Source organism: Stenella coeruleoalba (genome assembly GCF_951394435.1).
Source record: "Stenella coeruleoalba genome assembly, chromosome: 10".
NCBI lineage: Eukaryota > Metazoa > Chordata > Mammalia > Artiodactyla > Delphinidae > Stenella > Stenella coeruleoalba.
Window position 1 is genome coordinate 58,583,575 of NC_137156.1, and position 72,089 is coordinate 58,655,663.

Below are 72,089 nucleotides of genomic sequence, written 5' to 3' on the forward strand. Positions count from 1 at the left end.
TGTATGACAGTCTCTAGGTCCAACCACGTCTCCACAAATGACCCAATTTCGTTCCTTTCCATGGCTATTTACCATTGTATATATGTGCCACATCTTCTCTATCCATTCGTCTGTTGATGAGCATTTAGGTTGCTTCCATGACCTGGCTATTGTAAATAGTGCTGCAATGAATATTGGGGTGCACGTGTCTTTTTGAATTATGGTTTTCTCTGAGTATATGCCCAGTAGTGGGATTGCTGGATCATATGGTAATTCTATTTTTAGTTTTTTAAGGAACCTCCATACTGTTCTCCATAGTGGCTGTATCAATTTACATTCCCACCAACAGTGCAAGAGGGTTCCCTTTTCTCCACACTCTCTCCAGCATTTGTTGTTTGTAGATTTTCTGATGATGCCCATTCTAACTGGTGTGAGGTGACACCTCATTGTAGTTTTGATTTGCATTTCTCTAATAATTAGTGATGTTGAGCCTATTTTCATATGCCTGTTGGCCATCTGTATGTCTTCTTTGGAAAAATGTCTATTAAATGGTCTTCTGCCCATTTTTTGATTGGGTTGTTTTTTCAATATTGAGCTGCATGAATTGTTTATATATTTTGGAGATTAATCCTTTGTCTGTTGATTCGTTTGCAAATATTTTCTCCCACTCTGAGGGTTGTCTTTTCGTCTTGTTTATAGTTTCCTTTGTTGTGCAAAAGCTTTTAAGTTTCATTAGGTCCCATTTATTTTTGTTTTTATTTCCATTACTCTAGGAGGTGGGTCAAAAAAGATCTTACTCCTATGTTTTCCTCTAAGAGTTTTATAGTGTCCAGTCTTACATTTAGGTCTTTAATCCATTTTGAGTGTATTTTTGTGTATGGTGTTAGGGAGTGTTTGAATTTCATTCTTTTACATATAGCTGTACAGTTCTCCCAGCACCCTTTTTTTTTTAATCTTTATTGGAGTATAATTGCTTTACAATGTTGTGTTAGTTTCTGCAGTATAACAAAGTGAATCAGCTATATGTATACATGTATCCCCATATCTCCTCCCTCTTGCGTCTCCCTCCCACCCTCCCTATCCCAACCCGTAGATGGACACAAAGCACCGAGCTGATGTCCCTGTGCTATGCGGCTGCTTCTCACTAGCTATCTATTTTACATTTGGTAGTGTATATATGTCCATGCCACTCTCTCACTTTGTCCCAGCTTACCCTTCCCCCTCCCCATGTCCTCAAGCCCATTCTCTATGTCTGCGTCTTTATTCCTGTCCTGCCCCTAGGTTCTTCAGAACATTTTTTTATTTTTTAGATTCCATATATATGTTACGGTATTTGATTTTCCCTTTCTGACTTACTTCACTCTGTATGACAGACTCTAGGTCCATCCACCTCACTACCAATAACTCAATTTCATTTCTTCTTATGGCTGAGTAATATTCCATTGTATATATTAGCACCACTTATTGAAGAGACTGTCTTTTCTCCATTGTATAGCCTTCCCTCCTTTGTCACAGATTGGTTGACCATAGGTGCATCAGTTTATCTCTGGGCTTTCTATCCTGTTCCATTAATCTATGTTTCTGTTTTTGTGCCAGTACCATGTTGTCTTGATTACTGTAGCTTTGTAGTATAGTCTGAAGTCAGGGAGTCTGATTCCTCCAGCTCTGTTTTTTTCCCTCAAGATTGCTTTGGCTATTTGGGGTCTTTTGTGTCTCCAAATAAGTTTTAAGATTTTTTGTTCTAGTTCTGTACAAAATGCCATTGCTGATTTGATAGGGATTGCACTGAATCTGTAGATTGCTTTGGGTAGTATAGTCATTTTCACAATGTTGATTCCTTCAATCCAAGAACATGGTATATCTCTCCATCTGTTTGTGTCATCCTTGATTTCTTTCATCAGTGTCTTATAGTTTTCTAAGTACAGGTCTTTTACCCCCTTAGGTAGGTTTATTCTTAGGTACTTTATTCTTTTTGTTACAGTGGTGAATGGGATTGTTTCCTTAATTTCTCTTCCTGATCTTTTGTTGTTAGTGTATAGGAATGCCAGAGATTTCTGTGCATTAAGTTTGTATCCTGCAACTTTACCAAATTCATTGATTAGCTCTAGTAGTTTTCTGGTGGCATTTTTAGGATTCTCTATGTATAGTATCATGTCATCTGCAAACAGTGACAGTTTTACTTCTTTTCCAATTTGTATTCCTTTTATTTCTTCTTCTTCTCTGATTGCCATGGCTAGGACTTCCAAAACGATGTTGAATAATACTGGTGAGAGTGGACATCCTTGTCTTGTTCCTGATCTTAGAGGAAATGGTTTCAGTTTTTCACCATTGAGAATGATGTTTGCTGAGGTCTGTTGTATATGGCCTTTATTATGTTGAGGTAGATTCCCTCTGTGCCCACTTTCTGGAGAGTCTTTATCATAAATGGGTGTTGAATTTTGTCAAAAGCTTTTTCTGCATCTATTGAGATGATCTTATGGTCTTTATTCTTCAGTTTGTTAATATGGTGTATCGCATTGATTGATTTGCATATATTGAAGAATCCTTGCATCCCTGGGATAAATCCCACTTGATCATGGTGCATGATCCTTTTAATGTGTTGTTGGAGTTGTTGGATTCTGTTTGCTAGCATTTTATTGAGGATTTTTGCATCTATGTTCATCAGTGTTATTGGCCTGTCATTTTCTTTTTTTGTGACATCTTTGTCTGGATTTGGTATCACGGTGATGATGGCCTCCGTAGAATGAGTCTGGGAGTGTTCCTTCCTCTGCAATGTTTTGGAAGAGTTTGAGAAGGATGGGTGTTAGCTCTTCTCTAAATGTTTGACAGAATTCATCTGTGAAGCCATCTGGTCCTGTACTTTTGTTTGTTAGAAGATTTTTAATCACGGTTTCGATTTCATTACTTGTGACTGGTCTGTTCATATTTTCTATTTCTTCCTGGTTCAGTCTTGGAAGGTTATACCTTTCTAAGAACTTGTCTGCTTCTTCCAGGTTGTTCATTTTATTGGCATAGAGTTGCTTGTAGTAGTCCCTTATGATGCTTTGTATATCTGCGGTGTCTGTTGTAATTTCTCCTTTTTCATTTCTAATTTTATTGAGTCCTCTCCCTCTTTTTCTTGATGAGTTTGGCTAAAGGTTTATCAATTTTGCTTATCTTCTCAAAGCACCATCTTCTAGTTTTATTGATTTTTGCTATTGTTTTGTTTCTATTTCATTTATTTCTGGTCTGATCTTTATGATTTTTTTCTACGTACTTTGGGATTTGTTTGTTCTTTCACTAGTTCCTTTAGGTGTAAGGTTAGATTGCTTGAGATTTTTCTTGTTTCTTGAGATAGGACTATACTGCTTCAAACTTCCCTTTAGAACTGCTTTTGCTGCATCCCACAGGTTTTGGATCATCGTATTTTTGTTGTAATTTGTCTCTAGGTATTTTTTGATTTCCTCTTTGATTTCTTCAGTGATCTCTTGGTTATTGAGTAACGTATTGTTACTAAATAGGGTGATTTCCTAATCCTATCAATTCTCTGGCATTTAGTTATGATTTTTAAGTGAAAAATGTTCTCTTATCAGGTTAACCTGGTACACAAAGAAATCAGGATAAATACTTCATTTCCAGTTAATTTTCAAAATAGTAAGTTGGTGCCCTAATAATCTTCAAAGATGACTAATAGATTTTTTTAAACTATCATTATGACCTCATAGATTTTTATATATTTCATGTCAATTGTTATTCTTTTTGATGTTCAAATTGTTCCATCTTTGGCCAATGGAAGCCCCTTCTAGTTGACTCCTGGGTCCTTTTGACATGACCTTACTCTGATTGCTTTCTTGCTTTCAGACACAAGATGGTCTAGCCTCATCTTGTCCCTTCCCTGCCCCCTCTAATGGGACAGTCTTGGTGCTAGGGTATGCCTTGCCACTGACTTCTGATTGCTTCTAGGCCTTTTCAGTGGATAAAGCTATGCAACATGTATTTTTTAGGAAAAATAAATCACTGTATTTTGCTGGTACTTCCAACTGAAATATACAATTACAGGGTTTTTACTTAATTTTATTCTTGTATCTTTTCTTTTTTGTACTAAAAATCTTGGCTCTTACTTCCTTTGACTTCATATTTGCTTTATCATATGTAAATACATAGAGTTTCAAAAGGACAACACCAATATCATTGTTAAAAATAAAAATACTAAATGCAGTTTAAGTTTTCATTGTAGTTCACAGGATATATTCCATTAGGAAAGTGCAGACAAATGCTGGGCTTTAAAGTCGCTTGAAGTAATTGTTCTGTGGGTGGTTACACCACCAATTTGATGGATAGTTAAGTTTTAGTTTTAAGAGTTGATTTTTTAATTATAGAAAACACTGACAGGGTCCCAAAGTAAAAAGTATAAAAGAAGATACAGATCTAGGTGCCATCTCTGGCCAGCTCCCTACCACCACCCCTAAGGGAACTGATTTATTAGTTATTGATGTAATTAATCCTTCCATTTTTCTTTTTTTTTTTAACATAAGTAAATGCATGCTTGTTTTTTCATTTGTCCCCTCCTTTCTTACACAATCAGGTAGCACAACAAACCTGCTCTTCACTTTCACTTCCTATACTCTGAAGAGGACTCCAGGACAGCATTTTTTTTGGGGGGTGCGGGGGGGAAGGGGCAGGAGTTCAAGATTGTTTTTATTTTCAGAGCCTGCAACAGTTGGTTAGCAATGCCAGCTAAGCTGGTACAATCCGAAGGCCATCCCACCTCCCTTTTCAGGCATTCAACTAGCAGAATCCTCACAAATAAGATTAGAGACCAACTGAGATGTGTCCCCATGTGTGTGTGGTTCTGCAGCCTTCACCTTCTTCCCTCCTGGAGATGCTCCCTCATTTTTTTTTTAACAGCTGTGCAGTATTCCACTGTATGTATGTGCCAGGTTTCTTCCATCAATCCCCTCTAGATGGAGATTTGGGTGGCTTCCACTCTTTGGCTGCTATACATAGCACTGTAATGAAGATCTTTGTGCATACACCATCACATATTTTTACCAGTACACCTCAGATAGATTTTTAGAAGGGAGCCTGCTGGTTGAGGGATAAACTCATATTTAATTTTGATAGTTATTAACAAATTCCATCCACAGGAATCTGTACTTTCTGGAGTGCTTGTTTCCCCACTGTCTCACTAACAGAGTGCACTGTGTAACTTGGACTTTTCACAATCCAACAGGCAAGAAATGGTAACTCAGTAGTTTTAATTTGCATTTCTCTTTATTATGTGTATCCTCATATGTTTAAGAGCTATTTATTTGCAATTTATTTTCTATGAACTGTCCATATCTTATTTATTTATTTGGCTGTACTGGGTCTTAGTTGCAACAGGCGGGCTCCCTTGTTGCGGCTTGCTGGCTACTTAATTGTGGCATGCGAACTCTCAGCTGTGGCATGCATATGGTCTAGTTCCCTGACCAGGGATCGAACCCGGGCCCCCTGCATTGGGAGCGCGGAGTCTTACCCACTGCGTCAGCAGGGAAGTCCCTGTTTGTATCTTTTTGCCCATTCTTTCTGGTTCTTTTCAAAGTTTAGAAATTCTTCACATATTAGGGCTATATTATATTAGCCCTTTGTGATAAATGTTGCAAATATTTTTGCCAGTTTACTATTTACTTTTTAACTTTGCTTTTTTTGGCCATCCAAATCTCTTTCTTTCAGTTAGATATAAACTCCTCCTTTTATTCCTTCTGGATATTCAGTCATAGGAATGTTTTCCCCACTCCCAGATCATAAAGGAATTCACCTATGTTTTCTTCCAGTTATTTAGAAGGTTTCATTTTTACAGTTGGGTCTCTAATCCATTTGGATTTTATCCTTCTGTACAGTGTGAGAAATGGATTCAATTTTACTGTCTTCCAGGTGTTTAACCACATTTGTCTCCACACCGTTTTTTAAGTCTTTTTCTCCACCAGTAAGATGATTCCTTTATCATATACTAAATTCCTGGACTTTTTCTCAATTTTTTATAGTATGTTATAGTATCTAGTAGTGTTATCCCTCCTTCCTTTATTTTCTGTAAAATAAAGTACATTGTACATAATGTACTGTTGTGGCCTCTCCCGTTGCGGAGCACAGGCTCCGGACGCACAGGCTCAGCAGCCATGGCTCACAGGCCTAGCCACTCCGCGCCATGTGGGATCTTCCCGGACCGGGGCATGAACCCATGTCCTCTGCATCGGCAGGCGGACTCTCAACCACTGCGCCACCAGGGAAGCCCAGATTTTTTTTTTTTAAAGAAAACATTTAGGACCCACTCTATTTTCAGGAATTCAAGGATTGGGACTTTCTATGTTAGCTCAATCTTCACAAAATTACATATACAATAGCCCAAGGTAAAATTCACTTTTTAAAAAGAATTATGGCAATATTTTTCAAAGAAACCAAAATTAGTTGTTAGGAAAATAAGTTCCACTTGACACCTGGGTACATCTTTTCCCTAAATCACTTGGCACATCTATGGCTAGAAGCCCCATCTACTAAGTGAAACTAGTAACTTCCCTCTAAGTTCTGAGACCACGTTTCCTGTGCAGAAACCCTCCTGTATGACTAAAAACTGTCATTCACCCAGCAAAGGAAAATTAAGAGAGACTGGAGAGTGTGTCAAATAAAAACACCAAAAATGACCCAAATTATCTGTACCACTTATAGGTTTGAATCTGGCCATCCAAGATACAAACTAAAAAAGTAAAGACTACTTTTATTCTCAAGGTAGAGAAATCTGACTTGGCTCTCCTGTTACCGTCTGGACTAACCTAGTCCATCCCACAACCGAGACAAATTGCTCACTGGGAAGCTACTTGTCATGCTTCAGTGAAATGTGCCTATTTTTGGGGCAGGGGAGATATTGTTGAAAACAGAACATTCGTCTTCCTCACAGTTAATCAACAGTGATACAACCTTACATTTCCTAACAACTAAAGATTTCCTAATCATTTTTTAAATGCAACAATCAAAACTATGAAGTCATTATTTGCTCTAGTTCACTGTTTTTATTTACATAACCACCTTTCTCCTAGACAAGCAACATTAAGCAAAACATAAGGCAAAGATGACTTGCTGGTGACCATCCTATTCAACTTTCTTTTGTGGAGGGTCTTCTCAGTAGTAGCCAGTTACCACATGGAGCTTCTTCTCAGTTTCAGAGAAATTTTCCTTGTATTAAAAACAGCAAGAAAGTGCTACACTTGATGGTAGTTACTGTCAAATAGTTCAATCAACCTTACAGAATTTTTGTAACAAAGTATGTAAGTTATTTAATCAACACAAAACTCTTAAAAAAACAAAACAAAACAAAAAACCCCCCAAGTACTAGCTAACTTCTGGTGCCATGAGTAACAGCACCACCGATTTTTATATTTTAGTGGTAAAAATGTAATCCAGTTTTAGCACCCATCTACAAGAATTAGATGAAAATATATGATTTGGCTTACTGGAAGGTAACAGTCTTAATGACCCCTCAGTGAGGAAATCTGTTCCTTCTGCTGCATGCAGGCTCAAAGAAAAGAATAACAGTATTAATGGGGGAAAATAGGATAGACTTTTAGTTAAGGCTTTTCCGTACTTGAAATACTTAAGGATGGATCACATTTAAAATGGTGAACATGGCTTTGCAGCCTTAAATAGAGAACAAAGGAAAATCAGAAAAATCAATGCTAGAAATCAACTCCCATCTTTTTAACCAAAACCCTGTCTCAACACTCCATTTCAAAAATGAAGTGAAGCATTCTAAGAAAGTGACAAATTTTTACATAAAAACACACCGAATTTTGTTTAACTCTATCAGTTATTAGACATGGTATATATAAGCAAGGAAAATAAGGTGCACCTTTACATTATATAAAATAATGAACCCAGAAATCACTTTTTAAAATTGGCAGTACAGACTGCAATATAAAAAATACTTGATATAGCAAAGTTAGATAGAAATAAAAATTTCAGTTGAAAAATTACAATATTTCAGTACAGCAGAGGGACAAATAACCTTTTATTAAAGCTACCAGATTTGGAGACTCTTGTACATGTTGATTTTGGAGAAAGGAAAGTCATTCTTCTAGAAGGCACTACCTGGTTTAAATGTGCTAGCAGCTTCATAAAGAAAACATGGGGAAAGTACAGTCAAGAAGCCTGCCTGGTTCTCATGTGAGATTCCTTACTCTCTGCATCGCAGACTGCAAATTATTGCTGAGGAACTGTATTACCCATGTGCATTTCCACGTCATCTGCAGTGTGCTCAGTCCACAGTGTCACAGATCTCCTTCACTTTCTGGTTAAAGTCTTCTGGTTGATCTGCATACACATAATGCCCTGCTCCGAGAATGGCCTAGGAAAGGAAAAGCAGTCAGATGGTCAGTGAGTAAAAGCATTTAATAAAACACAATGACACACACAAAGACACTTAGCAATGAAAGTGAGAACAGCTATATATAAAACATAAAAGAAAAAGCAATACTGATCTGTAGTAACTATTATATACTTCATTAAATAAAGGATCTGAGAATAAAGAGAAAATCCATTTTCATATGCAAAAATAACATTCTAAATTGACCTCTAACAATAGGGCCAACAGAAACACTGAACAAAGTAAGCATGTGCTGCCTTGGGAGGTGGTCGCAGTGCTATTGGACCTGTCTGTCCCTCTTTCAGTCTCTCCCACTGCGGAGATGCTGTGGCTCTAGGACAGACAAGGGCCTAAGAATGGGGATTCGCTGTCTGGACATGAAGATTTGTATGGGTCAAACCCTGCCCCCGTCACAAGTGACAGCAGGTCTCTGACCAAAGCTGCAGGTATAGCTTAGATGTGAAAGCACAGGGATGACCTGAAATCTCACTGAAAGCAAAGATACTAGAACAGACTTCGCCTACAACTATAAGCCAAAAATAAACCACACACTTACTATAGTCTTCACATATGAATGTGGTCGTAATGACTGGATGCTGGTGCCAGAATTGCCATCTATGCAGGATCGGGCGCCATAGATGACCGAAACTGGAATGTCAGGGTGCATTTTACCAATTCGCTGCAGCATTGGTCTTTTTGCCCATCCATAAGGGACAGTCATATTTCTGAACGCAGTCTCACCACTGCGTTCAGAGGGAGAAAGGGAGAAAATCATATGTATGATTCTGGGGGATAAGTATGTATCACACTCCCACCTCTACCAAAACAGACTCATATTTAGCTTCTCCTCCTTTTAAGAAAAACCGCAGCTTACATAGAAAATAATTTACTAGGAAATGTAAGGAAGAAACCCCACAGAAGTTATATGCTTTTGTTAGATAAACAAGGATGCTTTAAACTCTAAAAAAACTCTTAAAAAAATGATCATCTTCCGAATCAAAACATGCAACCCTAAGTCCCTATCATAAAATCATCAAATTTCCTGTGGGGATAGCTGAAATATGTTTTTTCACTCTAACTTATTTACAAGGGAGCTTTTCCACATGTTCATCGCACCAGCATTTTACCTACAATGGCAAAACCAATACCAAGATAAGAACACATTCAGCTTAAGTATTCTTTGTGTATTGTTTATATTTAAAATTTTCTGCCTGTTATGATGTTTGCCGTCTTTAAAAACCTTTCCGGCTGGGGAGAGACAGCCTCCTGGAGCTAGCCAATTCGTAGAGACAGCAAAGGACTCAACTGGGACTGCCTTTATATGCAAACTAACCAATCCAGAGCTGCACCTCTTCTGTCTGGCTTGCACATCCCCGGAGGCAATGTTCCTCTGCCTTAATCAGCCCAGGGCCAGGTGCCAGACAACTAGAAACCACCCCTATATCTTAGTGCCCACTGAAATTATTCAACTAGCAAATCCTACACTGCCTACCCTGCGCTGCCTTGCCTCTCCTGCAGAACCCAGTAAAGGCTCCTGCCTGGACTTTCCCTCACTCCTGTCTTCTGCCACCTGACCAAAATCTGGTGCATCCCCCCGACCCTTCAAGGCATTCAGTGACCCCCTCTCTAGGACCTGTGAGTATACTAAACTTTGTTTTCTTGAGCCTGTCCTTGAGCCTGTCCTTTGTTTTCTTGAGCCTTCTCTCATGGCCACAGCTGACTGACCGTCACATAAAATACAGAACATTTGGCAAACTCCTAGGACAGATCCATTCTGCCGTCATTTCTCTTCTTTCCTCGTACTAGGTGTGCTTCTGAACGGCCGTTTATGAATTCAAGTTCCACCACAAAAAGGCAACAAACTAGGATTACACAGGCACACGTAATCATGGAATGTGAGTAGGTGAAGAACAAACCACTAAGACCATGCAGGAAAACAGATGATGTCCCTGGAACAGGCCACTAAAAATTGTTGAAACAAGTCAATGAAGTGTGTAGACCTAAACCATCAGACCCAACTGCCTGGTGAGTCACAAAACATCAAACCCTTGGGGGACCCCCAAACCTCTCCAGCCTCCCTCACCTTTGGCAGAGAACCTCTAACCTACTTTATTAAAAAGACTGAGGCTACAGCTATACCTCAAGTGCTCTCAAGGCCTCAATTTTTTTAATAAAGTAGGTGTACATATTCTCTGACAGAAGTGAGAGAGGAACAACAACAAAAAAAGTGAAGGAGGCTGTCTCTGCATCTCACCTCTCAGCCTTTCACCCAAGTTTCAGTCTTAGAAAGGATGAGGTACCACTTTTATATTTTAAAGTATGGTCTATGGCTAGAATCATCTGAAGCATTTGTTAAAGATGCAGCCCAGAACTGCTGAATTAGAGTCTTAGAGACAGAGTTCAGGTACCACTTTCTTTTTTTTTTTTTAATATTCAATGGTCTTCACTACAATTATTATTTTTTTTACATCTTTATTGGAGTATAATTGCTTTACAATGTTGTCTTAATTTCTGCTGTACAACAAAGTGAATCAGCTATATGCATACATATATCCCCATATCCCCTCCTTCCTGTGTCTCCCTCCCACCCTCCCTATCCCACCTCTCTAGGTGGTCACAAAGCACCGAGCTGATCTCCCTGTGCTATGCAGCTGCTTCCCACTAGCTATCTATTTTACATTGGGTAGTGTATATAAGTCAACGCTACTCTCACTTCGTCCCAGCTTACCCCTCCCCCTCCCCGTGTCCTCAAGTCCATTCTCTATGTCTGTGTCTTTATTCCTTTATTCCTGCCCCTAGGTTCATCAGAACCATTTTTTTTAGATTCCATATATATGTGTTAGCATACAGTATTTGTTTTTCTCTTTCTGACTTACTTCACTCTGTATGACAGACTCTAGGTCCATCCACCTCACTACAAATAACTCAATTTCATTTCTTTTTATGGCTGACATAATATTCCACTGTATATATGTGCCACATCTTCTTTATCCATTCATCTGTCGATGGACACTTAGGTTGCTTCCATGTCCCGGCTATTATAAATAGTGCTGCAGTGAACATTGTGGTACATGTCTCTTTTTGAATTATGGTTTTCTCAGGGTATATGTCCAGTAGTGAGATTGCTGGGTCATATGGTAGTTCTATTTTTGGTTTTTTAAGGAACCTCCATACTGTTCTCCAAAGTGGCTGTATCAATTTACATTCCCACCAACAGTGCAAGAGGGTTCCCTTTTCTCCACACCCTCTCCAGTATTTATCGTTTGTAGATTTTTTGATGATGGCCATTCTGACTGTTGTGAGGTGATACCCTCAGTGTAGTTTTGATTTGCATTTCTCTAATGATTAGTGATGTTGAGCATCCTTTCATGTGTTTGTGGGCAACCTGTATATCTTCTTTGGAGAAATGTCTATTTAGGTCTTCTGCCCAGTTTTGGATTGGGTTGTTTTTTCTGATATTGAGCTGCATGAGCTTCTTGTATATTTTGGAGATTACTCCTGTGTCCATTGATTCGTTTGCAAATATTTTCTCCCATTCTGAGGGTTGCCTTTTCATCTTGTTTATGGTTTCCTTTGCTGAGGCACCACATTTTTGACAAACTCCTCTAATAATTCTGGTACAGAACCCAGCACAAGAACTGGAGCTCTCATCATCATACTCCATTCTTGATCCTCTCCCTAATGACTGTAGGCTCTGTCTTCCAGGATCCTCCCAGCTCGTCAAGACTTTCAGGCTCTGTTTTCTCTACCGGTGCCTTGTACACAACAAGTAATTTAATTTAAAAAAAGTAATTTAAAAAAAAAAGAAAAAGAAATACCTTTGCTTGGCCCTCTTGCTCCCTCTACTATGCTCTCTCTCATAATCACTGTCAAAATTCACGCAGACTCCCCTTCCCCTCGACCCTCACTTACTCCTCACCGCTGCAGCAGTGTTTCTCATGCTGACACACAGACTTGAAGAAGTGCTGAGTAAAAGAAGAGTGCCATCAGCAAATGAACTTGAAAATGCTGCCTAGTATCTCCCACGCACCTGGGAGATTCAAAACCCTTCGGCTTGGGCTTTCCTGGTGGCACAGTGGTTAAGAATCCGCCTGCCAATGCAGGGGACACGGGTTCTAGCCCTGGTCTGGGAAGATCCCACATGCCACGGAGCAACTAAGCCCGTGTGCCACAACTACTGAGCCTGCGCTCTAGAGCCCACAAGCTACAGCTACTGAAGCCCGCGAGCCTAGAGCCCGTGCTCCACAACAAGAGAGGCTGCCGCAATGAGAGGCCCACGCACCACAACGAGGAGTAGCCCCCGCTCGCAACTAGAGAAAGCCCGCATGCAGCAATGAAGACCCAACACAACTGAAAATAAAAAACAAACCAACAACAACAAAAAACCTTTGGCTTAAAAAACGGTTCTAAGAAGATCCATGGTACAGAAAACCATTCTTGTTTAACACAGAACTCCTTTTTTGTAGAACATTCATACTCATTTGGGAATGCTGCTTTATTTGAAATTCTTCTTTCTCTCTCAACTCTGACCACCTTAACAAGATGCCCAAGACCAAGACTTCCCTCAACTATCCACAGGCACCTTAGGGGAAGAAAGTATGTCTGGCTTTTGTTTTTGCTTTTGTTTTTGTTTTTGTTTTGCGGTACGCGGGCCTCTCACTGTTGTGGCCTCTCCCGTTGCGGAGCACAGGCTCCGGACACGCAGGCTCCGTGGCATGTGGGATCTTCCCCAACCGGGGCACGAACCCGTGTTCCCTGCATCGGCAGGCAGATTCTCAACCACTGTGCCCTGTCTGGTTTTTAATCTCTCATCAGAATCCAGTACAATGTTTTACATAGTAGGTGCTCCATGAATAGATGAGAAAATTAAGAAGTGTTAGTCATTTAACTACTTGTCCTTTTAAATTTAGTCATTTACATACTGATAAAAATCTCCTGGACTATTCATATATTTTCAAAAAATAAAAGTCTAAAACACAAACACAGCAAATTTAGATAAACCTTACCTCGGAGTCTGGACATTACAGTGGTAAATGTATTCTGTCACAGTATCATCTGCAAACATTGAAGAATACTTCCGTTTGAAATCAGGCCTTAAACGCTGTACTAGACTTAAACCTATTTAATAGAAAACAAACATTTTAAATTATATGTATGTTTTAAATTATAATTTAATTTATATACAAATATAGAAGAGTTTAGTGTTTGCTTCTATAATGAGCACTACATGCTACATTACACATGTATTCAAATATGTATTTTAAGTGGAAAAAAGCACAGATCCTAGAAACTGCTCTCCTCAAGTTCCCTAAGGAAAGATTAAAATAAGAATAAAAGTCTGTCATATGTTGACTTACTAATATGCTTTAGGAGCTCAAGAACAGTTGCCTAAGACTTGTTTTTGTAGGAAAATAAATTGTATTAAACAAGGGAGGTGAATAGGACAGATCATACATAAAATTAACTTAATAATTTGTATTTCTTCCACAATTACAACACATTAGCATCTATATGAAGTGAATTGGTATATAAATATTTCTTGGGAAAATTAATTCAGAGTTTCTGCTTGGGACACTAGCAGAAGTCTCCGCTAAGTCCATCCACAGTGGCTATCACGGTCCCACCCCTGAGGTGAGAGGCAGGGGCAAGGCCCCCAAAGCAAAGAGGATGAAGAGCAGGAACTTTTGTCTGGTTACTGTTTTCCCTCGGGGACCCAGGGACTGGCCGGTTTCCCTCTCTGCTTTCACTGCCCAATACTCTAGCAAGATCTTACTTCTTCACTGGCCCTGCCTTCCCATCTCTGAAGGAATTACACAGCTCCACCAAGAATTCTCATGATGCAGTGGACATTCTGCATCACCCTCACCACCATGTGCAAACAACAATGGGAGGCAGAGGACATGGCTTTAAAGGGCCCCTCCTAGGCTTCCTCCCTCCCCCATCATTATCTCCTAACTTCTTTTTATGCTTTACTTTTCCCATAATTGCTACCTGTGTAACTGTGATCAAGCAAAATCCACTTACATGTCAGGACTATAAAGCTCTTAAGCAGCTCATCAAAGGAGGACAAGACACCTAAGAAGGCGTGGCTCTATTTAGGGGGGGCGGTGAAAAGAGGCTACCTACACGAGTACTGAGGGCATGTAGTGTGGTCACCAATTCAGCCCCTGTGCCCTCTTCTCATTGCTGCAGTCCCGCTGCTCTCCCAAAGGGATGGCACTCAGGCAAGGGCAGGGGCACGCCTGGACAGGGGGCAGCAGAATCTACAGTCACCTATGCAGCAGGTATTGCCTCACCCTCACCCACCCGCCACACCGCTATTCTTTTCTCTTGCTAAGAGAACCTGACTTTTGTGTACCATTTAGGCAGCAACGTTCCCAGGAAAGCAGGCCCCTCGCTCCAGCCCCTGGGAACAAATGACGATTGATCAGTCATAGAAATTTCTTCTTCTTTGCTAATGGAAGAACTAGGGGTGGGCAGAGACATAAGGAGAAGTCTGCTGGGGCTCCCAGGGAAGACGTCCTTCCCTGACAAAGAGCATCATGCTTTCCTTTCTTCTTGTTCGGAGAGCCTGTAAGATCATGCTTCCTGTCCTAGCAACCACTGAGGTAAAAGGTCAAGAGAATCACATACACAGACCCAAACCCTAACATCAAGGAGCTAGCTTTGGGAACAAATGCTAAAACCACCTGCTTCCAGACTGCTTGTTAAGGAAATAATAAAAGGCCTTCTGGTTTAAACCGCTGAGGTCTTCAGTCCCTTTCAGCCAAAAGCCCTCTTAACTGACACAAGCTGTAAGAGGGAAAGGCAGAGGTCCAGACCATCACCATCTGTGACAACGAGGGAAGGAAATTCCCTTGGCTGTGAGGCTGAGACAGAAGATCTGAGGGTCAAATAACTTAAATCAGAGACTAAACTCAAAATATGACCAGAAACACAAATCAGGAGTTCCCCAAATCTTTGTGAGAAAGGATGACTTTTATCTTCTTAACACTCTGACATTACAGGGCAAGAAAGGAATCTGAGTAATGATACCTGTTATCCCACGTTTATCGGTCAGGTCAGGCTTTGTGATCTGTCAGCTGGACATCAGTAACTGGCCAAAGGCTCAACAGGTCACTGGGGCTAGCAGATAAACTCCCATGCCTGGGGCTAGCAGGTAAACTTCCCCAAGACACTACTTGCTTGGCTTTTTTCAGAATGTTCAAGGTCACCTAACCTCATCCTTAGCATTTCCCACCTCTTCTGCTTGCTAATTATCTGTAATGTTTACAATATAAAGACCCTTTTTAAAAAAAATAAATTTATTTATTTTATTTTTGGCTGCATTGGGTCTTCATTGCTGCGCACGAGCTTCTCTCTAGTTGCGGTGAGTGGGGGCTACTCTTCATTGTGGTGTGTGGGCTTCTCACTGTGGCGGCTTCTCTTGTTGCGGAGCACGGGCTCTAGGCGCACAGGCTTCAGTAGTTGTGGCACGCAGGTTCAGCAGTTGTGGCTCATGGGCTCTGGAGCGCAGCCTCCGTAGTTGTGGAGCACAGGCTCAGTTGCTGTGGCATGTGGGATCTTTCTGGACCAGGGCTCGAACCTGTGTGCCCTGCATTGGCAGGCATATTCTTAACCACTGCGCCACCAGGGAAGCCCTGAAGACTCCTTTTTAAGGAGAGGAGCCTGGTTTCATTCACCTTTACGCATGGACTGGTACTTTTTAGAGGAGGAGGAGAAAAAGTAAGGTTCAGTTTTTTTGTTTGTTTTTAAGATTTTAACTAACAATGGTGATCAGCAAATACTCCTCTATTGCTATGTATAAACATTTTGCTTTCCTAGGATACATATACAAGCAAGCACTCACCAAAGGGTCCTGCAATCCTGAGGCTGGCTAAAGGGTTAAAGGGAGTCAATGCTGCTCCCAGGGCTCTGATCCAAATTGGAATTGGTCTCTCTTCATCAGCAAGGTGTGGTCGCTCAGGAAAACCCCAAGGCTCCACTAAAATGAGATGACTAACCCTGCATGGGAAAGAACAGACTTCAGATCATTTGGAAAATTCACCCTAGGACTATAAAGAAATTACACGATTTATAAATAAAAATAGAATGAACTTCCTTCGAAAACCTTGCATTAAAGAAAAAACTAATGACTGAACAGGTTACATCATGCTCTTATTATGCATGAATTGATGAGATTTGGTAGGATTTGAGAGTTGTTATGGTAGAAAGAGGGCTTCATTTTTAATCTTTCTATATGTGGAAAGTAACGGATGTGTGAAAGGGTATATGATAACTGTGGTTATTCTTGAGAAACAAGAAAAGACAGCATTTGTTGTTGTTTAAGCTACACTCTGGCAGATGATATAGATCACTGACCATTCAGAAAAATCCAATGGTTCCACGTATCTCATGGTTGACACTGCAGAAATGACTGGAGATTAATATTACACTCATAAAATGGCTTCGGACACCAACAATAGTTATCTCCTATGAACCAAATCATTCTAAAAATGTATGAGGCATTAGCACTTTAGGTGGATTCAAAAGGACTTTGAATGAACGTTTGACAAACATGAAGATGATGTAACAATATGGGCTGAAATTATACCCTTAGTTTGGGATTTCAGTTTGGTGAACAGGAACACATTTACCCTATGCATAACATCATGATATACTGGCATTAGATTCTGTTCCTAATCCTTTCCTAATTTTCTTCTTTACTTCAAAGAGACAGAAAAGCTTCATTCCAAACTCATATAAAAATTGTTTCATGTCACTAATAGTTTTAATTTTTCCATCTTAGGAAGCATCTTTCTGATGAGGGAAAACCAGAACCATGTCCTTGTGATTGTATCACGGTATAACACATCATAAAGATCTTCAACAAAACATAAATGTCCTGACGCAAAACGATATTCAACTGTAGCCAAAACAGTCAACAAATGGCAGCAAAAATCTCCCAAGGGTGAACCGACACTGATTCTGTGTCGGTCATAATCGAAATAGAAAGGTAAAAAAAACAGAACATGGGAACAGACAGCTATTATTTTCCCAATATAAGAAGTTTTCTTATTTTTGTCAGTACAGATAAGGATGAGTTAGTAATGAATCCTTTGCTCTGACTGCATTTTCTCAAACAGAAAGCTTCAGAGCACAGACCCAGAGCATAGAGCTCCAAGGACCCTTGGAGAATACTCAGCCCAATCTTTCATCTCTTCAGATGAGAAGAAAGCTGAGATGTACTATGTGACTCACTCCAGAACCTCAAGCTAGTCAATGCAAAACTAGGGCTATGATCCTTATTTCCCAACCCCAGTGTACTAACAGATGCCAACAAGCCATCGGGCAGAAGGCTCTCTTTCCTAAGAATAGGCCAAGCAACATAAGCTAAACAGATTAGTAAAGGTAGGGCTTAACTCTTACCAACTCTAGGCCAGTCCTAACACTATACTCTAAATCTCATAGCATCTAGAAGATCTGTAGAATGTGACTATGAATCTGTGTGAAGGTATGTCAAATGTGAGATTTCCATATACTTACAGTAACATCACTGCTTAAAAGTTTTATGAGACTATTTTCTAATAGTGTATGGAAATGGCAGTGAAAGTGAATTTTTTTTTAAAAAAGTTATCTCTCATATTCTGACTGCCTCCTAAATTCCTATGACAGCCCACAGTGAGATTTGAGGGTTGGGGAGGGGGACATATGCCAGAGGTATGAGTGGAATTAATGAAACAGCCACCTAGTTGAAAGCAGCAAAGCTTCATTTCGGGGAAATAGCTGGTATTATTCACTACTGACTTACCTAAAGAGAAAAACGAACTCTTTATTAAAACATACTCTACAGAAAAAGATGATTAAATTTTCTTACAAACTTGTTATAGGATTTTGCCCAGTCTGCTCTGAGCTCTTACTGACCTGCTAACCCAAGAAGGGGCAGGACAAAGGAAACTTGAGGGAGGAAAGTCTCACCTATCTCTAGTTAACTGATGGTATTGTTTTTGCCTTAGTTTTGGCTTGCCTTGTTTAGTATGGATCTATGAGATTTTAACAGGTTACACAGAGTATATATACAGGAGCAGATAACATTTTTTTTCTTTTTGAAATGGAGTAAATTGCCCCAACTGTTGTTTGATCCTATGCCTTCAGCCTAGCACATGGTAGATGCTCAGTAAATATTTGGAATATTGTGCTTTTCCAGTTTCCTTTTGATCCTTATCTATAATGATGTACAAATTTTATAAAGTATAACCAGAGTAAGCATAGGAGTTAGTCCAGTCTGAATTTTTCTGGTCCCCTGGATGACATGAGAACACCACTGTTATTTCTCATATTAATCTTGCAGGTCATTACTCATTAGTGGGTAGTAAAATCCACTTACAGAGTCAGAGCCAGTCTGTTTTTTAATAAAATTGTATAATTTGGAATAGAAAAATGTATCATATAACAAAACTTTTGTTTCAGACACACATATAATCATTACTGAGGGTTGTAGTCAAAAAAGTTGGAAAACAATTTTTTAAAAGCTCTGCAACAACGTCTAAACTGTAGTTATATATCATCTGCCTCCACTTGTAAAAAACCTCAGAAATTAACTGTCGCTTATTTTTGGTTGTAAGGATTTTAAATGAGAGACCATGCAAAGCACTTAGGCTGGCGGCTCTCAAATAACAAATACCCAGTAAATGCTAGCTAGTTATAGTAGCAAATACAGGAAGATTACTAGAGAATAATTCATTCTAGAAGCATGGGAAGACAGTGGCTGGGACCATGTAAGGAATGAGTAATTTAACTTTTTTTGTTCTTCAGAAAAGCTTTATCACAGGCTTTGGCTCACACTCCTTATAATCCTGCACCAGACCAAGTTCCCAGGCTATCTTCTCACCTGCTTCTCTAGTAAGAAGATTATCTCCTCATTTGCTAGGCGCTATTTAGTTTTAATGTATATCCAAACTCATATACTAATCCAGACTCGACCCTCTAATATCCCATAGAGGATAGCCTGATGGGATTGTTAGTTCACATCTAGGCTTAAGGAACGGGTCTAGCCAGACAGCATGTGAGTCATCCTATCAGACATCTTTATCAAGAATCAGAGGCTAGGGACCTCCCTGGTGATGCAGTGGTTAAGAATCCACCTGCCAATGCAGGGGACACAGGTTCAAGCCCTGGAAGCCCGGGAAGATTCCACATGCCACGGAGCAACTGAGCCTGTGCACCACAACTACTGAGTCTGCACTCTAGAGCCCGCGAGCCCCAACTACTGAGCCCTCATGCCACAACTACTGAAGCCCAAGTGCCTAGAGCCCGTGCTCCACAACAAGAGAAGCCACTGCAATGAGAAGCCCGCGCACCACAATGAAGAGTAGCCCCCACTCTCCGCAACTAGAGAAAGCCTGCGCACAGCAATGAAGACCCCCTCCCCTAAAAAAAAGAAAGAGAAAAAAAAAAAGAATCAGAGGCTAATGCAAACTACAGGAAAAACAAAGAACCAGCAAAGCAGGAACACAAGAAGAGCTCATCAGTATAGAAACATAATGACGCATTCTTCTCCAGGTTAGTCATCACAGTAGGTCTTGAGTTTGAAGATGGTGAGCAGATTACAGCCTACAGGGCAAAGAGGTAGGTAACACCTGCTCCAACATTCTGGGACAGCTGAGTCTAAATGCTAACAAGTCTATGGAAACCTGACTTTCACAAGACTTAAAGTCAGCTACCAGCCAGAAATAATACAACAGGAATGACCAGACCCAGAACCAAAATGTACAAAGGAGTTTACAGGACCTACTAAGGAACAAGGAAAAGGACCAGAAAGAACTCGAGTCAGTGCACAGATGAGGCATTCTCAAAAAGAAGTTAGCCCCAGATAGTTCCCATTGGTTCCAAGCCACTGAGGGGAGGATGGGGCACAGAACAATAAACTTAAATACCTCTAACTTCGAGTCAAGTAGAACAGTCTTTCTTCTCAAGACAGGCTGATAAGAAATGCTCAGCCCAGCTCCACATAGTCTGGACACAGGAGACAGAGCCAGGCAAGGTCAAAAGCAAGATGATTTGAAAACCTTTTAGTGGAGAAGACCAGTTGTAACCTATACTCTTGTGACTTGGAATGGATCTCTTTGCTAAACACTTTCTAAGTTAATAAAAGTTTTCATAGTGTCCTTTTCCTTAGTTTATAACAAATACCTATAAAATACAGATAGTCTCTGTATGGGATCCTGAACAGCAGGGGCCAGAATGAAAAGGAAAATGAAAAGGAAACACTGAGTACACAGATGAAAGAAAGGAGACGGTATCTTTGGCTATTGTTGCTGGTTTCCTCTATTCCCATTGTTCCCCCCTTAAGGTGATCAGACACTGCTTGATGAAGAAGATTTTACAGAGTGGCAGCCCAAGACACCTCACACAGTGGTCCTGTTTAATTAATGCAGCATATTAATCTACAAGTAAAATTACAGAAAACATCTCTAATTATCACACATCACGGTAAGAGAACGGGGATGAACTAAGGTCATTTTAGCGGAAGGAACGTGAGGTTTGTGCCTCCATTTGGAGTTATCCATTAATCAGTTCATAACTTCTCTGCCCACCAACCACACAGCCTTTCCAGAATGGCCCAGATGTCCCCCTAGAACAGGGCCTTTGCAATTTTTGTCCCTACTACCTAGAATGCTCTCCTGCTACATCCCTTTGAGACCTCCGCCTCAGCTCGAATTACACTTCTTTAGGATACCATAATGGACCTGAGACTGGGTCAGATATTCATCAAGATTTCTCACAGCTGTCATGCTACTCATGTGGTTATTTGTGTCTTTTCCCCCAATGCACTGTAAGCCTTACAAGCACACAAAGTCACTCAACATTATTTTAACAGAACCAACCTGTTTATTTCAATGAAGGACTCATCCAGGTACTTTTACATAAAGAATCACAATTGCTGAATACTCAGTTTTTAATCAATATCAAGAATCTGGGGAAAATATGGGATCACTGCCACAAGTTAGGCTATAGAACAACTTTTATGGACAGAGGCACTCTGCTGCTCATAGAGATGAAGCACACAGGTTGACCTAATGTACCAAAAATTGGAAAAAATTAGTTTTTATTTATTTTCTATTATTAGAATCATTCCTAAACAAGTACATTAAACTAGGCATTTTCACACTTCTCCTCAAACTGTCCTATAAAAATAAACAAAGAATGAAAGAATGGGGCTGCCCATAAAAGATTAAGGGCAGAAATAGGTATGGATTGGGACATAAGTCCCAACAAGTAAAAAAAAGTGTTGTCTTTGTGGTTTTTTCCTCCATGCATAGGAACAATAGAAATTAAAGAGCTGTGGTTTTACTTAGGAGAAAAAAAAAGTACAGATTATATCTATCATACCTGAGGAGGCAAAGAAAAAAGTCATATTCTCAAAGTCCACTTGAGAAAAAAGAGAGAAAGAGAGATAAGAAAAGAAGCATAGTGAGTGAAGGAAATTAACTGAACCTCATCTGGTCTCTATTAGACCATTTTTTCCCCTCCTCTCACCCCACCCCACCAAAATCTTTCTGAAACTCAAAGATTTAATCTCATGACAGCATAATAAAAATGGTCCTTGTAGGGGAGGCTATGCATGTGTAGGAACAAGGATTACATGGGAAATCTCTGTACCTCCCTCTCAAACAGCTCTAAAAAAAGTTTTTTAAAAAGGTACCTGGATCAAGTTAAAGTTGGATAAGTGACATTTAGAGTAGGTAGTTACTTACAGTATACAACAGACCACTCCGCTGCACCAGAGAAAATATGTGTATGCCACCAAGCAGCTTTTCTGGCTCAGGTAAAACCTCTCAGATCACACAGATGGCGACCCTGACAACCACCCAACTGCTTAGTAGGAGTGCAACTTGAAGAAACAGCTAATGCTAAATCTCACTCACTATGAGGCTTGCTATAATTATGAACACTTACACTGGTAACAGTCAATTGTGTTTAACTACATTTGGATCTGTGAGTCTGCTGAACTGTTCTATTAACCATAACATCTGATCTTCTATGGAAATCTAGATGAATTTGCTTAGTCAGGATCAAGCAGAAAAAGTTTCTGTAAGGTAAGAAATTAACACAAATGGGGACCATTACGGAGCAGTGAGGACGTCTGCAGCAAAGGAAATGATGTCTCTATAAGAACAGAGACATTCTTATTTATTGATCTCTTTCTTCTCCGGTAAAAGAGAAATGCTCCAAGGAAAGCCATCCCGAAAAGCAACATAGGAAAAAAGCTAGGGGGAAGGAGAACCCTAGAGGTTAACTGCCACCTTCCTATACTGTGTGCTACACTGTGGTATCATCTGGTCTGTACTTACTAATCATACAAAATATGATTTTGTGACCTCCCCCCCAGATTAGCAACATAAATAATAGGAAATAGCATAAGAAAATAAGGTAAAGAAAGGAAGAGAGGGCTTCCCTGGTGGCGCAGTGGTTGAGAGTCCGCCTGCCGAAGCAGAGGACACGGGTTCGTGCCCCGGTCTGGGAAGATCCCACATGCCGCAGAGCGGCTGGGCCCGTGAGCCATGGCCGCTGAGCCTGCGCGTCCGGAGCCTGTGCCACAGCAGTGAGAGGCCCGCATACCGCAAAAAAAAAAAAAAAAAAAGAAAGAAAGAAAGGAAGAGATGTTACAAAGATTCTGAAGTAAACACTCATTAATTCAATGACTCAGAAAAAAATTCTATGGCAATAAAGGTTAGGGCACAGTATAATAATAAAGAAAAGCCAGAAGATATTCTATGCAGGTGTATTTTCTGTAGCTTAGAGATGTGGAAACTAAAATTTAGAGATTAAGTGATTTGCTCTAAGCCATAAAGATAGCACTAGCACCTACGTCTTCTAATTTCTAACCTCTGGTTTTCTATTGCAGCTTACTAAAACCTGGAAAAGGTTAGGAAAAGCCTGCTGGATCCATAGGCCTAATGATAATAATAACTGTAAACAATAACAACAGTTTTTAGTCGTGGCTTAAATTGTGTACATTCTAACAAACAGAAAGTCCTTTCACAAGCCTCCTACCAATGTGTAGCATATGTAACAGGAAAACCTGACAACACTATTTCTGCTACTAAATTGGCCATCAGTTGTGGCTATTCAGTCTACAGGGTCCTTTAAGACAATGTCTGTCTTATAAGGTTCAGACACCAACAACCACCAAAGAGGGGAACTGGAAACCAGCGCTTGGGTGCCTCTCTTTTGTCACCATCACTTACCTTGATGGGTACTTCAGTGAGTAGGCAGCACCCAGGAACCCACCCAGGTTGTGTCCAAGCAAAATCATTTTGTCCAATCCTAATGCACATCTCCACTCTTCAATGGATTCCACAAACTGATTCTCTACTTCTTCTGCATCACTGTCAAATCTGGGTCTGCTACTTCGTCCAAAGCCCAGCAGGTCAAAAGCATAGACAGGTCTATTGGTGCAAAGATCTCCAAAATTCAGTGCCCAGAGTCCAAGACCTCCTCCAAAACCATGGAGGAGGACAAGTGGAGTCTTATTTGAAATATTATGAGAAAGCTTCAGTGTCCATATTTTATTTCCATTAGATATACGAACAGGTCCTTTTTTGTATGTGCAGGGGACACCTAATGGAAACATAAAAGAGAAATTCTGCTTAGTGTCACTACTTCTGAGAAGGGGAGTATTCTCAGAGCAATCAGAAATTAATAATCTAGAAACCATCTGGTATTCATTTATATAAGTTTAGCCTTTATTATATCAGCCCTAAAAAAAAAAGTGCACATTTTATTGAAGCAATTCTTTTTTTCTTTCATTTTATTTATTTGTTTGTTTGTTTACTTCTTCATTGTGGTGCACAGGCTTCTGATTGCAGTGGCTTCTCTTGCTGCAGAGCACGGGCTCTAGGTGAGCGGGCTTCAGTAGTTGTGGCATGCAGGCTCAGTAGTTGTGGCTCGCAGGCTCTAGGGTGCAGACTCAGTAGTTGTGGTGCACACACTGAGTTGCTCCACAGCACGTGGGAGCTTCCCGGACCAGGACTCAAACCCATGTCCCCTGCACTGGCAGGCGGATTCTTAACCACTGCACCACCAGGGAAGTCCCAAAGCAAGTATTTCTTAATTACCATATTTTACATCTTGGTGGTAAGATCTATCTCAGACAGGTCTCAAGCACCTGTGGCCTAGGTTTTCTGGCAAGTCATGTCAGCTCTTTGGACTTCTTTCCATATCTATCAGTTGAGGGTACTGGAGTGGAACTTAGTGGCTGCTGAATCCATTATTTTAAAGTCTCTAGCTTTACAGACAATAGAATACTACCTTGTATGTGTAGAACACTTGAAGATTAAGCATTGAACATTGAACTCAGACTCAAAAGAAACATTTTTCCCTAAAACATCATCATGAATTTAGGGAAGAATTAACATGTATTAAACACATAACTGAAATCTTAAGTCATCATAATGTTTAGTAGAAAAAGATGGCAGGAACTCCTCAGCATGAGGTGCCAGCTAGTCTGAGTTCGTATCCAACAATCTCTCTAGAGAAAGCAAATAATCACAGTTTTGTTGATAAAAAATCTTTCTTGCCCTCAATGCTACAGGACTAAATACTTTAAATCTCCCCCAAAACTGACTAAAGATGAAACTTATTTGAAATTCTTTTACATTAAATTATCAACTGAATAGCTACACTTAAGATATATCTTAATTATTTGTGCATATACATCTGCAGTGGACAAACACGGAGAACCGGGAGTTTCTGCCCTTTAACCAAATAATCTCCAGTTTTGTACCCACATAGTGGCAGAGGGGAAACCCAGCATTTGCTCAGAATATTAACAGAGCCCAGAGTGAGTGGAAATGACACCAGTTTAGAAAAGGAGGTGATCCGGTACTAGTGCCAAGCCAAACCACATTCTGAACATAGATGTCTGCACATTCCCATAAAAACGATCTGTGACCTCTATGAGAGAGCTCACCCCACTGTATTAGCTGCTTGCTTCTATGTCTGATATTAAAGCAGGGGCCAATTCTCACTCCTATTTGCATCCCTAGAACCCAGCAGTAGGAAATCAGTATGTCTGTTAAACACATGAATTGAGTATCTAGCACCCTTTTTTTTTATCTCTTGACAAGAATTTTTTCTTTTAGTAAATCACAATGACAACTTTGCCAGCTTGGTAGAGAACAAGATTACCCAACCATACAGAGCAGAAATCCATTTGCATGTTAAAAATCCATATAAGATGGCTAATTGTCCCCTTCTTTGGATATATCCCGTTATGGTCACTTACTCCTGAATCATTCAAATGCACAAACAAAATTCATTTGTGGCAGAGAGTATGAAAAACAGGTGTGGACAAGTATATGCACAAATATACATAATAATCATGTATGTGCACTGCACCACTTAAGCTCTTCCTCTAAACAAAATTTCACAGTAAACACCTTTACTTTAAAGTATACCCACAGATATCTGGGAACACTCTGACAGTAAAAGTGTGGGTAAATTTCAGTGCTCACAAGAAACAAAAAAGATAAAGGTTTCCACACTACTATAAATGTAGACATAAAGAATCCTAGAATACTAGACTAAGGATCACCCCGCCCACTCCTCTTATGGGCAAAAACTAGGAAGGTGAGAAAAGGAACTTGCCCAAGACGCTGTAACCCCTGGACTGCAGCCCTGGGCCTAGAACAGGTTACCTGGATGTAGTCGTATGTGTTCTACTAGACAAGGCTACTTGCTCTGCGATACCTACAGCCTGCTCTCAGAGCAGTCTGCGGACCTCTGGTGAGCCACAGATCCTTTCAGGAGGTCTCACGAGGTCAAAACTATTTTCATAACAATCTAAGACTTTATTTGCCTTTTTCACTCTCATTCTCTGATGGGTATACAGTGGAGTTTTCCAGAGGTCACATGATAAGTGACTACCAACAGTCTGAATGCAGAAGCAGATATGAGAATCCAGCTGCCTTACATTAAGCCAGATATTAAAGAGGTGTAAACTTGTAAACAATGTTACTCTTTTCACTACATTTGTTTAGAAAGCAGTTATTTTTAGAAAACATGTTATTTATTTTAACCTGCAATGGGTTTATTACTATTGTTTTAAAATAAATTAATAAGTTGACATATTTTGAATTATTCAGCTTTAATTTTTTTTTTTTTTTTTGGCGGTACGCGGGCCTCTCACTGTTGCAGCCTCTCCCGTTGAGGAGCATAGGCTCCGGACACGCAGGCCCAGCGGCCATGGCTCATGGGCCCAGCCGCTCCGCGGCATGTGGGATCTTCCCGGACCAGGGCACGAACCCGTGTCCCCTGCATCGGCAGGCGGACTCCCAACCACTGCGCCACCAGGGAAGCCCTCAGTTTTAATTTTTAATACAGTAAATATTGATAGCTATAACCTCTAAACAAAGTTCCTTGGGGTACTTCCTAATTTAAGAGTATAAAAGGGACTCAAGACCAAAAAGTTTGAGAACCCTTGACTTCTTCCCACACTTATGTACTTACTGATGACATGTAAAAGGAAAAAAAAGTTCTTCTGCCAACAACTAACACACAACAGAATCTGATCTTCAGTTTCAAGGCGATGCTTTATATTGGACCTATTTTAGTAAATGGCTCAGTTAACTTATAAGAAGAAAACCTTACATTTTAAAATTTTCTCTTCAGCTTCTTTAAGGTGTGATGTTGACGAAGGACACCATGTGGGAAGCCAACCAGTTAGCCATCCTGACCTGGAGCATCAAAAACAAAATACAAATAAGTGAGTTAATGCTCTTCTCAACTCCCAACTGTTACATAGGGAGAAGAAAAGCAGAATAGAAAGTATACTGTCCGTGTGACGAGGAAGCTATCTGTATGTGACAAATTCACCTAATAGGTACAAAGCATTGTGATAAAATACTGGGATACAGATACCTTCAACCTGAGAACCTACAAGTAGATCTCCAAGTCCATCTTACCTTCATGGATAGTCAGATTCCACATAATCAAGCACAGACTAAAAATGGGCAGAACAAGAAAAGACAAAAAAGGCATTCCACCACCCCACTGCAAGACAGTTTCTTATCAGGGTGGAAGTACAAAAAAGTTAAAGACCATGAGTATGATCATTTCAATGGCAGGTTCACAGCAAGTACAAAATATACCTACTGTGAGGGCTGAGAGAAGAGACATCTTATTAAAATATGAGATTTTTTTTAAAGTTTCAAATCTCATGGTTAAGTGTAGAACACACCCCTAATACAAATGCAGAGGATGGGCCCATGTCCAATCTACCTAGCATGAACGGTTAACTTTTAAAAGCTTTGGATTCCAGCAAACAGTAGATGATAAGAAGGCCCCAGGCATCTGGCAGAAGACAGCGGAAACAAAGAGAACAAGGAAGCAGGCCTTGCGCAAGAGGAGACAAAAGGCATGGGGAGGCTGGAACTGACACACTTTCCTCTTAGCCAACCAAGGAGAGGGTGAGCCTTCAACTCCTGGTCTAGCAGCAGACCCCAGGCATATCCTAACAATCTGAGATAATGCAGGGCATTAGCAGTCATCTGACAGTTAGCAAGCGCTCAGCATATGGCCAGTATCACTTAAAGTGAGAACTTTCTCATCAAAGAGAAAATGAATTAAAGAAGAAGAGAAGCCAACTACTGCAGAGTCCAGATGAGAGGTAAGAGCCAGAACGAAGGCTTTGGCAACAGGAATGGAGACAAGAAGATGAGGAATATTTAAAATTAAACAGGGGGCTTCCCTGGTGGCATAGTGGTTGAGAGTCCGCCTGCCAATGCAGGGGACACAGGTTGGTGCCCCAGTCCGGGAAGATCCCACATGCCGCGGAGTGGCTGGGCCCGTGAGCCATGGCCGCTGAGCCTGCGCGTCCAGAGCCTGTGCTCCGCAACGGGAGAGGCCACAGCAGTGAGAGGCCCGCGTACCGCAAAAAAAAAAAAAAAAAAAAAAAAAAAAAAAAAAGAATAGCTGTGAAAAGAGAAATGTGCTAAGTTCTAAATGCGCTGATACAGCATCTACCTTTTCTAAGCTTTGTAGGCTCATCCTACTGCATTTCCCTTCCCTGTAAAATTTCTCTGGGCATTATGTATAACAGGAGCTCAATAAATAATGTTTGCTGAATGATTAAGTCACTCACAAACCAAGGTACTCTCAGTCCAAGCTACACCCATTTCACAGATGTGAACACTGAGGTTCAGAAATGCAGGCCCAAGAGTATTCAGCTAGTAAGTGACATAAGCAGAGATGTGACCTGAATTCTGAGTGACTTCAAAACACTTTTTATCTCAGGTGACTACCTTCCTTAAAATGTCTGAGGAGTTGTCAGAATAAAATCACATTCCTTAAATCTGCACAGAAGATGCTTTACAATCCATCCACAGGTTACTTCGCCCCATCTTGTCTTTTCACATTGTACTTTTTTTTTTTTTGCGGTATGCGGGCCTCTCACTGTTGTGGCCTCTCCCATTGTGGAGCACAGGCTCCGGACGTGCAGGCTCAGCGGCCATGGCTCACGGGCCCAGCCACTCCGCGGCATGTGGGATCTTCCCGGACCGGGGCATGAACCCGCGTCCCCTGCATTGGCAGGCGGACTCCCAACCACTGCGCCACCAGGAAAGCCCCACATTGTACTTTTTCAATACCTCATAACTCCCAAAATTTCATGTTATTTTATGCCTCTATGGCTTTTCCCTCTGCCCAGAATACCTTGCCTTTTCTGAGATACTGTCCCTGATCCTGATGCCAAGAGCACAGGTGATTAGTCAGTCCTCTGGCCCTTGTTACAGGTATAGTTACTATTGCTGTGGTTACTTGTCTATTTATCTGCCCTACTGCACTCTGAGCACAATGAATACTAAACCCACGTTAAAAGTCATTCGTATATTGCCAGTGCCAAACACACTAACCGGCTTGTGGCCACGTGAGTGCCTGGTAACTGTGTGTGTGAAATGAAGGCCTTGGTCAAATGAAATACAAGAAGCGGATGGAGGAAGGCAAATGAGGTTCATTTCTATAGGCAGAGAGCACTTACAGTTCCACTAGTTCTTTATTAGGTGACAGGATATGGGCAAGATGTGGGCCTGAAACCCCCCCAAAACAAAACAAACAAATGTCAACGCAAAAAGATCAGTCAAGAAAAGGGTAATCAATAGAATGAACAATTTAGGAAGGTGATGAAAAGCACTGTAACTCACATTTTTTCTCATATATATTTTTCCTTTTTATCTGCTAGTCAACTTTCTTCTTGTCTCTTTATCTTCAGATGTAAAAACTTCCTAGTAAGGTCCGTAAGCAAGCATGTATATATGTATGTATGTATGCATGTACACACAAACACAGGATTAAAGGACAGGACTCTAAGCAGATGTATTTGGTCAGGTTTTCATGGCATGTGGGTTATACTATGGAGATATTATGTGAATAAAAGAATGTCAGGGTTCCAGTTCAAGATGGAAGATCCTGATCTCACCTCCTCCACACGCACACTGAAATCTACAGCTACACATTCAACAATTTCCTCTGACAATAACCTAAAAACTGGCAGAGCAAGGCCCTCCACATCACCCAAACCAGAGAGAAACCACATCGAAGCAGGTGGGAAAGGCTGAGACACGATCTCACGATCAACCCCACCCTGGTGCAGCGACCCACAGTCGGGAGGGAACTCAAAACCCAGAGCTTCTCTCTGAGGAGCAAAGGGCTCATAACCCACATTGGGCACCCCGATTTTTAAGACTGGCAGCTGAAAGATGAGCCCCCAAAATGTCTGGCTTTGAAGACCAATGGGGCTCAAGCCCATGAAACACATGGGGTGTGGCAAATCGAGGAATGGCTCTGAAAGGGCTTGTGTGCAGACTCACCTGCACCAGGGCCCAGCACAGAAGCAGCCTTTTGAAATCACCCGGGCTTTACGTGAAAGAGACTAATTTCCTAATTTTAAAGCAATGGCCGAAGCAGCAGGGGCCTGCTGGGATGCTCTCCAGGGATGGAGACTGGTGGACACCATCTTCCTGCTCCCCCTCTGCCATTTTATGTTTGGTGACCCAGTTTTTATGTTTGCTACCCAGAGGACACCCCTTGATCACCTGGCTCTGGCAGTCAGAGGGGCTTGTGTTCCTGGGTCCCATGGGACTGTAACAATCAGAGAGACAGTTCTTGGCAGACTGCCACTCTCAGGACACCACACAGACAGTTGACAGAAACACTTCCCTAGTCTCTCTGAGAAAGTGGCCTATTTGTTTGTCCAGGAGTTTTGGCCTTAGAAGCAGGTTTCTGGTTTGGCACACATTAACGACTACAGAGGTGCTTTCATGGAACAGAGGCTGGGAGATGCCATTTTGCACTCACCCTCTGCCTTGCTATAGCTCACCAATATCTCCCAGAAAGGAGCTTGTGTACTCCTCTGGAGCCCTGATTTGTGCGACTGCTACCCAAGCGACGCATCCAAACCTGGAGGCCAGCAAGGCTTACGGTTGTGGTCCCACAGCAATATATATATATACATATTTGCATTATTTAAAAACTGATACCTAAGGTTTTGGCTTCCATTCAGCCTGAATCTAGGTGCTGACTGAGATACTCCCCTTTGGGACACTGGCCTTGGCACATCCTCAACTACTGGGAACCAGTAAAAATAAAATAAGCTTCTTGGACAATCACAAAGGTTTGAAAGACACGAAGAGCTAGGGCAGGGTTAAACAGTAAGGTTTATCTCCTATGGTCAACCCTTTAAGACTGGGAAAAGTGGTTGTTTTTCATCTATTGCACAGAAACCAACAGAGAATCAAGCAAAATGAAGAAACAGAGGAATGTGTTCCAAACAAAAGAACATGAAAAAACCCCAGGAAAAAAGAAAAAAAATGCTAATGAAACAAAGATAAGTAATTTACCTGATAAAGAGTTCAAAGTAATGGTCGTAAAGATGCTCACTGAACTTGGGAGAATAAACATGGTGAGAATTTTGACACAGAGACAGAAAATACAAGAGAGTTCCACACAGAAATCACAGAACTGAAAAATATGAACTAAAAAATACACTAGATGTGGGAATTCCCTGGCAGTTCAGTGGTTAGGACTTGGCACTCTCACTGCAGGGGCCCGGGTTCAATCCCTGTGCAGGGAACTAAGATCCCCAAAGCCACACAGTGTAGCCAAACAAACAAACAAAACAAAACACTAGGTGAGTTCAACATCAGACTAGATAAAACAGGAAAAAAAGGATCAATGAACCCAAGATAGGGCAGAGGGAATCACCCAAACAGAGCAGGAAAAAGAAAAAAGAATGATAAAAAAAAAAATAAAGATACCATAAGGGACTTGTAAGAAAACATCAAGCTGAGTAATATTCACACTTTAGGGGTCCCAGAAAAAGAAGAGAGAGAGAAAAGGGCAGAAAACTTATTTTAAGAAGTAAGGGCTGAAAACTTGCCTAACCTGGGAAAAGAAAAAGACATCCAGATCCAGGAAGCCCAGAGAGTTCCAAATAAGATGAACCTAAAGAGACCCACACAAAGCACATTATAATTAAAATGCCAGAAGTTAAAAACAAGGAGAGAATCTTAAAAGCAGAAAAAGAAAAATAATTTTTTATACATAAGGTACCTCATAAGTCTCTCGGTTGATTTTTCAGCAGAAACTGCAGGACAGAAGGGAAGTGGCATGATATATTCAAAGTCATGAAAGAAAAAAAATTTCGAACCAATAACACTTTAACCAGCAAAGTTATTCAGAACTAAATAAGAGGTAGAGTTTTCCATACAAGCAAAAGCTAAAGGAGTTATCACTACTAAACCAGCCTTACAAGAAATGTTAAAGGGATTTCTTTAAGCTGAAAAAAAACAGCACTAATTACTAAGCAGAAAACATATCAAAGTATAAATCTCACTGGTAAAGGTAAATATACACAAAGGTAGTGCACTAACCACTACTGAAACTAGTATGAAGATTAAAACACAAGGGACTTCCCTGGTGGGACAGTGGTTAAGAATCCACCTGCCAATGCAGGGAACACGGGTTCGAGCCCTGATCCAGGAAGATCCCAAATGCCGCAGAGCAAATAAGCCCGTGCGCCACATCTACTGAGCGTGCACTCTATAACCCGCGAGGCACAACTACTGAGACCATGTGCCACAGCTACTGTAGCCCGCACACCTACAGCCCCATGCTCCACAAGAGAAGCCACCGCAATGAGACGCCCATGCACCGCAATGAAAAGCCCACGCACCGCAACGAAGAGTATCCCCCACTCACCGCAACTAGAGGAAGCCCGCATGCAGCAACGAAGACTCAACACAGCCAAAAATAAGTTTTAAAAAAAACAACAAATAAATTTATTTTAAAAAAAAGATTAAAAGGCAAAAGTAGCTAAATCAAGTAAACAACCTAACTTTATACCTCAAGAAAAATCTCGAGTAAACAACATAACTGTATACCTCAAGGAACTAGAAAAGGAAGAAACAAGGCCCAAAGTTAGCAGAAGGAAGGAAATAACAAAGAGAAAAAATAAGTGAAACAGAGACTAAAACGACAATAGAAAAGATGAGTGAAACCAAGATTTGGTTCTTTGAAAACATAAAACTGACAAACCTTTAGCTAGACTCACTCAAAATCAAAAATGAAAAAGGAAGCATTACAACTGACAGTACAGAAATACAAAGAATAATAAGCTACTATGAAAAATTATATGCCAACAAATTGGACAACTGAGAAGAAATGGATAAATTCCTAGAAACATACAACCTTCCAAGACTGAATCATGAAGAAACAGAAAATTTAAACAGAATGATGACTAGTAAAGAGATTGAACCAGTAGTTTTAAAACTCCCTACAAAGAAAAGTAAGAGACCAGACAACTTCACTGGTGAATTCTACCAAACATTCAAAGAAGAATTAATACCAATCCCTCTCAAACTATGCCAAATAACAGAAAAGGAGCAACACTTCCAAACTCATTTTACAAGGCCAGCATTTCTCAATACCAAAATAGACAAGGACACCACACAAAAAAGAAAATTACAGGTCAATATCACTGATGAACATAGATGTAAAAATCCTCAACAAAATGTAAGCCAACTGGATTCAACAATACGTATATTAAAAGGATCACATACCACGACCAAGTGGAGTTTATTCCAAAGATACAAGAATGGTTCAACAATCGCAAATCAATGTGATATACCACATGAATAAAATGAAGGATAAAAATCATATGATCAAGAGAGACCTTCAAGAAGGTGGAGGAGTAAGACATGGAGATCACCTTCCTCCCCACAAATACATCAAAGATACACCTACATGTGGAACAACTCCCACAGAACACCTACTGAGCGCTGGCAGAAGACTTCAGACTTCCCAAAAGGCAAGAAAATCCCCATTTACCTGAGTAGTGCAAAAGAAAAAAGAAAAAACAGAGACAAAAGAATAGGGACGGACCTGCATCTCTGGGAAGGAGCTGTGAAGGAGGAAAAGTTTCCACACACTAGGAAGCCCCTTCACTGGCAGAGATGGGGGGTGGGTGGGGGGGAAGCTTCGGAGTCACAGAGGAGAGCGCAGCAACAGGGGTGCAGAGGGCAAAGCGGAGAGATTCCCACAGAGAGGATCAGTGCCACCAGCACTCGCCAACCTGAGACGCTTGTCTGCTTACCCTCCAGGGCAAGTGGGGGCTGGGAGCTGAGGCTTGGGCTTTGGAGGTCAGATCCCAGGGAGAGGACTGGTGTTGGCTGCGTGAACACAGCCTGAAGGGGGCTAGGGTGCCACCGCTAGACAGGAGAGAGTCTGGGGAAAAGTCTGGACCTGCCAAGGAGGGAAGAGACCACTGTTTTGGGGGTGTGCGAGGAGAGGGGATTCCTTCCCCGTGTGCCCACAGAAGGCAGAGTACCGCCTAAATGAGCTCCTGAGATGGGCGCCAGCCACAGCTATCTGCTCATATCCCAGATACAGGCATGAAACGCTAATGCTGCTGCTGCCACCAAAAATCCTGTGTGCCAGCGCAGGTCACTACCCACACACCCCCGGGAGCCTGTGCAGCACACCACTGCCAGGGTCCCGGGATCCAGGGACAACTTCCCCGGGAGAACACACGGTGCACCTCAGGCTGTTGCAATGTCATGCTAGCCTCTGCCGCCACAGGCTCGCCCCACATTCCAATTATGACTACCGTACCCCTCCCTCTCCCTGATCTGAGTGAGCAAGAGAGCCCTAATCAGCCGCTACTTTAACCCCCTCCAGTCTGGGCAGGGAACAGATGCCTGAGGGCGACCTACACACAGAGGCAGGGTGAAAACCAAAGCTGACCCCAGAAGCTGAGCAAAAAAAAAGAGAAAGGGTAACTTCTCCGTGCAGCCTCAGGGTTAGCAGATAAAACCCCACAATCAACTTGATGAACCCTGCAGCTGTGGAATACCTGAATGGACAACGAATATTCCTAAAACAGAGGTGGTGGGCTTTGGGAGCAACTGTAGACTTGGGGTTTGCTTTCTGCAACTGATTTGTTTCTGATTTTTATGTTTATCTTGGTTTAAGTTTTAGTGCTTGTTATCATTGGTGGATTTGTTTATTGGTTTGGTTGCTGTCTCTTATTTTTTTATTTTACTGTTTATTTTCTTTCTTTTTTCTTTTTTTTCTTCCTTTCCTTCTGAGCTGTGTGGCTGGCAGGGTCTTGGTGCTTCACCCGGATGTCAGGCATGAGCCTCCAAGGTGGGAGAGCTGAGTCCAGAAGACCACCAGAGATCTCCCGGCCCCACATAATATCAATCAGCGAGAGCTCTCCCAGAGACTCTGTCTCAATGCTAAGACCCAGCTCCACCCAACAGCCAGCAATCTCCAGTGCTGGACACCCCATGCCAAACAACTAGCAAAACAGGAACACAACACCACACATCAGCAGAGAGACTGCCTAAAGTCATACTAAGTTTGCAGACACCCCAAAACACACCACCAGACATGGCCTCGCCCACCAGAAAGACAAGATCCAGCCCCAACCACCAAAACACAGGCACCAGTCCCCTCCCCCAGGAAGCCTACACAAGCCACTGAACCAACCTCACCCACTGTGCACAGACACCAAAAACAATGGGAACTACGAACCTGTAGGCCGTGAAAAGGAGACCCCAAACACAGTAAGTTAAACAAAATGAGAAGAAAGAGAAATATGCAGCAGATGAAGAAGCAAGGCAAAAACTCACCAGACCAAACAAATGAAGAGGAAATAGGCAGTCTACCTGAAAAAGAATTCAGAGTAAGGACAGTAAAGATGATCCAACATCTTGGAAAGAAAATGGAGCAAATACAAGAAACGTTTAACAAGCACCTAGAAGAACTAAACAGCAAACAAACAATGATGAACAACACAATAAATGAAATTAAAAATTCTCTAGAAGGAATTAATAGCAGAATAACTGAGGCAGAAAACAGAGAAGTGACCTGGAAGATAAAACAGTGGAAATAACTGCTGCAGAGCAGAATAAAGGAAAAAGAATGCAAAGAATTGAGGACAGTCATAGAGATCTCTAGGACAACATTAAACACACCAACATTCAAATTAGAGGGGTTGCAGAAGAAGAAGAGAAAAAGAAAGGGCTTGAGAAAATATTTGATGAGATTACAGTTGAAAACTTCCCTAACATGGGAAAGGAAATGGTCAATCAAGTCCAGGAAGCATAGAGAGTCCCATACAGGATAAATCCAAGGAGAAACACACCAAGACACATATTAACCAAACTATCAAAAATTAAACACAAAGAAAAAATATTAAAAGCAGTAAGGGAAAAGCAACAAATAACATACAAGGGAATCCCCATAAGGTTAACAGCTGATCTTTCAGCAGAAACTCTGCAAGCCAGAAGGGACTGGCAGGACATATTTAAAGTGATGAAAGGGAAAAACCTACAACCCAGATTACTCTACCCAGCACAGATCTCATTCAGATTCGATGGAGAAATCAAAACCTTTACAGACAAGCAAAAGTTAAGGTAATTCAGCACCACCAAACCAGCTTTACAACAAATGCTAAAGGAACTTCTCTAGGCAGGAAACACAAGAAGGAAAAGACCTACAAAAACAAGCCCAAAACAATTAAGAAAATGGTAACAGGAACATACATATTGATAATGACCTTAAATGTAAATGGACTAAGTGCTCCAACCAAAAGACACAGACTGGCTGAATGGATGCAAAAACAAGACCCATATATATGCTGTCTAAGAGAGACCCACTTCAGACCTAGGGACACATACAGACTGAAAGTGAGGGGATGGAGAAAGATACTCCATGCAAATGGAAACCAAAAGAAAGCTGGAGTAGCAATTCTCATATCAGACAAAATAGACTTTAAAATAAAGACTATTACAAGAGACAAAGAAGAACACTATGTAATGATCAAGGGGTCAATCCAAGAAGAAGATATAACAATTGTAAATATTTATGCACCCAAGATACGAGCACCTCAAGACGTATGGCAAATGCTAACAGCCATAAAAGGGGAAATCAACAGTAACACAACCACAGTAACACAATAACAGCCATAAAAGGGGATATCGACTTTAACACCCCCACTTCCACCAATGGACAAATCATCCAAAATGAAAATAGACAAACACAAGCTTCAAATGACACATTAGACCAGACGGACTTAATTGGTATTTATAGGACATTCCACCCCAAAACAATAAAATACACTTTCTACTCAAGTGCTCATGGAACATTCTCCAGGATAGATCATATGTTGGGTCACAAATCAAGTAATTTTAAGAAAACTTGGTAAATTTAAGAAAACTGAAATCATATCAAGTATATTTTCTGACCACAATGCTATGAGACTAGATATTATGAGAAAAAAACTGTAAAAAGTAAAAACACATGGAGGTTAAATAATATGCCACTAAATAACCAAGAGGTCACAGAAGAAATCAGAGGAAATCAAAAAATACCTGGAAACAAATGACAACAAAAACATGACGACCCAAAACCTATGGGATGCAGCAAAAGCAGTTCTACGAGGAAAGATTATGCAATACAATCCTACCTCAAGAAACAAGAAAAATCTCAAATAAACAACCTAACCTTAAACCTAAAGCAATCAGAGAAGGAAGAACAAAAAAACCCCAAAGTTAACAGAAGGAAGGAAATCATAAAGATCAGATCAGAAATAAATGAAAAAGACATGAAGAAAACAATAGCAAAGATCAATAAAACCAAAAGCTGGTTCTTTGAGAAGATAAACAAAATTGATAAACCATTAGCCAGACTCATCGAGAAAAAAACGGAAAGACTCAAATCAGCAGAATTAGTAATGAAAAAGGAGAAGTAACAATTGACACTGCAGAAATAAAGGAACATGAGAGATTACTACAAGCAACTATATGCCAATAAAATGGACAACCTAGAAAAAATGGACAAATTCTTAAAAAAGCACAAACTTCCGAGACTAAACCAGGAAGAAATAGAAAATATGAACAGACCAATCACAAGCACTGAAATTGAAACTGTGATTAAAAATCTTCCAACAAACCAAAGCCCAGGAGCAGATGGCTTCACAGGTGAATTCTATCAAACATTTAGAGAAGAGCTAACACCCAACCTTCTCAAACTCTTCCAAAATATAGCAGAGGGAGGAACACTCCCGAACTCATTCTACGAGGCCACCATCACCCTGATACCAAAACCAGACAAGGATGTCACAAAAAAAGAAAACTACAGGCCAATAAGACTGATGAAATCAGATGCAAAAATCCTCAACAAAATACTAGCAAACAGAATCCAAGAGCACATTAAAAGGATGATACACCATGATCAAGTGGCATTTATCCCAGGAATGCAAGGACTCTTCAATATATGCAAATCAATCAATGAAATACACCATATTAACAAACTGAAGGATAAAAACCATATGATCATCTCAATAGATGCAGAAAAAGCTTTCAACAAAATCCAACACCCATGTATGATAAAAACTCTCCAGAAAGTAGGCACAGACGGAACTTACCTCAACATAATAAAGCCCATATATGACAACCAACATCATTCTCAATGGTGAAAAACTGAAACCATTTCCTCTAAGATCAGGAATAAGACAAGGTTGCCCACTCTCACCACTATTATTCAACATAGTTTTCAAAGTTTTAACCACAGCAATCAGAGAAGAAAAAGAAATAAAAGAAATCCAAATTGGAAAAGAAGAAGCAAAACTGTCACTATTTGCAGATGACATGATACTATACATAGTAAATCCTAAAGATGCCACTAGAAAACTACTAGAGCTAATCAATGAATTTGGTAAAGCTTCAGGATACAAAGTTAATGCACAGAAATCCCTGGCATTCCTATACACTAACAACGAAAGATCAGAAAGAGAAATTAAGGAAACTATCCCATTCACCAATGTAACAAAAAGAACAAAACACCCAGGAATAAACCTACCTAAGGAGGTAAAAGACCTGTATGCAGAAAACTATAAAACACTGATGAAAGAAATTAAACATGATACAAACAGATAGAGAGATATACCGTGGCCTTGGACTGGAAGAATCAACATCGTGAAAATGACTCTACTACCCAAAGCAATCTACAGATTCAATGCAATCTCTATCAAACTACCAATGGCATTTTTCACAGAACTAGAACAAAAAATTTTACAATTTGTATGGAAATACAAAAGACCCTGAATAGCCAAAGCAATATTGAGAAAGAAAAACGGAGCTGGAGGAATCAGACTCCCTGACTTCAGACTATACTACAAAGCTACAGTAATCAAGACAGTATAGTACTGGCACAAAAACAAAAATACAGATCAATGGAACAGGATAGAAAGCCCAGAGATAAACCCACACACATACGGTCACCTTATCTTTGATAAAGGTGGCAAGAATATACAATGGAGAAAAGACAGCCTCTTCAATAAGTGGTGCTGGGAAAACTGGACAGCTACATGTAAAAGAATGAAATTAGACACTTCCTAACACCATACACAAAAATAAACTCAAAATGGATTAAAGACCTAAATGTAAGGCCAGATACTATAAAACTCTTAGAGGAAAACATAGGAAGAACACTTTATGACATATGTCACAGCACGATCCTTTTTGACCCACCTCCTAGAGAAATGGAAATAAAAACAAAAATAAATAAATGGGACCTAATGAAACTTAAAAGCTTCTACACAGCAAGGGAAACCATAAACAAGACAAAAAGTCAACCCTCAGAATGGGAGAAAATATTTGCAAACGAAGCAACTGACAAAGGATTAATCCAAAATATACAAGCAGCTCATGCACCTCAATATTAAAAAAACAAACAACCCAATCCAAAAATGGGCAGAAGACCTAAACAGACATTTCCCCAAAAAAGATATACAGATTGCCAACAAACACATGAAAGGATGCTCAACATCACTAATCATTAGAGAAATGCAAATCAAAACCTTAGTGAGGTATCACCTCACCCCAGTCAGAATAGCTATCATCAAAAAATCTACAAACAATAAATGCTGGAGAGAGTGTGGAGAAAAGGGAACCCTCTTGCACTGTTGGTGCACATGTAAATTGATACAGCCATTATGGAGAACAGTATGGAGGTTCCTTAAAAAACTAAAAATAGAACTACCATATGACCCAGCAATCTCACTATTGGGCATATACCCTGAGAAAACCATAATTCAAAAAGAGACATATACCACAGTGTTCACTGCAGCACTATTTACAATAGCCAGGACATGGAAGCAACCTAAGTATCCACTGGCAGATGAATGGATAAAGAAGATGTGTCACATATATACAGTGGAATATTACTCAGCCATAAGAAGAAACGAAATTGAGTTATTTGTAGTGAGGTGGATGGACCTAGAGTCTGTCATACAGAATGAAGTAAGTCAGAAAGAGAAAAACAAATACCGTATGCTAACACATATATATGGAATCTAAAAAAAAGGTTCTGAAGAACCTAGGGGCAGGACAGGAATAAAGACACAGACGTAGACAATGGACTTGAGGACACGGGGAGGGGGAAGGGTAAGCTGGCACAAAGTGAGAGAGTGGTATGGACATATACAGACTACCAAATGTAAAATAGATAGCTAAGTGGGAAGCAGTTGCATAGTACAGGGAGATCAGCTCGGTGCTTTGTGACCACCTAGAGGGGTGGGATGGGGAGGGTGGGAGGGAGACACAAGAGGGAGGGCATACATGTATATATGTATACATATAGCTGATTCACTTTGTTATACAACAGAAACTAACACAACATTTTAAAGTAATTATACTCCAATAAAGATGTTTTAAAAAATCATAGGATCACCTCAATAGATACAGAAAAGGCATCTGACAAAATTCATCATCCATTTATGATTAAAAAAAAAGTCTCAACTAAGTTGGTACAGAGGGAACATACCTCAACATAACAAAGACCATATATGACAAGCCCACAGCCAACATCACAGTTAATGGAGAAAACCTGAAAGCATTTCCTCTAAGATTAGGAGGAAGGCAAGGATGCCCACTACTGCCACTTCTATTCAACATAGTATTAGAAGTCCTAGCCAGCACAATTAGGCAAAAAAAGAAATAAAAGGCATCCAAATTGGAAAAGAAGAACTGCCACTATTTGCAGATGACATGGTATAATATATAGGAAACAATAAAGACTTCACCAAAAAACAAAAAACTGTTAGAACTAATAAACAAATTCAGCAAAGTTGCAGGATACAAAAATCAATATACAGAAATCTGTTACATTTCTATACACTAATAATGAAGTATCAGAAAGAGAAATTAAGAAAACAATCCCATTTACAAGTGCATCAATAAGAATAAAATAACTAGGAATAAAGTTAACTAAGGAGGTTAAAAGTCCTGTACACTGAAAACTGTAAGACACTGATGAAAGAAATGGAAGAAGGCACAAAGAAATGGTAAGATATTTCATGTTCATGCATTGTTAGAATATTGTGAAAATGTCCATATTAACCAAAGCAATCTACAGATTCAATGCAATCCCTATCAAAATTCCAATGCCATTTTTTCACAGGAATAGAACAAACAATTCTAAAATTTGTATGGTACCACAGAAGACTCCAAATAGCCAAAGCAGTCTTAAGGAAGAAGAACAAACCTGGAGGATTAACACTCCCTGACTTCAAACTATATTGCAAAGCTATAGCAATTGAAATAGTAATGGTGCTGGCATAAAAACACAAACACAGATCAATGCAACAGAACAAAGAGCTCAGAAATAAACCCACACATATATAAATTAACTTATAACAAAGGAGCCAGGACTATTCAATGGGGAAAGGATGGTCTCTTTCATCAATGGTGTTGGGAAAAGTGGAGAGCAACATGAAAAAGAATGAAACTCAACCACTAATTTATATCATACACTCAAGATGGATTATAGACTTGAATCTAAGACCTGAAAGCATAAAACTCCTAGAAGAAAACAGTAAGCTACTTGACAATGGTCTTGAGGATATTTTGAATCTGACACCAAATGCAAAGACAACAAAAGCAAAAATAAATAAGTGGGACTACATCAAATTAAAAAGCTTCTAGGGCTTCCCTGGTGGCGCGGTGGTTGGGAGTCCACCTGGCGATGCAGGGGACGCGGGTTCGTGCCCCGGTCCGGGAGTATCCCGCGTGCTGTGGAGCGGCTGGGCCCGTGGGCCGTGGCTGCTGGGCCTGCGCGTCCGGAGCCTGCGCTCCGCGGCGGGAGAGGCCACGGCAGTGAGAGGTCCGCATACCGCAAAAAAAAAAAAAAAAAGCAAAGGAAACCATCAACAAAATGAAAAGGCAACCTACTGAATGGGAGGAAATATTTGCAAATCATAAATTTGATGAGAGGTTAATATCCAAAATATATGGGCTTCCCTGGTGGCGCAATGGTTAAGAATCTGCCTGCCAATGCAGGGGACATGGGTTCGAGCCCTGGTATGAGAAGATCCCACATGCTGCACAGCAACTAAGCCCGTATGCCACAACTACTGAGCCTGCGCTCTAGAGCCCGTGGGCCACAACTACTGAAGCCCGCGCACCTAGACCCTGTGATCTGCAACAAGAGAGGCCACAGCAATGAGAAGCCCGCACACCGCAACAAAGAGTAGTCCCCGCTCGCCACAACTAGAGAAAGCCAGCGTGCAGCAACGAAGACCCAACGCAACCAAAAATAAATTAATTAAAAAATATATATATATGTAAAGAATTCATACAACTCAATAGCAAAAAAACAGTCCAATTAAAAAATGGACAGAGGATTTGAATAGACTTTTTGCCAAAGACGACATACAAGACAAGATGGCCAACAGACATGAAAAGATGCTCAACATCGGTAACATCAGGGAAATGTAAATTAAAACCACAATGAGCTATTCCCTTACACTGGTTAGAATGTCTATTACCAAAAAGATGAGAAATAACAAGTGATAGAGAGGATATGGAGAAAAGGGAACCCTTGCACACTGTTGCTGCTGGAAATGTATAATGGTGCAGTCATTATAGAAAACAGTATGAAGGTGCCTCAAAAAATAAAACTACCATAGGATCCAGCGATTCCACTTCTGGGTATTTAACTGAAGAAAACAAAAAAAGTAACTTGAAAAGATATATGCACCCCCCATGTTCACTGAAGCATTATTTACAATGGCCAAGATATGGGGAAAATAACCTAAGTGTCCAACAACAAATAAATGGATAAAGAAAATGTGTATAATACACAAAATATATACATAATGGAATAGTATTCAACCATAAAAAAAGGATGAAATATTACCATTTGCGCAACATGGATGAACCTAGAGGGTATTATGCTAAGTGAAATAAGCAGAGAAACAAATTCGTATGATCTCACTTATATGTGGAATCTTTCAACAACAATAAACTCAGAGATAAAACAAACTGGTGGTTGCCAGAGGTGGAAAATGGGTAAAATGGGTGAAGGGAGTCAAAAAGTAAAAGCTTCCAGTTACAAATAAAGTAAGTTATGGGGATGTAATGTACAGCATGGTGACTATAGTTGATACTGTACTGCATATCTGAAAGTTGCTAAGAGAATAAATCTGAACAGTTCTCATCACAAGAAAAAAATTCTGTAACTATGCATGGTTAACTAGACTTACTGGGATGATCATTTTGCAATATATAAAAATATCAAATCATTATATTATACCCCTGAAACAAATATATGGTATATGTCAATTATGTCTCAATAATAAAAAAAGAATGATAGAACAGAAGATCCATAATAGCCTACATTATAATAAGGCTCTAGTCTAATGTTCTCTGCTGCCAGTTTCAAATCTTCTGAATTAACAGGAGATAAGACCTCTAGGCATCTCTGACAAATGCTACCTGTAACTTATTATCAAGGTATCAAGATAATAGAAAACATTACTATTAGTTTATTGTAAATATATAAACTATTTACAAATTATCAAGGAAAAACAACTCAAGCCTTCAGCAACGAAATTTTCAATTTATTCAACAATTTTTTCAATTGTTGAAAACAGCAGTTTAACAGGCAACTAAAAGGAAAGAATCTCATGATCTTTGGAGCTTAAAATAAAAAAAGTCCTTGACAACATGGTCATCAATGTCTATGTTCGGCCACAAATATATGAACTAGTACCTACAGGAAGTTACTTACAACTCAATCTCATCAATTTTTTTCAACAAATATCCCTCAAATAATAGCACAGTTCTTGGCCCAAGAGAATCAGAGATCAGTACAACAACAAATAAAAGTGAAATGAACTATAACCTACTACTGTTCCCACTTACATCATAGACATGTTGGGGCAGAGAAAACACAAATGCAATCTTTGTTTCAGTCTTCAAAAAAAATAATATTAAAAAAAAACTCAGTCTCTGAATACCTACTATGCACAAGGCACTAGAGTTTAAAATGTGATATATCAGCCGGTAATACAAGACTCATGCCTACCTCTACCTATTTACCACTCATCACAAAACCAACTTTCAAAGGATAGGATTGTCTTGTCTATGCATTTTTCCTCTTAGCGATTGGCTTAACTCAAACAGAAGGGGCAAAACAATGCTTTTATGTTTGCAAGGCTACTGTATTACATTAAAAATTAGGGCTCTTCAACCACAAGAGGCACCAATACTCTCCAAGTTTTTACAGCAGCTTTTTCATCAAAGTAGATAATTTTTTTTAAGTGGAGCTTTTCTAAAGTATATTTAAACTGAAAAATCTATATTTAACAAAACATAGTAAAATATTTTATTTTCACTGTTAAGGGAACTGTAAAGATACCTCCCCCCTAAGCCACGATAATGTTTCTATCTAATCGGTTTTTGCCTTAACCAGATGACAATGCTTTATATAAACTGCCTTTACTTCTTTCTTAGAGTTATTATTCTACAGGACTGAGTGTTAGCACATAGTAGGTTCAAAGGAACATTTTTAAAGAGTGAAAAGCAAGGGTCTACCTTTTCCACCCTTTAGGTTATCACCCTTTGTTCACTGAGTTCCCACACCTTAGCTTGCAACCTCTATTGCTTCAACCCTCTGAAACAGCAGTCCCCAACCTTTTTGGCACCAGGGACCAGTTTCGTGGAAGATAATTTTTCCATGGACCGGGTGGTGGGGGGGCTGTTCAGGCGGTAATGTGAGCAATGAGGAGCGGCAGATGAAACTTCGCTCACTGGTCCACCGCTCACCTCCTGCTGTGCGGTACCGGTCCACAGCCCGGGTGTTGGGGACCCCTGCTCTAAAACACCCATCCAACCTCACTTCCTGCCTTTGGGGTAAATTGACCTCATCTTCAAAGAAACCCTCTGCCTCTTCCACAAAATCTCGTATGCCATTCAGTGTTGTTCTGCATTTCTAGGCTTAGTGTGTGGAAGACTGGAACTAAGGACATGAGATTGGAAATAAGGACACAGACTGAAGTTTGTCAGATATCCAGCCATACTTCTGAGGTCACAAAAACCAAAGTAAAAATTAAATTTACCAAGGCCATAATACAGTGAACAAGATACAGGGCTGCCTCCTCAGAACTTTGGAAAATAAACAGAAAAGCAAAAATTAACTTCTCTAATTTATTTAAGCAGATCAACAATAAACACCATCATACATTGCTGAGGCCCTAACTTCAGAAGAGAAGAAAAGTGTCAATCACAATGTAAAGATAAGCCATTCATTACAGGAACTATATCTATCTACGGCATCAGGAAGGCTTACCAATGTGCACCAAAAGGTTTTCTACACTGTCCATTTGTTGAGAACTGACCTCATTAGGAAGGCTGACGATCTAAGCCCTAAAGCATCTTATCAAAAAACTAAATAATCTTGCTTTATAACCTATAACAGATAGAAGGAATCTTTTTAGTGAGCAGACTTCTGAGTAAGAAAAGCTTTAAAACACTACACTAAAGGTGGCAACTGTAAGGAAGCCAAACAGGATGTGCTTAGCATACCAACAGAGTTTATTAACTTAAGAATGTGATTTTAAGTATCCCGAGTTTGAGAGATAAAACTGAATATTTTTTCCCTTAACATTTTTTTAAATTAATTTATTTTTGGCTGTGCTGGGTCTTTGTTGCTGCACGCAGGCTTTCTCTAGTTGCAGCGAGCAGGGGCTACTCTTTGTTGCGATGCACTGGCTTCTCATTGCGGTGGCTTCTCTTGTTGCGGAGCACGGGCTGTAGGCGCATGGGCTTCAGCAGTTATGGCTCTAGGCGCACAGGCTTCAGCAGTTGTGGTGCACGGGCTTAGCTGCTCCATGGCATGTGGGATCTTCCCGGACCAGGGATCGAACCCATGTCCCCTGCATTGGCAGACGGATTCTTAAACACTATGCCACCAGGGAAGTCCTCTCTTAACTCTCTATGTAATCTTTTGTTAAAAAAAAAATCTTTAACATTGCACTTGTATCCTAGGACATCAACATGTAAATTGGCTAGTAATTCCTGTTTTGTTCTCTAAGGCATCTGACTATCTATAGTATTACTAAATCTGATTTGCACAATCTGTAAATATTGTGAAACAGTGAAAGAGGTTTCAAAGTATTCTGAAGAAAATATACAGAAGTCTGGTCAATTTCCACACACTCTTGGCCACTTAAATAACATTTCTAATTAGGTTATAAGTAAAGAGGATTTCATTATATTACAATTTTGTTTTAAATGGCCTCCCTCCCTATACTGGTACTGTCAAGAGGGAAAAACTATGTTTATTACTGCTCTCTATATAAGCTATTCTAAGCACTCTATGCACAGTAGTCTATGTCATTTAGAGAAACTATGAGGTTTTGATTTTATTATAAATATCCAAATTTATTAGACGTATGAATATACACATTCCTCTGAAATAATTCCTCAACCAATGAATGACTGAAAACTTCCAAGCTGAAAATGATAACACACTTGGGCAAATAAAGACCTTCTTTCCTGGGAAATGACTTCTTAAATCCTATCCTGGAAAAGAGGAAGAAAAAAAAAATAGAGTATGTCTCACACAATCATAATTTAAGTGACTAATATGCCATTTTATTTTAAATAAATAATGCTAGTGATTCAAATTATCACAACCATCAGACCAATGACAACACAGGCCCTCTAGTATATTTTAACACGTTAATTAGCATTCTTTTAACTATTTTTCATTTCTAACCTGTAACTTTTACTTTTTTTACTATTTTTTTTTCTATTTTTTAAAAAACTTTTATACAATTTTTAAACATTACTGTCTTAACCTGTGACTTTTAAAGACCTAGAGTTGGAGAATTGGTGTTTTAGACATAGCCATGTGCTGGTAATATCTTCCCCCATTTGTTTCCTACCTTCTCAAACACAGTAAACAAGCCATTCTAGAATCAGACACATCATCATCCAACATACATAATTAAAGAAACTACATGTGTACTTTTAGATTTACATTGTTTAATAAATCCAAGTGACATTTTGTGTTAATTCCAAAATAAGTTCATCCACTAGATAAAGAAAATAAAAACTAAAAATCCTAAGTCTCAAACTGAATAATAAGTTTTAATAAAATCATCTTTCTATACAATTTTTTTTTATGATTCACGATCAGGAGTGAGAGATTATAGAACTGTGGAATCAGACTAAATATCTAACTATACAATGTTTCTGAATGGCTATTATAAACAATACAGACTTTAAAGACTCATTCAGAGACACATTTGATTCTGAAATGTATTATTCAGTGTTGTTTTTACTAAGTGTACCATCCATAGGACTTTTTTTTTTGCGGTACACGGGCCCCTCACTGTTGTGGCTTCTCCCGTTGGGGAGCACAGGCTCTAGACGCGCAGGCTCAGCGGCCATGGCTCACGGGCCCTGCTGCTCCGCGGCATGTGGGATCTTCCCGGACCAGGGCACGAACCCGTGTCACCTGCATCGGCAAGCGGACTCTCAACCACTGCGCCACCAGGGAAGCCCCTACAATCTTTTAAGTTCTTTGTCATAGGATGAAATCTGCATTTGCTGGTCTGTAATTGGCATTTTGGAGAACAGGCAAAACAGTGAAGCATGGTTCCCTATTGGTTCATCCAAGGTCAAGGAAAAGAATCATATTCCCAACCCCTCCAATATAATTTAAGTTCATGATCCTAATGGCTCAAACTCGTCCTAGTCAAGTTCAAACTTTGAATTTCTTATGAATATATCTATTGATGTCCTTTGGATATTTTAGGATTAAAAAATTTAAATCACAAACTGCAAAATGAATAATCAAGTACTAGGTTTTTGATCTTAATATTTGTTTCAGCCTAAGTTTACAACAGTTGAAGTGTTTGATTCTTAAAAATGTATTGAAGCTTTCTATTTGTAAAGCCTCTTTAGGTTCTATCAGACATTTGAATAAGACAAAAGCTTTGTCCTCAATGAGCTGACAAAACAAATATAGAAAAACTATACTACAAGACATGGTGGAGATGCCATGAAGAAAGTTTTGGAAAATACCATGGACCTTTAGAGAAGGAAGATCACAATCTGTTTTGGGTCAGAGAAAACAACTTGAACCAAGTCATGTGGAAAAGGGAAGTGAGCAAGAAACATGTTCAGGAAACAATGAAAGACACAGCTTGGCCAGAGCCCAGTGCACAGGGAGGAAATAAGATTCCAAAGACAAGAGCCATGCTGCCTGTAAAGGGCTCTGAAGTCAGGCTGAGGACATATAATAAAGTCACTGTGTGTGGCTGTGCTACAAGCAAGACTGTGCCTCTTGGGGGTGTGAAAGTAACGAATAAATTACACTGAAAGCATAGGGACAGAACATATTACTAAAGCCGGCAATAAATCAGAAAAGGGAGTAACGGGGATCTGAACCAGGTGGCCCCCAGGTGACGGTGGGAACGGAAAGGTGATGTTGCACTTAAAATCTACTGCACGTGGTAAAGGAGTTGGTATTTGGAGCAATGAAGGCAGGGGAGGGCGAGTGGGAAGCCGGTGCCACAGTTCTTAATCTGGATGACCAGAAGAAACTAAATACCTAAGTGCCCTAACAAAAATAGGAAGTCAAGGGGAAGAACTGAGATTTTTGTATTGTTAGTTCAGGGGAAGGCGGTGCAAATGAGATTCTGGTCTGGACTTGTTACATTTGAGGAATCAGTTGCAAACATTTGGCACACAGAAACATCACTGAGTACTGAAGGCGGCTCCATCCTGAGGAGATTTCAGCCCTCTCCACAGACAGGATAGTTAAAAGGAGTGTGAGTAAACAAGGCAAAAATGAAAACATAGATGGAGGCAGATTGGAGAATGACTCCAGTTAGAGAATGGGGGGGGCAAATAAAACTAACTACTGATCTCAGGTAAGACAAGAAGCAAAATGTCGGAAGATGGCTCTTACCATTCGCTAGAATGTGTCAGACACTAAAAAGGACCCAAGAAATATAAGTATTGAGAAAAATAAAAGTCCACTGGGATGTGGCACTGAGAAGTTCTGTGATGTTTAATAAGTCAGGAGGTAACGACTTGGAAAGGGGAGATGGTAACAGAGAGGAGTCACTTATCTTAGAAGTCTTTTAAAAGATAGGAGAGTGGACTTCTGTCTCTTATTTCCAAGGCAAAGAAATACAGTAAAACTCTAATGAAATCCTGTAGTGCAAACCCACTGGAGGGGAAAAAAAATCCCTTATTTATTACTATTTGATGATTTCCATGGTGTAAGTACTACCACCGTGGCTGATTTCAAGATGCCAATGGTTGGCAAAATTCCTGAAAATTTAGTAATAACTCCGGACCACCACTGCAAACTGCTACTCTGTGGTCTACTCTGCAACTCAGCAATTCCGTGACAGCCTTCCTCTAAACTCACCTGATACTTAATTATTCTCTGGGACAACCTTGCAGCAATTCACAGAAATCTACCCAGCTCTTGTTACATATTGCTTTCTCAACTGTATTACAACTGAAAAGGGTTAGATGTTGAAAGCCAAATGGCTCCCAGGCATGCATGTCTTCACTAAGAAGGAAACAACAAGAATTACATACTCCAAAAAGCCTTCAGGTGACCTTTTTTATAATTGTTTCCTTTGTTAATGTCATTGTCCCTTATAAATCTGAGATGTCTTGAGAATAGGGAACTTGATTCAGACTTCAGTTTTCCCACAATCCACTTGGCTCTTGGGATAGTTCTATTGTTGATCAACCAATTAAAAAAATTTTTAAAGTGAGCTCTGTATCAATGAAGGAATAAGTAACGAAGTATCAGTGGAATAAGCAAAAGAAACATGAACCAAACATCCTATCGTGGTGAGAGGCAGCAGAGATATGTGACAGCTCCTTAGACTAAATCCAGATACCTAGGGGTCTCCAATCCATCCCTGCTACTTGCTGGTGGGATGCTAGCAGCAGTCCCAGTTGCAGTTCCACCTGAAAAATGGGAACAGTAATACCTAGCACACAGGGTCGACCTTAAGGTTTAACATGAACATATTAGGGAACACCCAGCAGGAACAGGTACTTGCTTGTTACAGTTCACAATGCCATACCAGTTTGTACACTGGACACTGATCAAGTGTATCACCAAGAGCACCAAGGAGGTCCACCTCTAACAAGGGACTGCGGCTGGTTAGCTGCTAAGGATAGTTTATAGTCCGTCCCCAGTGACCTCCTGCTATCACCCAAAACCACAAATTCCTTTCATGGCTGTGCCCTGGACTCCCAAGTCCCACAACAACATGGAGGCCAAAGAGTCCTCCTAAAAGCAATCTGAGAGCCAAAAATGTTGTGACAAAGGAGAGGGTAACAAGCTAACAGGTTCTGACTTGTATTCACACGGCCTGCAGCATCTTACCTCAACAAGGAAGTTCATCAACAAACCAAAATAATGGACCTATTCATCATATAAACAAAACTCAAGAGAAGAACCTAGTTTCTAATATTTCACAACTCTTCCCCTCTGTCATCTTTCCAAATACCCCTGTCTGTCATGATACTTTATATTCCCTTCTGTCATTTAGTTTTTCATATGCTAATTTCTCCCGACATCTGAAATAGAATTGTTGTCAAAATATTAAACATATATGGGGGGTAACATAGAAGTTTATTTACTTTCCAATCTGAATGACTGGCCTTGAGAAATAGGGCAATAATGTTCATAGCAATTTAATTTTTCCACTAATTAACTGCTATTCATCTACTGCCAAGTGCATGAAGTTACAGGTAGAAAAGAATAATACAAACAGTATATTCGTATATCAAAAAGTTTCCCATTAGAACCCTCCTAAACTGTTGATGGGAACGTAAATTGGTGCAGCCACTATGGAAAATAGTACGGAGATTCCTTAAAAAGCTAAAAATAGAACTACCATATGACCCAGCAATCCCACTCCTGGGCATATATCCAGAAAAGATGAAAACTCGAATTTGAAATGATACATGCACCCCGATGTTCACAGCAGCACTATTTACAAGTGCTGGAAGACATGGAAGCAACCTAAGCGTCCATCAAGAGATGAATGGATAAAGAAAATGTGGTATATATATACATTGTGTGTGTGTGTATATATACACACACACACACAATGGAATATTAGCCATAAAAACTAATGAAATACGACCGTTTGCAGCAACATGGATGGACCTAGAGATTATCACACTAAGTGAACTAAATCAGAGGAAAACAACTATCACATGATACCACTTACACGTGGAATCTAAAAGAAAATGATACAGATGAACTTATTTACAAAACAGAAGCAGATTCAGACATAGAAGACAAACTTATTACCAAAAGGGAAGGGGGGAGGGATAAATTAGGAGTTTAGGATTACCAACTACACACCACTATATATAAAATAGATACACAACAGGACCTACTGTATGGCACAAGGAACTATATTCAATATCTTGTAATAACCTATAATGGAAAAAAACCTGAAAAGAATATGTGTGTGTATATATATATACACACATATATACACACTGAATCACTTTGCTATACACCTGAAACTAACACTACATAGTAAATCAACTGCACTTCAATAAAATAAAAATTTTTTAAAAAGCTTCCCGTTAGACATCTGTCCCACCACTTCCATAAAGTTTCCTACACATAGTGTGTCTTCTGAGAAGCAAACGCACACATCTCTCCGGTAACGCCAGAACACTTGGAAGCAAAGGAAGATCTCCATTTGAGAGATTACTGACTCTGAATTTGCTACCCATATCGTGTTAATTTTCTTTCTATAAAGCATCTGTAAATTAAACGTCCTCTGAAAGCTCAAGCCACAGACTCACTCCCCCAGCCCCTTTCCCCCATTCTGGGCTCCTCCTTCCCCCGACACTCCCTTCCCTCCCGCGGCTTCTGGGGTGAACGTGGGCTCGCCATCCAACACTGTCCCGAAGAAGCGCCGCCCCTTCCTCAGGCTCCCGAGACGCTCGGCCGGGTGGCACTTTCGTTCTCGCCCCGGGATGGACCGAGCACAGCGCGAACCTGAGGTCCGAAGCCGCGCTCGGAAGTGGACAGAGTGACTCAGCCGTTTCCCATAACTCGAGTCAGGTGCAGGGACGCCGGTCAGCACTCGCGGGCCGCGCTGGGGGCAGGGCTGGGTCCGCAGCCGTCTCTGCCCGGAAGGAGACCTCAGCGGACGACCAGCCCGGACCGAGTGCCGGGTCACCCCCGCTGCCCGCCCCGCCGAGCCGCTGACACGACCCCGCGGCGGCCCCTCCGCGCGGGGGTCAAGCGGCCTCCCGGCGCTGCCTGGGTCACACTCAGACCCGAAGGGCGCCCGCCGGGGGCAGAGCGAGGCCAGGGCTTCTCCTCCCGGCGCCGCGCGGATTCGCGCCGGGGCCGGACGACAGAGCCGCCGGGCGAGTTAAAGAGTCCTCGGCGCTGCCCGCGCGCCCGAACCTGACGTAGCCCCCGCCACACTTACTTCTCATTAGCGTCCACAGAGTCCACCTCCACCTCCTCAGCCGCCATGGCCGCCGTCGCCCCGCGAGCTTCCGGCTGTACTTCCAAGCCGGCTGACAGGCCGACTGGGAGGCCGGGACCCGCCGCCGCCCTTAAGGCCGCCGCCAGCGTAGGCGTCGGCCGCCCCATCGCGTGACCGGGCGGTGCGGCCGCGCGCTTGCGCGTGCCGGGCCATCTGACCCCCCCTTCATCCACCAGTCACGCATGCGTCCTCCCGTCCGACGCGCTCGGGTGTGGGCGCTAGGCGGGGCAGTCAACCTGGGGGAAACGAGACTCGCCCGGCAGAGTTAGGTGGTAACTAACTTCAGTCATAACCGTATTAATGCATCATCCGCTGATATTGATTGTCAGGTGCTGGGCACTGGACAGGCACCTAGCAGTTCCCTGGGGAATGAGGCGCGACCTTGCCCTGAAAGAGTCCATCTAGTATTCGATAGATGCTGCAATAGCGAATGGAAATGCTGTAATGGAGGAGCTGTGTGGCCTGCCGCCGGCCCTTCCTCGCAGGTGGGTGGCCTAGGGGAGAGGGCGACCTTTAGTCTGTTGATATTCACTGATGTGCGGGCCACTACTCCAGACCCTGGAGTTACTGTAGTGACCAAAACCAGCAACTCCTGTCCACCCCGCGCTGTGTACACACGGGAGGAGTGTAAAGTGTCGGCGTTTAGGTACTTATGAGTTCTTGAGGGGACATCACTAATGTAAATATCAACACTTCTTGACCTGTTTTCAAGCCTTTTAACCGTCAGATACTACCTGCTTTTGTATTTATATCATTTTCTGCCATTCATTCATTTGTATTTACCGTTTGCCTACTATGTCCCCACTCTGTTCTAGGCGCTTAGAAACAATGGATTGAAGTAGGGCTCACTTCTTTACGGAGCCTACGCTAATATATTACCCTTTATTTTATTTTATTTATTATTATTATATTTTTTTTGCGGTACGCGGGCCTCTCACTGTTGCGGCCTCTCCCGTTGCGGAGCACAGGCTCCGGACGCACAGGCTCAGCGGCCATGGCTCACGGGCCTAGCCGCTCCACAGCATGTGGGATCTTCCCAAACCGGGGCATGAACCCGTGTCCCCTGCATCGGCAGGCGGACTCCCAACCACTGCGCCACCAGGAAAGCCCTACCCTTTATTTTGACGCAGTTCATCCCTCTCCTTCCCTAACTCTCCTCTCTGTCTGCAGCCTCTTTTTCTCTCCTCTGAGTCCCCCTAAACCAGACAGTTTCTATCACTCATCTGACACTCAGATTCTCAGCCTTGTCTACTTGTTGTGGCTTTTTAATGGACATTAATCAGTATTCTTCCAACTACACTGGAAGTTCCTTGAGGGTAGGGATGGTGTCTTCCGTGATTCAGGGGGAAGAAAAGCAACTCATAATCCCTTGGGCATAGCAATAACTAATAAATATTCTTATTGTATTTGATCCAATTCATAAGTATGTTAGGGAAGACTAGGACATATGAAAACACCGTTCCAGGGATTCATGGTGTTGCAATGTGTCTGCAGAAACTGACTCTCGACTATCTCCACCTATCAGACCATATCCATACTGGGGACACCTCTTTCTATATGGGCCAGACAGGTAATTGAGGACTCTGCTGCGTGGAGTACAGTCCCAGCCCTGTGGTACTGAGTCCAGTATCAAAACCTAAGAATATGGCAGCAACTCCTGCAGCACCTTCAGAAACTTGGACTGGCAAGTATGCGCCCTCAAGACTTTGTGGACCTGGAGCGCACTCTCATAGATGCCTATGGCTGCTGCACAGTTTAAAAAAAAAATCATTGATCCAATGCTGGAGTTTATCCAGAAACTGACAGAGCAGTGCATAGGGCTATGGGATTTCATGATCTTCCCCAACTCTGGGGATATCTCTGCCCAGGCTTCACTTTGCTGCTGGTGGAGGAGCTGTCCTTGACTATGGCAAGAAGAAGTCCAAGCTGGTGTCACCCAGCCCCTGGGTGCTGCCAGCAGTGGAGGAACCCCTGCTGCTCCATTGTGGCTGCCACACCACCCTGGAGTTCCTGGACTGTGTCTTCTTGGGAGACAGTGAGACCAACGTCTTTTGATGCAACCTGTACCTGGACAGCTCCTCCTGTACCACCCTCAGTCACTGCTTGGCCAGACCTCCATCACTGCCTCCCTGTACTTTGGTGGTGCCCTGAGAGCACACCTCCCAGAGTTCCAGGCCAACCTGGTGCCCTCTTTCCAAATCCACTTCTTTTTGAGGACGTACTAACCAGTTACTTTGATTCAGCAGTACTTATGCTGGGGGATCACTTGCGCCTACTTTGAACTCTCTCTCTCATCAGATGGTCACATGTGACACTCATCAAGGCAAATTCATAGCCTGCTCTGCCTGCGCTACCCCAGGGCTGTGGCGTCCAAAGAACTAATTCTGCAATTATACCACCAAGACCATTATACCAGCGTACCATAGAAGGTGATGACTGGTGCCCCACTGGTGTCAAGACTGGCTTTAATTTCTAGCCCCTCAACAGTGATTCTCCAGGAGAAATGCTGAACACCACCACGGCCGTCAGAGAGGGCTGGACCTTTATCACAAGTCTGCCAGGCTAGCACTTGCAAATCAGAATGAGGATAAGGGCATGAAGGGTTTTCTGAGGACTTCGATGGCCTTGCTGCCCTGTAAATGTTGATAAAGTGCTGTGATTAAACGGAGTAAGAAAGCAAGTGTGGCAGGGAAATAATAAGGACGTGGGATAGTAAGGGAAAATGATAGCTGGATCCAGGGAAGGGCTGGATACCAGTCAGCTGTATGACCTGGGGAGGTTTGGAATCACATGATTAGGGCTTCTCAGACGCTAACCTGCATCCACACTTCCTGTGGATCTTGTTAAATGGCAAATTCAGCCTCTGTAGGTCTGGGGTGGCGCCTGAGATTCTGTGTTTCTAACTGGCTCCCAGTGATGCCTGTGTTCCGGCTGCTAGTCAGCAGACCACCCTTTAAATAACAAAGCTCTCGAGCAGCCCTGTCCACTAGAACTTTCTGCAATCATGGAAATGTTCTAAATCCCCACTTTCCAGTATAGTAGCCATGAGTTACATGTATCTACAGAGCATTTGAAATGTGGCTAGTGTGACCAAATTTTTCATTTTAATTAATTTAACTTTAAAGCCACATGTGGCTAATGCTACCATGTTGGACAGCAAGATGCAGATTTATGAAAATGAGAGTTTGAGACCAGACAATTCCCACGGTCCCATCTGATGTCCTTGTGGTTCCAAGATGTTGTTTTCAAAGTGTGTGTGGAGGGTGAGGATAGGAGTTTGATGAGGGGACAGATGTTAAAGTCTGGAGTAAAGCCTGAAGGGTTGGCAGTTCCACCAAATGGAAAATAGTTTGAGAGTTACCTGTTTAAAATGTAGAATATTTTGTCTTTTTGTACCTAAGTTGTCAAATTTATTGGCATAGGCTCTTTGTAATGTTGCCTAATTATCTTTCTAATGTTGTTAGGCTCTGTAATGATAGCCTCTCTTCAAACCTGATATTGATCACTTGCACTTTCTTTTTTACCCCTGGTCAGTTAGCTAAGAATTTATCAATTTTATTAGTCTCAAAGAACCAACTTTTGGTAATTTCATGGATTTTGCTTTTTCTACATATGCTCAGGAGAGCTTTCCATATTAGTGCATATAGATTTACCTCATTTTTCTTAATTTCTACCACGGTATTTCATATTATGGGGATTTATTTAATCATAGGCATTCTCATTCATTTTTCTTTTCTTTTTTTTCTATTAGAATACTGAAGGGAACCTCCTTTTACACGCCTCTATATGCACGTGAGAAAGGCCAGGAGCTTCCCCTCCCCCGCAGTTATATAAATGGAATCATACAATGTATAACCTTTTGAGATTGACTCTTTTCCTCTCAGCATAATTCCCTGGAGATTCATTAAATTTGTCAAGTGAACGAATAGAATAGTTCATTCCTTTTTAGAGCTGAGTAGTTTTCCACAGTTAGTTTAATCAGTCACCTGTTGAAGGCCATCTGGGTTGTTTCCAATATTTTTGGATATTACAAATAAAACTGGCACAGACGTTTGTGCACAGGTTTTTGTGTAAACCTAAGTTTTTCATTTCTCTGGGATAACTGCCCAGGACTGTAATTGCCGGTCACATGATAGTTACATATTTAGATTTTTTAAAGAAACCACCAAATTATCTTCCAGAATGGCTGTACCATTTTCTGTTCCCAACAGCAAAATATAATCGATCTAATTTCTCCATATCCTCACCAACATTTGGGGTTGTCTCTATTTTTTATTTTAGCCATCTTGATAGACCAGTAGTAATGTCCCATTGTGGTTTTAATTTGCATTTCCCTGATGACTAGTGATGCTGAGTGTCATTTTACATGCTTATTTGCCGTATGTATGTTCTTTTCAATGAAATGTCTGTTCATGTATGTCTTTTGCCCATTTTCTAACTATTAAGTTTTGAGAATTTTTAATATTCTCTAGCGACTAATCCTTTGTCAGATACGTGGTTTGCAAATATTTTCTCCCATATGCAGCTTGTCTTCTTATCCTCTTCACATGGGCTTTTGCAGAGAAAACATTTTTTAATTTAATGAAATCCAATGTATTGATTTGTTTTATGGCCTATGCTCTTGGTGTTGTCTAAGAATTATTTGCCTAACCTGAGGTCCTGAAGATTTCCTCCTTTGTCTTTTTCCAAAAGTTGTATGGTTTAACATGTTACATTTAAACATTTAAGTCCATGATCCATTTTGAGTTAATATTTGTATAAGGTGAGAGGTTTAGGTCAAGGGTTTTTGTTATTTGCCTATGGATATCCAATTGTTCCAACACCATTTGTTGAAATCACCAATGGTTTTTTTTAGTTTTTAAAAAATATTTATTTATTTTATTTTTGGCTGTGCCGGGTCTTAGTTGCGGCATGCAGGATTTTCACTGCTGCGCACGGGCTCTTTGTTGCGGCGCATGGGTTTAGTTGCCCTGCGGCATGTGGGATCTTAGTTCCCCGACCAGGGATCAAAACCTTGTGCCCTGCATTGGAAAGCAGATTCTTAACCACTGGACTACCAGGGAAGTCCTGAAATCACCAATGGTTTTTAATGTATTACTAGGTAGCCTTTTTTTCTTTCTCCTATTTTTTTCTTTTTTTAAAAATTGAAGTATAATTGATTTACAGTGTTATATTAATTTCTGGTGAACAGAATATATATTCTTTTTCATATGGTTTATTCTAAGATATTGAATATAGTTCCCTGTGCTCTACAGTAGGACTTTTTTGTTTATCTATTTTGTATAGAGTAGTTTGTATCTGCTAATCCCAATCTCCTCATTTATCTACCCCCCCTTTTCCCTTTGGTAACCATAAATTTGTTTCCTGTCTGTGAGTCTGTTTCTGTTTCATAAGTAAATTCATTTGTATCATTTTAGATTCCACATATAAGTGAACTACTTATACTAGGTAACCTCTTATGCTCTTATAAAGGATGTCTGAATGATGATAGGTGTTTTTCTGGGTTAGGAGATTTGTAGTGGTGCACATGGAGGTGGGGTGCTCAAACCCCTCTTCAAGGAAGGACTTATTACCCCAGCTGCTGTGAGAGTTTCAGTAGAAAAGCTCCCAGCTTACAGTCCTTTCAGGGAGCACATCACCTACAGAGAACCACCTCACCAAAGTCATGCCCTCTGAGGAAGGCTCACAACTAATGAAGGATGGAGGTAGAGATACTAAAGGACCAACCACTTCCACCCAAAGTGAGATGATTCTGATGAGCCATTTCTGCTCCAGAACCCCCTGTGGCTGAGGCTGTCTAGCCTACATCACGGCTCAAACTTCTCCCTCTGTCGGATCCCACTTTCCCCTCTCCTTTCCACAGGTGTGATCTTGAGGGCACTCCCTGAACATTATCTCAGAGACTGCTTCCTCCAGATTCCAAACTGTGATACTCGTTTTCATTTTTCTTTAATGATAAGCGTGATATTTGGCTTAGGTACTGAGAATGGTGAAAAGGTTATAACTTGATGGTCTTTACACCAGTATTATAGGAATCAGTAACAACAGGAAAACTTTCATCAGAAACTCTACTCTCAAAACACACCACTGCAAAAAAGAAGTGAGCTGAATGGTAGGGAAAGGATAGGTGTGAGAGGTAAGATTAGCACAGGCACGCATGTGAGACAGATCACAAGCGAGATAGAGTAAGAGTTGCATGATGCTGTCCCCTCCTCTGTCACCATGGTTTATAGAGGTTCCAACACTAGAAAGGTAGATGTGTGAGTGAGTATCCAGACGTACAGCAGACCAAATCTCCCCATCAACGTGATCAAAAATCAGGTGGGCATAACCCTTGAAATAATTTCCATGCTTATACCGTTTCCCATTCTAATGTGTTTCTGATACTTTTCATAACTTCTTAGGAAACCCAAATGTGGATAGAGAGGGAAGTCATAGACGTGATTGTCCAATTTCAACCTCAAATGCCATTGGAGTTGGAGGCAGGAAAGAGAGAGAGGAAAAGAAGCCAGAGGGGCTAGCATTCAATTTGCAGTCATGTCCCCTGGCCCCAGGAAATTTGAAGTCATGATGATCTGGGGAGAGAATTTTAATGGTGTCCCTTTTCTCCACCTTCCACTTCATTTGATTACAACTGAAGAGTCCTAGATTTTTATTTTCAGTAGAATCAGTGTTTTTAAAAAGGATTTTTCTCACACTATTTCACATCTTTTAACTTTTATTCTAGTTGTTTTTTTCTGATCAGTCCGTGCTGAACTAATAGGCATTATCATAAACCAGGAAAAATGTTGCCCTCCAAACTGTTGACACTGCAAATGTCAGTGGCCTTTCTGTGTTTCAACTTCCAAGAGCAAAACTCATCTATGTAGTTATTATGCCGCTGAACATTTTTAGCAGGGGCCGGTTTATACAGTAGTAGAAAGAAGGTGTTCATACCCATAATTCCCTCTGACATTTATGTTGCCTGTTTATTTATCCCCTCCCCATTTTGAAAATGCATCCTTCAGTGTAAAACAGTTTACTGAATATCCATTCCGTTTAGTCTGCACTTAGGGCAGAAAACAAACAGCAATGGGTGTCTTGGCTCTATTACATTTTCTGACAAGTGGGAAATATCTGTTTGTAATGCAATAAATACTTGGTTCCAAGTAATTCAGCAAACTGGCTTATTTAGCTTTAACTCTGAAGGGATGCACAGAGGGAACAATTTTCACCCATCATTGATTCCACACCGAAATATGATTGTATGCCCGCAGCTGGGGGAACTTTGTGGTGGTATGAGTGAATAAGCAGTTAATGAAAACGCTGTTCGGAGTCACTGCAAAACTAGCAAAGACCTTACTGCTTACCTGGATGGCTAGAGCTGGCTCTTGTCGGTTCATGAGCGTCTACTGTTAAATATTCAAGAGTTTTGTGGACTTCCCTGGTGGCGCAGTGGTTGGGAATCTGACTGCCAGTGCACGGGACATGGGTTTGAGCCCTGGTCCGGGAGGATCCCACATGCTGTGGAGCAGCTGGGCCCGCGAGCCACAACTACTGATCCTGTGCTCTAGAGCCCACAGGCCACAACTACTGAGCCCACGTGCCACGGATGCTGAGGGCTGCACGCCTAGAGCCCGTTGCGGCCACCGCAGTGAGAAGCCTGTGCACCACGGCGAGGAGTGGCCCCCGCTTGCTGCTGCTAGAGGGGACCTGCACACAGCAATAGGGACCCAAAGCAGCCAAAAATAAATAAACTTTTTAAAGAAGTAAATAATTATTATGGGTATTGTTTCTAAAAAAAAAAAGTTTTGTGAGCTGGATGTTAAACCTTGCGGGACTTTGATATTGGGAGTATTTACACCCCAGAAATTGGCAATCACTTCAAATCAGGGCTCTTTTTTTTGCTTTTGAGAGCTGGTTTACCAACACACCATTGCGTACTCTATCTCAGTGTAGGAGAATTATCAATACAAAGCAGATGGCAGGCCAAGAAATTAGGTTTTCACAGGGAAGGGGGAATAAACACAAGTCAACTAAAAATACACAAAGCAATGGATGACAAAGGTATAACAACCTTCTGTAAAGGTACACGGGTATAGATTAGCACATTTAAGCGCTGGAAAGACAGAGACCTGGTTATTAGATCAAGCAAGTGTGGTAATGATTTATGAAAGTGAGTCTCATAAGGTTTGTTTTCTTTTAGGTTGAAATATACAGCACAGATCATAATGATTATCACAAAGTGATAACACGCCCACATAAACACAATCCAGATTATTAAGCAAATTTTCTAGGAGAAAAGGGGACTCTCCGATACAGATTAACGGAGTGGGCAATCCAGGAAGGCTTGCACCAGAAGAGACGGCTTGCAGCTTCACAACACATATCGAGCTTCAAGAATGTCACCTAGGCAATATAACCTACTCTGGATTTTTATTTTATTTTAATAGATGCTGCAAATCAGTTTATGAAGATTTTTTTTGCTGTGCTGATGAATATACGTTTAATAGCTAAATGTAGGGCTTTTCTCCTTTGAAATTTGAATGTGTTGCTTAGCTACCCTCCTCTGTTTTTTGTGTAGTCTCTGATTTACTATAATTTCTTCAGCTGCAGGTGAGGAAAATGGGCTGTTATTAAATATCTTCCGAGTTCAGTAGCACAAGCAATGTGTATATTGCTCTCTGATACTTTCGTGTTATTAATGAATTAGTCTCCCAAAACTAGACATTTAAACTATCATTTATGTACATATGTGCATTATTTTCTTGGGGAGAAGTTGTATGTAAACAAAAGGGATAAGTTTAGTGATGACACATATCTATATGAGAGTTAATCTATCATTTTTTGTAATAAAAATTTGTTTTTTCAGTACAAACCTTTCAAACAAAAATTACACAGTAACATGAGATTATGCTAAAATGATTTACCAAAATAATTAAACTCTCAAAAGTGAACCCATCTTATATGCCCAGTTTTCCTTCCTTGAGTCCAGTAGACCTTCCTGTTCATCACATCTGAATCTGGTCACAGAGCATTGGAGGAACATCAGAGTCCTAGTCAGTGGCTGCAATTGGTTATATTTTCATTAGTTTGCTTACCAGCTTAAACTGGGGTTGGTCCTATCTCACCTGAAGTATAATAATTCCTTGAGAATAGAAATGTGTCTTATACTTCCTTTACAAGTCCCAGAAGTACTTAGAACTTTATTGTAATCTATATACTGTGGGGACCAAATAAACCCTTTTAGTTGACTGAGTTACAAGCAGGTTTAAATAACACCTGCAAGGAATTAAAAATGCTACCTGATTAAGCCAACTGATCGTTCCATCGCTCTCAACAGCTCATACAATTTCCATCATACAAAAGAGAAATCAGGGATTAGAGAGTTTCCATTGCTTACCAACAATTATACAGAGAGAACGAAGAGGACTTTTCTCTGTCTCTTTGTGTCATGTGTGCTAGCATGATGGTGGCTGTTCTGTGAAGTGACAGTGAGTTGATAAAAGGCTATCCCACCACACCCCCACTGCTAAGGCACTCTCCTGGAATTGTGTTTCTAACAGTGGTAGCAGATTTGCATCTATTGCTGTGCAGTTGAAAGGAGCTAGCAATTACGGCTTTATCTATGAAACTGACAAGACTAGTTTTGTTGGCCTTCTTAGTGGGAAGCAATAACCACTGGTCTACCAGCTAAAGATACACTTTAGAGCCATAATGCAACTGTCACCGGCCAGAGACTCTGTTCCCATTGCCAGTCAGCCCATGCAAGTAATGCTGTAGCTAGTAAATTAGAACAACTGAGACCTCAGCTATCCATTACATTTGTAAATCAGTTATACACTTGGGCCATTTAATTATAAGAATGCTGAATCCTCTGTTTTTGCCCAGTTTCACTTCTGAGGATTGGAGCAGATGGATTATTTTTCACCCTAATTGGAAACTTGGAAATCAAGTTGGTGGAGTCATATAAACATTATGTAAAAATATCACCAAAATCTGCTAAATAAAAATGTAGGCTCTTAACCATAAATCTCCCAACCTGTTAGAAAATTAGGAATGATCTCCAGATTTAGGCCATAGAATTTCATTTAAAAATAAACTAAAAATTTGCTTTGATTATGATAGATGATAGATTAATATCTACAATAAAGATGTGTGTAGATATAGCCACTGTTTTTTTCTCCTCACGAGTATCTTGTCAGCATAACATTATCTTTTTTTTGGTTGAAAATGAAAGAAAGGAAAAGAAAGCAATTATCTCTAGACAAAATATATAGAATCCTGGTTGAATTCCAAAGCAAGAGAGAATTTAGGTCTCTCACATTAATTTTTAACCATTTTAACAACTTACAGAAAAAGTAATTGCCAAGCTAACAATTCAATCCCCCAAATCCAGGATGAGATGTTTCATTGTCCTTTTAACTGTGATTCTTAATCTTTTCTTAATTTTTGAATTATCACTGCAGTTTAGCCTTTATTCAAGTGGAAGACTTTTTTTTCTCTTGCGAGAAAGAAAACAAAGAGACGTTAAGTACTTTTGTTTTTTTGGCTGTGTTGGATCTTCATTGCTGTGCACGGGCTTTCTCTAGTTGTGGGGAGAGGGGGCTACGCTTCTTTGAGGTGCGCGGGCTTCTCATTGCAATGGCTTCTTGTTGCAGAGCACAGGCTCTAGGCGCTTGGGCTTCAGTAGTTGTGACACATGGTCTCAGTAGTTGTGGTGCACGGGCTTGGTTGCTCCGCGGCATGTGGGATCTTCCTGGCCCAGGACTTGAACCTGTGACCCCTGCATTGGCAGGCAGATTCTTAACGACTGCGCCACCAGGGAAGCCCAAGTACTTCTTTTTGAAGTACTCAAAATACAGGTTTAATTCCCAGACCAATGTTTGCACTTTGAAGAGCGTACAAATCAGGATTTGAATTTAAAAACCCTGAACCTATGACAGAAAGATAGTATTGTTCTTTAACATGTAAATAAACTACATTAATTTTTTTTTTGTCATCTATGCATGCTCTTGCTTCTTTGGAGTTATTAGATTAAAAATGTACTCAAAACAAAAAACCCGGTAAGTAACACTGAAAGCACATGCTAGAAACTCTTTATCATTATATCATTAAACATCCCCAGGTTGGGAAATATAAAAGTAAGCTTTCAGAGAGCAGTCATCTCCCCATGTTGGTTACAGTGAGTGCATTACCCAACTTTACTCACAATGATTTGAAAATATAATCACCCTTAAACTAGTTGGTTGAATTCTCAGAGTTGGAGCTATGGCGAAACAGTAAATCCTGAGAATTTTGCTGGTGCCTCATACTCTATCCTTGAGCAGAAGCAATATGTTTTTAGAGAGGTGTTGATAAAGAGATTGGAAAGTAAATGAAAAGGGTGACAGAACAGTTAATAAAGAGAAATTTATTGAGTTTTTGGTAATAAGCTGCCTTAAGAATCACAGTACTAGAAAGCCAAGATTTTTTCTTTAAAACCAAAAAATATATATTATTTTAAAAGATACTACCGGGCTTCCCTGTTGGCGCAGTGGTTGAGAGTCCGCCTGCCGATGTAGGGGACACGGGTTCGTGCCCCGGTCCGGGAAGATCCCACATGCCGCGGAGCGGCTGGGCCCGTGAGCCATGGCCACTGAGCCTGCGCGTCCGGAGCCTGTGCTCCGCAACGGGAGAGGCCACAACAGTGAGAGGCCCGCGTACCGAAAAAAAAAAAAAAAGTAAAAGATACTACCTTTTTTCCCTCATTTTAAATTTTTTCTGCTGAAATACATATGCAGAAAAGTGCACAAAACAATTATCCAGACCAATGCTTTATCATAAAGCAAACTCTCATGAAACCACCACCCAGGTCAAGAAATGGAACATGCCAAACATCCCTAATACCTCCCCCATAGGCCACTCAGTCATTACTCCTCCTCTCTAAAGGTAACTCCTCTCTTAACTTATAATACCACAGTTTAGTTTTGCCTGGTCTTGATCTTTACATCAGAATATGAGCTTTGGTTGTCTGGCTCTTTTCACACAGCATTCCTTCATGTGACTACAGTTCCTATAGATGTTCCTATCCATGGTACAAAGACACCACAATGTATTGATCCAAGCAACTGCTCTTTCTTCAATGACTTGCTTTGTGACTTTAGATCTATTTTAATAGGTTCTTTTTAATATTAGCTTATGATCCTTCCTGTGCCTTGATGAACTGTCCATTCCCATGGAGTTTAAAAAATACACCTTAAGATATATTCATCTTGATTGTTCAAATTCTCTAGAGGCAATTTTAAAGCTATTTCCAATATAACTTGTCCTATTATGATAGTTCATATTGTTTCCAAGGACTATTTAAATAGCAGCGGTTGTGTGCTCTTACGGTGGGTTTTACCTAGGTGGAAGTGGGACCAGCAGGCAAAAGAGAAAGAAGAAAAATCAAAATATGAATATAAATACAAAATACTTATGTTTAACCCTGGGAAGAAACAACAAAATGTCCAGATTGAATACACATCTTATAGGAAAGAATTAAGGGCTGTGTAATTTGTTTAGATCTTCAAATTTTCCCACACAATAAATAAAAACATAGCTCTTTCAAAGTTGAAATTTGTGAGGCACTGACACTCTCTGTACCAGTTCAATTCTTTGGCTTCAATCATAGCAACTCCCTCGGGCCATCGTAAGCAAGAAGAAAGGTACCTGAAGGATACCAGGGGCTATAGAATAGATGGGAGGCTGGATAATGGGGTTAGAATAAAGGCTGTCCTAGATTCCGGAAAGATCCTCAGTAGCCATTTGATAGCAAGAAGAATATGGGCAAGTGCTACGAGTCAGATGGAATTAAATTAGTTTTCAGTCTCTATTCCTCAGCTCAAGATTCACATTCCAAGGCGGAAACAACGAATTGCTTTGACTTGGGTCAAATACCTTCCCTTTAGCTGGGCAGAGGGGGTAGTGGGAGGAGGAGAACTTCAGTGACAGCCCCACAAAACCCTATGCACTAAATATATACCTAAGAGAAATGAAAACTTATGTCTGAAAACAAAAAAAACCCTATGCAGTAATTGAAGGTTAATCCTAATAAAGGAAACTGAGGGGCAGATAGGAAAGGGAAATGGATGCAAGGAAGCCCCAACTCTGTTTTCTTCTGGTAACTCATTTAAATCCTTTTAAACTAGTTTTATTGAGATTTAATTCACAAACCATAAGTCACCCGTTTAAAGTGTGATGTCCAGTGGTTTTTAATATATTCATGGGGTTGTAAAACATCACCATTATCTACGTTTAGAATATTTTCATAGCCCCCCAAATGATTTGAATATGTGATTCATTTGGAGTTAATTTTTTACATGGTGTTAGGTAAGGGTCCAACTTCATTCTTTTGCTTGTGAATATCCAGTTGTCTGAGCACCAATTTTTGAAACAACTATTCCTTCCCCGTTGAATTTTCTTGGCATTCCTGTTAAAAATCAACTCACTGTAAGAGTAATGGTTTATACGTGCACCCTCAATTCTATTCCATTGATCTCTATGTCTATCTTTATGTCCGTACCACCCTCTCTTGATTACTGCAGGAAGTTTGGAAATCAGGAAGTGTGAACCCTCCAACTTTATTCTTCTTTTTCAAGATGGTTGGCTATTCTGAATCCCTTGCCTTTCCATGTGAATATTAGGACCAGCTTATCAGTTTGTGGCAAAAACAAAAAGCAAAAACAAAGGGCAGCTGAGATTCTCATAGAGATTACATTGACTGTATAGATCAATGTGGGGATATCGCCATCTTAAGAATTTTAAATCTTCTGACCTAAGAATGTGAGATGTTTTCCATTAATTTAAATCTTCTTTAAAAAAGAAGGCTGGGGCTTCCCTGGTGGCGCAGTGGTTGAGAGTCCGCCTGCCGATGCAGGAGACACGGGTTCGTGCCCCAGTCCGGGAAGATCCCACATGCCGCGGAGCAGCTGGGCCCGTGAGCCATGGCCGCTGAGCCTGCGCGTCCGGAGCCTGTGCTCCGCAACGGGAGGGGCCGCAACAGTGAGAGGCCCGCGTACGGCAAAAAAAAAAAAAAAAAAAGAAATTCATCATCTTGCCTGCTCCAAGTGACTTTGCTAAGGCTGCCTCTAGCCCCTGTGACATCTCTGTGCTAGTTTAGAAGAAAAGCCCCATAGTTTCTCAAGGCACTTTGCTTCCATCTTCAAAAAAATGTTGTAATAAATTACAAACCTACAACATCTACCATATGAACGGTGCCCCTTCCACTGTGATATAGAACGTGCAATGCACAATTGAACACGTGGCTGTTCTTAGAGGAGGAATTTCATAAAGTTTTACAGCATGTCTTTATGACATAAGCTTGTTATCGTTTTAGCTGGCTTTTTAAGTCATCTTGTGTAGGTTTTTCTTCTGTGCAAGATTATAAATTCTGTGAAAGTGAGGACAGTGTAGGACACATAGTAGATATTTATTATTTGTAGACTTGGGTTGGATAGAACTGAATAAAGTCTTTTGAAATACGTTATGACTTTTATCCTAAACTTTGTCCAAATTTCACATCCATTATTCCACCTAATTTTATTGACTTTCAAAAATATCACATTTAGTGCCAAACACCTTTTGTGCAAGAAGCAGAATATTAATTGAACACAGACTTGCTGACATATCAGAGGGACAAGGAATAAGTGATGGGATGAGCACTTATTATTCATTTTATCAAAACGTGCTGCCTGAAGGAGAACGCTGTTGTGTTTCTTGTCAAGGAAATTAACACAGGGGTTTGTTATTATAAATACAACTTCCACGAGTGATTTGGAGGCTGTTGACTTCTTTCAGAGATAGGAAAGTGCTCATTTTTTACATTTTAATGTATACAACTTAATGCACACTATTTATCAGACAGGAAATAAAAGAAGCTGAATTAACACAAAGTCAGAACACAGCTGCCTTAAGATAATTATTTAGGGCTATGGGGAAATGCTCAAAACAGCCTAAAACCTAGAAAATAATGATCCAGTACTTTAATTCTTGCATGTGTACTTTCCCAAAGCCCTACTCTAATCCCTACCCAGAAACCCTTTGATGACAGTCTTGTCTTTTACTGAAGCTATTTTTTTAACTTCCACAAAAGAATTTCTGATCGCATTTTTCCTGTAATTCTTTATGATTTACCCCCCAAAAGTTCAAGTTACTGCAGCTTGTCTCTTTTAAGTTTGATTTCCTGTTGCTTCTTTTTCTAATCACCCAAAAAGGCCACCAGACGATATCCTTGATGATTTTGCTCTGTAAATCGATGGTTTTCCTCAATTTTCAAAACAGTTTCCTTTCCATTACTTGTTATTTTTCTTATCTTGCACCCACCATGTCCTTTTACTTACGTAGGACGTTCCAAACACCTCTGTCTCCAACTCAGACAGTACAACCCTGTTGTACTTGGTGAATTCTGCGTTCTCACTGCTCAGCTCCACTACTTGTGAAATCCTCTCTCCTCATGTGGCGGTGTGTGTGTCAGTCACAGGATGATATGTATGTATATGGGTAAGAAGGACTTTGTCAGGTTATGTATGTGTACAGCCATAACAGGAGTCATGACTAACTCAAAGTGGAGTGGACAAGGGACTAGTCTTATAGGCAGACATCAGCACTGGATACTTTAACATAGGGTATGCATTCTTCTTTTCTTCCCTAACAGATTTATTGACATATAATCTACATGCCGTAAAGTTCACCCTTTGCAAGTGTCCAGTTCAGTGGTGTTGGGGATATTCACAGTGTTACAGGCCTATCACCAGTATTTAATTTCAAAACATTTTCATCTGAACATTTGCATGTTCAAAAGAAAACATTAGCATCTCTCCTTCCCACAGCCTTAGATGGCCACTGGTTTATTTTCTGTCTCTACAGATGTGCCTATTCTGGGTATTTCATATAAATGTTACGGCACAACATTTGGCCTTTTGTAAATGACTTCTTTTTTTTTTTTAAATTGATATATTTATTTATTTTTGGCTGTGCTGGGTCTTCGTTTCTGTGCGAGGGCTTTCTCTAGTTGTGGCAAGCGGGGGTCACTCTTCATCGCGGTGCGTGGGCCCCTCACTGTCGCGGCCTCTCTTGTTGCGGAGCACAGGCTCCAGACGCGCAGGCTCAGTAGTTGTGGCTCACGGGCTTGGTTGCTCCATGGCATGTGGGATCTTCCCAGACCAGGACTTGAACCCGTGTCCCTTGCATTGGCAGGCAGATTCTCAACCACTGCGCCACCAGGGAAGCCCTGTAAATGACTTCTTTAACTTGGCATTTGCCCATGTTATATAATGCATCAATACTTAATTCCTTTTTATGGCCAAATAATATTCCATTGTATGGACATATCACATATTATTTATCCATTTATCAGTTGATGGACATTTGATTTGTTTCTGTTTTTTAGTTACTATAAATAATGCTAATAAGAACCTGCTGTATAAAAGAATAAATAAAATTAAATTAAAAATAAATAAATAAATAATGCTGCTATGAACATTCATGTACACATTTTCATGTAGACACACGGTTTCAGTTCTCTTGGGTATATACCTAGGAGTAGAATTTCTGGGTTGTATAGTAACTCTATGTTGAGCACTTTGAAGAATAGCAAAAATATCTTCCAAAGCAGGCACAGCATTTTACATTCCCACCAGCAATGCATGAGGGTTCCAGTTTCTCCACATCCTCAGAAACACTTGTTATTGTCCTTCTTTTTGATTAAAACCACCCTACTAGATGTGAAATAATATCTCATCATGGTATTGATTAGCTTTTCCCTAAGTGCTAATGATTTTGAGCATCTTTTCTTGTGCTTGTTAGCTCTTTCTATATCTTCTGTGAAGAAATATCTGTGCAAATCCTTTCTCTTTTTTTTTTTTTTGCGGTACGCGGGCCTCTCACTGTTGTGTCCTCTCCCGTTGCGGAGCACAGACTCCGGACGAGCAGGCCCAGCGGCCATGGCTCACGGGCCCAGCTGCTCTGCGGCATGTGGGATCTTCCCGGACTGGGGCACAAACCCGTGTCCCCTGCATCGGTAGGCGGACTCTCAACCACTGTGCCACCAGGGAAGCCCTGTTTTTAAATTATTTGTCTTTTTTATGTTGAGTTGCAAGAGTTCTTTATAAATTCTGGATATGTCTCTTATCAGATAAATAGCCTGCAAATACTTTCTCCCATTCTGAGTGAGAGCTTTATTGATTGTATCATTTGTCACAAAAAAGTTTTAAATTCTTATGAATACCAGTTTATCTATTTTTTTCTTTGATTGCTTGTGCTTTTGTTGTCATATCTAAGAAACCATTACCTAACCCAAGGTCATGAAGTTTTAATCCTACGTTTCTTCCTAAGAGTTTTATCGTTTTAGCCCTTACGTTCATGTCTTTGATCCATTTTTAGTTCATTTTTTTATATATGGCATGAGCTAGGGGTCCAACTTCATTCTTTTGTATGTAGGTATCCAGTGGTCTTTGCATCATTTGTTGAAAAAGCTATTTTTCTCCATTAGCTCCCTTGCCAAAAATCAATTGACCATAAATGTAGGGGTATATTCCTAGACTCTCAATCCTATTCCATAGATTTGTCTATCCTTATGCCCGTACCACAATGTCTTGATTACTGTAGCTTTTTAGTAAATTTGAAATCTAGATGTATAAATAAAAGAACTTTGCTCTTTTTCAAGATAGTTTTGACTCTTCAGGGTTCATTGCATTTCCATATGAATTTTGGGATCACTTGTCGAATATTGTGAAAAAAGGCAGCTAGAATTTTGATAGGAATTGTTTGAATCTATAATCATTTTAGGGAGTAAAATGTGAAAGGAGATGTACTTCCATTTATTTAGGGCTTCTTTAATTTCTTTCAATGATATTTTGTAATTTTTAGCATCCAAGTATTCAACTTCTTTTGTTAAATTAGTTCCTAAGTATTTTATTTTTTTGAAAAACTGCATATGAAATTGTTTTTTAATTTCCTTTTCAGATTGTTCATTGCTAGCATATAGATATACAATTGATTTTTGTATATTGATCTTGTATCCTGCAACCTTGTATCCTCCTAACTAGTATAAGTCTTGTATTAATTCTAATGGTTTTATTGTGAATTCTTTAAGATTTTCAATATACAAGGTCATATCATCTGTGAATACTTCTTCCATTTCAAAGTTGTTGTCTTTTATTTCTTTTTCTTGGTTAATAGCCCCGGTTAGAAATTCTAATACAGTAAACATGTTAATAATGAGCCCATCACTAATATCCAGTGTAAACTTTAATACGGTTTGACAGTAAATAAATGTGAATTTTTTCAAGTTAAAAAAAAAAAGAAGAAATTCTAATACAATATTAAGTGGAAGTGGGAAGGTGGACTTCCGTGTCTTGTTCCTGATCTATGGGTGAAATCATCCAGTGTTTCACCATCAGTGTGATATTAGCTGTGAATGTTTCTTAGCTGTCCTTTATCAGCTTAATGAAATCCCTTTGTATGTCTAGTTTGAGGAGTGTTTTTATTTGTAAAGGCTTTTGCCAAATGCTTTTTCTGCTTCTACTGAGATTATCATGTGGGTTTTCCTTTTAATCTATTAATAATGGGTGTGTGTGTGTGTGTGTGTGTGTGTGTGTGTGTGTGTGTGTGTATTGGGTGGGCCAAAAGTTTCGTCCGTTTTTTGCATAAGATGGCTCTGGTAGCACTTAGTTGTCCTTTTTTAAATTATTATTTATTTTTGGCTGCATTGGGTCTTTGTTGCTGCATGCGGGCTTTCTCTAGTTGTGATGAACGGGGGGTTTCTTTTCGTTGTGGTGCGCGGACGTGTCATTGCCGTGGCTTCTCTTGTTGCCGCACAGGCTCTGGCACACGGGCTCAGTAGTTGTGGCTTGCAGGTTCTAGAGCACAGGCTCAGTAGTTGTGGCACACGGGCTTAGTTGCTCCGCGGCATGTGGGATCTTCCTGGACCAGGGCTCAAACCCATGTCCCTTGCATTGGCAGGCGGATTCTTAACCACTGCACCACCAGGGAAGCCCTGAAAAATGTGTCTTCCATTTTTACTTAAAAAACCAAAGGCACTTTTGGGCCCACCCAATATATATATATTATGTAATATATAATATATACATTATATATTATATAATGTATATACACACTTTATGTACGTATGTATATTTTACAGATTAAACTACCTTTACATCCCTGGGGTAAATCACAATTCCTCATAGTTCATATTCCTTTTAATATGTTGCTGAATTTGGCTTACATTATTTTGTAGGGGATTTTTATACATCTACATTCATAAGGGATGTAGGTTCAGTTTTCTTTGTTTTGTGATGTCTTTGTCTGGTTCTCTTATCATGGTAATATTGGTCT

The 72,089-nt window shown here is 40.5% G+C and overlaps 1 protein-coding gene across 3 annotated transcripts; it reads right to left on the reverse strand.

Moving 5' to 3' along the window:
• Positions 1–6,939: 6,939 nt before the first annotated feature.
• Positions 6,940–52,902, reverse strand: ABHD5 (abhydrolase domain containing 5, lysophosphatidic acid acyltransferase). Of its 3 annotated transcripts, XM_079933129.1 has the most exons (8): positions 52,692–52,899; positions 46,711–46,761; positions 26,987–27,072; positions 23,584–23,956; positions 16,203–16,357; positions 13,360–13,471; positions 8,910–9,096; positions 6,942–8,335 (listed from the first exon to the last, which is right to left on the reverse strand). In XM_079933129.1, exons 1-8 carry the CDS (start codon positions 52,856–52,858, stop codon positions 8,246–8,248), a joined length of 1,221 nt encoding a protein of 406 aa, XP_079789255.1. In that variant the 5' UTR covers positions 52,859–52,899; the 3' UTR covers positions 6,942–8,245. The 3 variants fall into 3 exon arrangements, with proteins under 3 accessions (XP_079789254.1, XP_079789255.1, XP_079789253.1); XM_079933127.1 differs by lacking the exon at positions 46,711–46,761 and having other exon boundaries at positions 6,943–8,335; positions 52,692–52,896; XM_079933128.1 differs by lacking the exons at positions 8,910–9,096; positions 46,711–46,761 and having other exon boundaries at positions 6,940–8,335; positions 52,692–52,902.
• Between the last annotated feature and the right edge of the window lie 19,187 nt (positions 52,903–72,089).

Coding starts and splice junctions, on each gene's coding strand:
- ABHD5 (XM_079933129.1), bottom strand. CDS start 52,858: ATGGGGCGGCCGACGCCTACGCTGGCGGCGGCCTTAAGGGCGGCGGCG. Junction 27,073..46,710: donor GAAGGTCTTTATTTGCCCAA/GTGTGTTATCAT, acceptor TTGATGCTCCAG/GTCAGGATGGCTAACTGGTT. Junction 8,336..8,909: donor ATTCATATGTGAAGACTATA/GTAAGTGTGTGG, acceptor TTCCTTTCCTAG/GCCATTCTCGGAGCAGGGCA.